The sequence below is a fragment of the Notamacropus eugenii genome, chromosome 7 (genome assembly GCF_028372415.1).
Source record: "Notamacropus eugenii isolate mMacEug1 chromosome 7, mMacEug1.pri_v2, whole genome shotgun sequence".
Lineage (NCBI taxonomy): Eukaryota > Metazoa > Chordata > Mammalia > Diprotodontia > Macropodidae > Notamacropus > Notamacropus eugenii.
The window spans coordinates 16,848,776-16,915,238 of NC_092878.1; the positions used below are offsets into that span (position 1 = coordinate 16,848,776).

General features: G+C 36.7%; 2 protein-coding genes and 2 pseudogenes across 2 annotated transcripts; 1 reads left to right on the forward strand and 3 right to left on the reverse strand.

The window, feature by feature from the left end:
- Positions 1–10,618: 10,618 nt before the first annotated feature.
- On the reverse strand, positions 10,619–22,537 carry LOC140514630 (HAUS augmin-like complex subunit 2 pseudogene; annotated as a pseudogene).
- A 13-nt stretch (positions 22,538–22,550) lies between these two features.
- On the reverse strand, positions 22,551–26,834 carry LOC140515062 (olfactory receptor 4F3/4F16/4F29-like). The gene is made up of 2 exons (XM_072625686.1): positions 26,826–26,834; positions 22,551–23,492 (listed from the first exon to the last, which is right to left on the reverse strand). The coding sequence occupies exon 2, from the start codon at positions 23,487–23,489 to the stop codon at positions 22,551–22,553; it is 939 nt and encodes a 312-aa protein (XP_072481787.1). The 5' UTR covers positions 23,490–23,492; positions 26,826–26,834.
- Positions 26,835–48,137: 21,303 nt separating this feature from the next.
- Positions 48,138–49,079, reverse strand: LOC140514631 (olfactory receptor 4F6-like). The gene has a single exon (XM_072625128.1). The coding sequence runs from the start codon at positions 49,077–49,079 to the stop codon at positions 48,138–48,140; it is 942 nt and encodes a 313-aa protein (XP_072481229.1).
- A 2,110-nt stretch (positions 49,080–51,189) lies between these two features.
- Positions 51,190–51,735, forward strand: LOC140513975 (receptor expression-enhancing protein 6 pseudogene; annotated as a pseudogene).
- Positions 51,736–66,463: the final 14,728 nt, after the last annotated feature.

The window sequence follows — 66,463 nt, forward strand, 5'->3', positions numbered from 1 at the left end:
TTATTTTCCAAATAAATACTAAAAGTTCAAGTTATAACTGATCACCGGTCAAGTCTACTAACAGGTCTTAACAAGCAAGTGTTAGCAAACAAGGGTGTCACATGTTGTTTAGAAGCCCAACATGTATTGGCAGGAATATGTGTGTATGTAATGACTTATTTACAATGTGACACTATACAGTTAAATGACACACAATATTGTGTCGTCAAAATTTCAATGCAGGGAAAAAACAAAAATTTTTAGTAAATCATTAAATTTAAAGTCATTATTTTAAGAAAATATTACATTTTTTTAAATGATGCAAATTTCAAAAGACTTTGAAGGGTTAAAAGAAAGTAGATTTCCAGGGGGTGCTGAGTAATATTTTTAAAGGAGGAAGTAGGCAAAGAAGTTTGGCAATCACTGCCTTAGAATGACTATATTGGGATTTGGAGTCCTTGGGACCCCAAAATACTGGCACCCCAGGTTCTGCCAGAATGAATTCAACTCAAGCCTTCTTTTAGTCAAAAAAAAAGTATATTTAAAATTCACCATATTGGTTGACTCTTAAGAAACCTCACCATTTATGAGGCTTGTATTGACAAGCGGGCCAGAAAGAATCTAAGTTAGATTGAATCTCAGCTAGATTGAATCTGAATGCCTTCTTGGAGGCAGACAGAATTTATATACAGAAAGATTGTGGAAGGGATCTGGGGGTGACCAAGCAGTCTGGAGTGATGGGAGAAGGGGATTTAGGGACAGTCTTGAAGAAGAGTCTAAGAAGGATCTTGATGAGATTGGGATGAGTAGAGGTCAGGACCAAGAAAGTGGGAATTTGATGAGATTAAGGACAGGAAGCAGCCAGGCATTTGGGCAAAGCAATAATGAAAGGCTTATGGCCTCAGAAGAATGCCAGATAAACTGGGAAAGAGAATTTAAGGGGGTTCCCAGAGCCAACACCCCATCAAGTGTAAATAACACTTGTTTTTTGTTCTGGCCAGAAACTCCAAGGGTCTTCGCCTTCCAGACTGAGTTTTCCAAGGCAAATTGAGCCATCTTTTGTCTCAATTCTAACCTAAGTCTTTAGTCAATGAATGGGCTCAACTTGAGACAAACTAAAACCTAGGAAAGACACCCACTGCCATTGCCACTCCTCATCACTTTTGTCCTGCCACTGGAATTAAATGGCTCTAAAAGAGACAGTGAGGCTAAGCAACTCTGCATCACTTAAGTTCAATTAAGTGCAAGTCCAGACATCACTCTAACGATTTCATTGGTCCTCTTCAAAAACAAAGGAGGAGCAAAACCAGCAAGTTCTGCGCAAGGGAAAGAGAAGGGAGGAGGGAACAGAAGCATATTGAATCAAACCTGGAGCACTAGTGCCTAACACACTCCCCCCACCCATCACTTCTTTATAAGGAGAAGGTGGGAAACTAATGAATATAATGAGCAACCAATGTCAGAGGGCTCATGATGAAGGATGCTACTCATCTCCTGACAGAAAAGTAATAGATTCAGGGTATAGATCAAGCATATACTTTATTGGACATGGCCAATGCAGAACTTTGTTTAACTATGTATATGTGCTACAAGAATTTTCTTTCTTCTTTGTTGTTCAGTGGGGAGTGGAAGAGAAAATGGGAAAGAGAGAAGATTCATTTTCTTTAATCAAAAAAATTGTTTTAAAAATGGAGGATGTAAAGTGAATTTAGCTAAGATAAGAAAGGAAATAGTTAACTGGGAAAAATTTTGATATCAAGTTTCACTAATTAAGGTCTCACTGCCAAGATAAATAAGGAACAGATTCAAAGTTATAAGAACCATTGCCCAGTTGATAAGTGGTCGAATGTTATGAACAGACAATTTGCAAGGAGAAAAAATTCAACACTACATGAAAAAGTATTTCAAATCACTAATAATTAGAGAAAATGCAAATTAAATCAACTCTGGAGTTCGCTTACATCTCCAAGATCATCAAAGTTGACAAGAAAAGGAAAATGACAAATTTTGGAGGGTCTGCAGACAGGCAGCCACATTATTGTACTTCTAGTAGAGCTATTAATACGTCCAGTCATTCTGGAGAACGATTTTGAACCGTGCATATCTTTTGGTACAATAACCACTAATAGGCCCATAACCTCAAAAATATGAAAGGAAAAGGAAAAAGACACATATACACAACAATATTTATTGAAACTCTTTTTGTGATGGCAAAAATTTGGAAACTAAGGGAGTGCCCATCAACTGGCAAATTGGCTGAATAATTTATGTAGTATAAATGTAATGGAATATCACTGTACTGTAGGTGAGCTAGCATAGCTGAAGTAGTTTGTTAACTTGTGGGAGGGTTAGAAGGAAGTATGTGCCAGACTAGTCAAACCTCTATCAACACCACCACCACCACCATCTCCCTTCAGACCCTGATGGAGCCCAGGACTCTGAATTCAAGAACCTTAGAGATAAAAGTGTTCCTCAAGCCACTGGACCTTCTTCCAGCCAAGACCTCACAGCTATTAAATCCAAGAAACTAATTCCTGTGGAGAAAGGCTGGCCAACACCCCCTCAACTGCCAACTAACTTCCATTCACAGAGCAGACAAGATGATGGGCCAGATGAAGCAGCAGAACACCCTGAGAAGATGATGAAAGACCAGGAAAGTATAACCACCACTACCACCACCACCACCTTGACCACTATCTCCACTCAGACACTGAAGAGAATACCTCAGGACCATGTGTACAAGAGCTTTAGAATTACTCCTGCCCAATTTCCATGACATCATCCTGGGAAACAAACATTATGAAGATGCAGCCTGGCCACAGCTCCTGCAGGTGGTACAACCATATCTACTAAAGATTCAGCAGTGAATAGTCTTGCCACAAAAGCCTATGGCACTGTCAAATGATTTGGTATCAAAAAATGATATGATTTTATTAGTGAAAATGATGTGAAATACTACTGTAGCTTAAGGACCATTGGACCTTCCCATCTGACTTGCAGTTGAAACTTTCGCTGTGTGTTGTCTCCCGCATTACAGTGTGGTCTTCTTAACAGCAGGGACTTTTGACTTCTATGTGTACCACATAGCTTAGTTCAGTGTTTTCTACATAGTAAGCACTCAATAAATGCTTTATTCATTCATTCATTTATGGGATTTGCAAAAAGGAGGGAACTGAGAAACCTCAGAAGACTTATATGAACCAATGAAGAATGACATGAACAGTACCAAGAAAACAGTTTGTACAATAACAACATTATAAAGACAAGCAGCTTTGGAAAAACAGAAGAATGTTGATCAATTCAATTACCCATCATGATTTCAGAAGACTGATGAAGAACATCTCATATCTCTTGACAGAAAGGCAATAGATTCAGGGTGCAGAATGGGACATGCATTTTACAGGGTCAATATGGGAATTACTTTGTTTGATTAGGTACATTTTACAAGGGTTTTGTTTTTGGTTTTGTTTTTTTATTGGGACTGTGGGTAGGTGGTGAGAGGGAAAAGTGCTTGCTAATTGAAAAAATAAAATTACTGACCACCTCCCTCCTGTTCCCTTGACCTTGAAGACACTGTTCAGATTCTCTTTCTACCCCTCTACTCTGTCTCTTTGTAATGTCTCTCAATATTTACTTTTTTCCTTCCAACTTGCAAAGGTAAGGGTTCCACAAGATTCCTTCCTTACCTCTCTAGTAGAAGAAGCACCAATTTTATGTAGCCTGAGCAGATTTCCCTTTTATTTTAAATCTCAGACCCACATACCAAAATGCCTGAGCACATTACACTGAGCACATATAAAACTCAATTTTTCTGTCCCAAAATTTTCTGTCCCCTCTTGTGGCTGTTCAGTCATTTTTCAGTTGTGATCAACACTTCATGACCCCATTGGGGGTTGTCTGGGCAGAGATAAAAGTCATTTTACAGATGAGGAAGCTGAGGCAGAGTTAAGTCACATGCTCATGGTCACACAGATTGTAAGTGTCTGAGGTCAGATTGGAACTCAGGAAGATGAGGCTTCCTGACTCCAGACCTGGCATTCTGGCCACATTCCACCTAAATACCCCCTTTCTCTTTTTATTTCCCCATTTATTTTGGGAAAGAAAATTTTAACATTTTGATATTTCTTTTACTTTTCTGTTTCACTCCTATAGCCTATTTACAAAGATTTGTTCATCTGCCTCGAAAATAGCTCTTAAATTCTTCACCTCCTTTTTATCCCCACAGTCACCAACAGCTCTCTATTGCCATTAGAATCAAATGTAAGTTTATCTACTCAGATTTTAAAACCCTTTCCAATATGGTCCAAACGTAGCTTTCAAAATTAAATATATTTTACTGACTTCCCACACTCCAATTCCTTGTTTTACTTCATATGCCGTACACTATGTCCCATATCCAAGCCTTCAGCAAGCTAGCTGTCTCCCCATCCTTGAAATATATACTTACATCACCTACAGCTCTCAAAATCCCTTGTTCCTTTCAAAATTCTGCTTCTGAAGCACCTTCTATGCAAAGATTGTCCTGATTCCTCACCCAATCTATTAAAAATAATAATAGTTAGCCTTCATGTGGCACTTCAAGATCTTCAAGGTACTTTACAATATTATCTCTTTTTATTTTCATAACAGCCTTGGAAGAAAAATGCTATTATAATCCCTATTTTATAGATGAGGAAACTGAAGCAGAGGTTTAGTAACTTGATCAGGGTCACACAGTGACAGGATTCAAATTGAGGCTTTCCTGACTCCTGGCGCAAGATCCTATCCACCATACCACCTAGATGACTGAGGTCTGCAACCTCCAAAATTTTCCTGTATGGGATATACTTACATACATGATGCTCTCTCCAACAGAATATAATCTCCTTGAGAGCAGAGGATATTTCATTTTTGTTTTTAAATCTTTACTACCCCGTTCAGTTCCAGACACATAACAGGTGCTTAATTAATGCTTCTTAGTTGATAGATCTATACAAGAATAAAAATAAAAAAATCTCTGACCTTCAATAGCTTACATTTTGCTATAAGGATGCAGTATACCCACAAAACCAACTGTATAATGAGAATTTATTTGCCAGTAAGGTTTGAGCAGACCAGCAGTAGTTACCTGAGAAAAGTAAAAGGTGTATATATACCAGAAAGGCTTTATGAAGGAATTGGCACCTAAATTCTGTATTTAAGGAAAGCAAGGAGGAGGGAAGGAGGGAGAGAGACAGAGAGATAAAGACAGAGAGAGACAGAGACAGAGAAATGAGGAAGAAGTCCTTTCTACACAATGTAAATGCCTTTGCAAGAGGGGAGAAGAAATGGCAAATTCAAGTAACAATAACATACTCTGATTAGAAAGCAGAATGTGTGAAGGGCAATAAAAAAATGTGAGCTGAGACTAGAAGGAAAATGTGAGCCACATAGCACAAGGCTTTAGAGATCAGGCAAGGGAGTTACATTTTACATAGGAAGCCAGTGAAGACTGTTGAGCAGAACAGTACCTTGGACAGATGTGTGTCTTTAAAAGATTTTAAAAAGCTAACTAACAACATAAGAAAACATAGCATAGTGATTGTCGAATGACAAATAAGGCTCAGAATGTTTGAGTTGGAAGGTCCCTTAGAAAGCATTTAGTCCAATTGCTCATATTACAAATGAGGACATTGAGGCTTAAAGGGTTTGATAACAATTACAAGGGAAGCCAGTAGCAGAACTTGAGCTTGAACCTAGGACTCCCAATTGCTGGTCGAGAGGGCTTCCTACTACACCACATGCTGTAGAAAGTAGGAAACTGGAGATTACTTTGGTTTGGGGTGGTAGACAAGGCTTTATCAAAGAAATTTGGTTTGGGCCTTGAAAGATGATTATGAATTGCCTAGATGAATATGGGGGAGATCATTGAGATCATTCCATAGTAGAGTAGGGTTAGAGAACCTAGATTCAAATCCTGTTTCTTCAATTTGTTACCTACACGGAATTTAGGCAACTTCAATTTAGTTAATCTAAACAATCTGAACTTCAGTTTCTTCGCCTGTAAAATAAAGGCATTGGACTAGATAATCTCTAACATTCCTTACATTTCTAATGCCTATGAGTTACAGAATTCTCTCTATATAGCATACAATGAAACCCTTCTTTGCATTCTTCTTAATCCTAAACTGTTTTGTTAGTAAGCCTGACTTCTTAATTAGGTATTAAGGTTTTTGTAGGAAAAGACCATAACTTCTACTTCTTTTGAATGTCCAGCATATTGCTAGGTACATATCAGACATTTGATAAATGCTCACTGATTGTTTGCTTGGCTTATAGTACATGCATGTTCATTCTCTGAATAGAATTCAAGGTACTTGAGGATGGGGACTCTACCATTTTTGTCTTTATGTCCTGAAGACCTGTCATTGTTATGTGCTTAATAAGTACTTCTTAACTGATTAATTGATCTCTAAGAACTTCAAGTTCAAGGAACTTTCACCATTCCTACCTGCTCCTTTTTTCACAACAGGCTGAACACATAAAGAGATCAAAATTGGAGATCACCAGATCAAATGACCCACAAACCAGAAGGCAAATAACTCGTGGTATATCTCTAGGTGGGTACAGGGACAGTTTTATGGTCTTATATAATGTGCAGCCCAAGAGTCACAGAAAGAGATAGAAAGATTGAAGAAAGAAAAAGAAAAGAAATAGAGGGAAATAGGATCAAAAAAGCATCTAAATGACCCTTAAGCTAGAAGTTAGACCTTTTGCTTCTTCAGCAGCACAATAGATAAGTCACAGAGCCTGTAGGGAAAAGAGACCTGAGATAAACCTGGTCCCAAATATTTACCAGCTGTGACCTGGGCAAATTACTTAACCTCTGAATATCTCAGACACCTCATCTAAAAAATAGGATAAAAATAAGCAACTATTTCCCATGATTGTTGTATATATAAAATGAGATAATATTTATAAACCACTTTGTAAATCTGAAATCATTATGTAAATATTAGATATTATTGCTGTTATTTTTCAAGGTTTTTTAATTGCATTTATAGGATCAATCCCCCAGCTCAGAGAAGCTGTCTCACCACTGGTCCTGAATCTAATCCTATACTACATTTAAAACATAGAAATATGAAATGCCTATCACTCATACGAGTTTCAATTCATTACATTCATTTATTTCATACCCCTACCTAATTTCACTGAAACTGTCATAATATCCCCCTAATTTGTCTAGCTTAGTCCTGTCGATCTTTCTTCAAATCTAAGCTCTGTGCTACTGTCACACAAAGTTCCCAAATATACAGGTCTAATCACATCATTGTCCTACTCAGAAATCTCCAGTCACACTAACAGATCTTTCCTTACAATCTACCTCTCTCCAATTGCCGAGATAGGATTTCATTTTCACTGGCTTGCTAATGAATGCTTTTTCCTACCAATGAATAGGTGCCACTTCATGGAAATAAACGAGGATCAGTAGGAATTGGGAACCTAAGAAGTAACTGGGGTAAAAATGGGTTTTATTTTGAGCTTTGTGTTAAGTTCAAGGAGAAAATAAGTCTGTCAGAATTATTGAAAGCATTTTTGGCCACGTATGAGGGTGAGAAGAACAAGGAGAACCAAAAACATTTTCTAAGTTGAATTATCTCTGCTTGACGCAGAAGTTAATTGAAAGGATGACTAAAGGATTTTGGTATCTTTTATTATAAAATGCTCAATATGTAACATAATCAATAATTTGCAATTTTTAATCAATAACATGGACATTTATTTTGATACCAAGTGTAATGGAAAGAGAAATGAAAGGAATTGCATTCAAATTCTGACTTACTATTGGACAAGTCATTTCACTTATATGAGAGTTAATTCTTTCTTCTGTAAACTGAGAGAATTAGAATAAATGTGCTCTAAAGTCACTCCCATCTCTAAATTTATGATTGTGGTCATTTGGAAGAAAATAAAGTTCTTACTTTTCATTTACAGTCCTTCACAAACCATCTTCACAGTTTCATATCAGAATACCTCAATAACCCACTCTATACACCTGGCAAACTAATTTTATTTCTTCTATAGTCCCTATATTCTCAAAGTTCTCTCTCTATTTACAAGTCATTCAATATTCTGTGGATGTTCTAGACATCATACCTCCATCTCTACCTGATGACCTTCTATTCATCTTTCAAAATCGAGCTCAGATACTTCCAAGAATATTCATTTGAAAATGAGGAGGTTTGACTATGTGATATCTGTGAAATATAATGATTTGAAAGCTAATCTTCTGTGATCCCATGAATTCATTCCCTAGTGTCCTGTCTAGAAGTGCCATTCCTGTGAATTCTCAAGGCAGATTGCTGGACCTTTCTTATGCATTTATTTCATGCTTATGTATATGTATACATATAAATATGTATGTATTTGGCCAGCTAACTGGCTACCCCTACTAAATTATAAACCTTTTTAGGGCAAGAAGTGGTGATATTTATTTCTATATTTCTTTCATACCCTAACTTACTACCTTTCCTATAAATTGTGCTTTTTTAATTTAATAAAATGTAATTAATAAGACTAGGATAATAGTTTGGAATCAAGTTATAGAGGATATGAAATGTTCATGAAGGCCGTGGGGAGTAGGGAACAACTAAAAGTTTTGTTTTGTTTTTAGCAGTGAATTAACAGATAATCAGGAAAATGACTGGTACCCCAGGAAAATTAGTGTGGCAGTGAGGTAAAAGCGTATAATTAGGTTTTAAGACAGAGAGAACATCAAGGAAGGAAATGTAATTGCTTAAGAGGAAAAAAGAGACAAAAAGGGGGTAATGACAGTGCAAAGGAAGTCATACAACCTGACATCAAATCTTGACTCTGCTATTCACTATCAATATGACCTTTGGCAAAATATACAAAATCTATGGACCTCAGTTTCCTGATCTATAAAATTTGGAGACGGAACTAGATTCTACCTTACAGCACTAAATCTTATAATCCTCTAACTGGATTTAAAGAATCTTTCTAGCAATCCCAACATAAGCATTTCTCCCTACATGAAGTACTCATTGATTTCCCCAACTGATAATAATCTTATGTTTTGAACTTACGAAGAACTTTGCTTTACCCCTTTCTAATGTCGTAGAAACAGCATGGTCTAGTACATAAAGAATTGTCCTAAGAGTGAGAAAGGTCTGGTTTCAAATATTGTCCCTGACATGCACTAGCTATATAACTCTAAGTAAATTACCTAACTTCCCAGTACCCTAAACCCTTCTAAAAACGAAGGTTTCAGAGAAGCCAGCCTAGTAGGATGCTACTCCTTCTTCTAACTGCAATAAGTCTAAACTGGCTTTCTCTGCATTCTTTAATCACAATGCTCCATCTTCCTTTTCCATTCCTTCACACTATCCATGTGCCACACCCAGAGCACAATCCTTTTTTACCTTCATCTGACACCAGGACACTTCATGGAACCTTTTCTGATCCCCAAATGTTAGTGTCCCCCCTCCTAAACTACCTTGTAGCAAATAGTTTTCTGTGCGTGTGTGTATAAGATGTATGTTTATGCAGTTTATTTTCTCACATGGACTTTCTTTCTCTGCATCAGAATAAAAGTAACTAGGGGTTGTTTCATTCTTTGTACTTACATCTCCAGCATCTAGCACATTGTGGACACTTAATAAATGCCTATGGATTGATGGATTGATAATTCGCAATGGTGAAAGAGTTTCTTTTCATAAATTTCCCACACCACTGAAATCGAGGTCTATTCTAAATAAAAGTATTTGGCAGGAAGTAATTGTCTCTCATACTTTTCTATTTTTGTGTCTTATCTTCCTATTCAAAGAATAGGAAATTCTGTAACTGCAGAGAACTGATACTATCCATTAAAAAAATTATCTCATTTAGGAACTGGCCATGGTGCTATAAATGCAGTAGAAGTTTAATATATATTTGCCAAATGTTGGATAACAGAAATATAGAAAAAGCAATCTCTTTTCTTTTTCTCTTATGCTTGAAGACACATAATAAGTCCTTTTTGCTTAATAAAAACAAGAGCCAAAAATATGAAAGGACAGTAATGCACTAGTAGGCCTGATTATACTCTGAAATAATTATTGGCACCACTTCCTATAATTTGCACCTATTTCTTCTCCCTTTTTTCTTAGTCTAACTTGTTTCTACTTCTTTTCTTCCTCAGTGACTATCTCTTCAGACCTGCCAGGGCCAACAATCAATCTATTCAGCCTTTCTTCTCACTCAAGTTGTTGCTCACTACCATTGAAAGAGATCCAAATGCAGTACGGGCAACTTCAGATTCAAGTACCTTTCCTAATTCCAGAGCTTTTTGTTTGTATAGATTTTTACTATTTTTGGTCGGTTGTAAGTATGGTAACTTAAGTATCAAAGTGTATGTAATTACTGTCTTGTCATGTGCAGGTGCTGTCAGTGACCATGAAATGCATTTTTCTTCATGTTAATATCTCTTATTCCCTTCATGTGAAAAAAAGAGATAAAAATCATGTTTGGTCAAGATCAAGTCCCAATAAAATGAAAAAAAAGAGGTCTCATTAATACAATTAGCAAGAAAACATATAAATTCCCCCCTGATAATCAATTATGAATGGACATCAACCATACATGTAAGTAACCAAAAATAAAATAGTCACTGGTTACTTCGTATCAAGAATTAGATGGCTGTGAGTTCTGGACTGGAAAGGTGGAAGGGGGTTATAGTCTTATGCTACTTTTGAAAAGATCTCCAGAAAATATTTTGGTGATAGAAGGAGAAATTTCCTTTTGTTGCTCCCTCTGCTTCAATATATTTTCTTTCAGTTCCTGTCTTTCCCACAAGACAACAATTTTGTCAAAGTCGTATCCAAATTTTTCACACTACAATCTAAACAAGGAATATTTCTTATGTCTTCAGTATGGGCTTCTAGTTTCTCAATGAAAGTTAGTTCCAGTTCTAACAATTGTACCACTTACCTGTGGTAAATGACTTCTATAGGCAAGTTCTGGCACAGGAGATTCATCAGTCAATGTCAGAGGAGCCCTCTTCTCCTTCAGTACAGTCTCCAAGTGTCGATTCATGCTTTACACAGTCTCACACTTTTGAGCTAGAAAGAAAGGATGAATGACATCTGTGGCATCTTTTTCTTGTGTTAAAAAGTCAGTTTCCAGGGCCTTCTCTGATTTTGGTTTTGCAGACCTTTGATCTGCATGATTCTGGAGAAGTTTACAAAAAATATGAGTAGGATTATTACATGAATCTAGTATCTCCTAAGTGACAAACCCCAAGGTTTGAATTTGGTCAACAGCAACCACTGGATGGTTGGGAAAGTTTCCAAGACCCTAAGGCTTGGCAGCTTCTATGCCTCCCCTAACCATCTTTAACAAGCTCAAGTATCAACCCAGAGTGTTAGGAAAAATAGATGTGCAATTAAAAGAAATTCAGAAGGGGAAAAGTACAAAGAGGAAAGTCATGAGTTCTGTTTTAGATACATTAAGTTTGAGGGTCTAAAATGTAAGAGATTAAAATGTTTAGTAAATAATTGGAAATATAGGACTGGAATTTGAGGAAATGTAGGGAGAGGAGAGAAGAGGAACTAGCTATTACCTTCAAAGGAGGGTTTGTCTCCTGTCCAGATTTATTTGTGTCCACTCTGTCTAGCACAATGACTTAAAAATAGGTGAGTAATAAATTTTGAATTGAAAAGAAAAAACACTATTCTTTTGAGAGGGTTGACAAAGGAAGGAATGGGAGGGAATAATAACTGGATGGATGAAGGGTTTAGGATAATTGTTAAAGTATGGAGGGGAAACTTGAAGACAGAGGAAAAGAAATGAGTAAAAAAGGGAAAAATAGAAAATATAAGAGGTGAGCACTTAATAGGTCACTCACAGGGATTAAATGTTAAATGCAAAAGAGCATGGTATCAAAGGCAAAGTGAGAAAATGAACCTTGCAGGGGGAAATGTCACCTCCATAGGTCTTCCACTGAAATAAAAAAAGAAGGAGAAGAGAATGGGGAGAAGATATGGAATACTTTTGAAGTGGAGATGAAATGTCATGACAGAAGAAGGCAAGGAAGACTAGGGAGATTTCAGAAGATGGTCACAAACTTTTCAGTAAACCAAGAGAAGGTCAAACATAAAAGAGAAGTTGAGTAACATTTGGTGACTTTAAAGAAAAGGTGCAGCACAAGTATTATAAGCAAATAGAATTAACAAGATATAAAGAATAGCCTGGCAAAGTAGCGATAGGGAACTGATTGATTTGTTTAGTATTAATTTTGTGGGGAACCAGGTAATCAAGGATTTGTGTCTAGCAACATTAGATAGTCAAGGCTCAGGGTGCAGGCCATCAAAGAAAGCACATCATAGGGGATACCCAGGACTGAGGATTTTCATGACAGAAAAGGTGAAATATCCAAAGAGCAAAAAATTCTATTGTATATCAGCTCTTACTACAGAAATGGTCAGGCCTAAAATCTGTGCAATTAGAACAATGGAAATCAAAAGGGATAAGATGGACTGAGATTCTAAGGAAGGACAGACATTTCCTTCAAGAAAAAGGGAGGGGGAGGTTCAGTAAGTGCTGCTGAGTGGAATAAACCTAAGTCATCTTTGACTATTGATTTTGATCTTAACACTTGGATCACTAATACAACTCCCAAAGGCCCACTTTCTAGGTGTATACATGCACATCTATAACCTGAAATTCTTTCACTCACCTCTACTGTGTTCAGTTCTTGCTCCCTTCCCTCATTGTATTCTACCCTCAGAGAAGCCAATCTGTGATGGATCTGAGCAAAGTGTTCTTCTCATCAGTAAATTTTTTCCTATCTCTTCCACATATTCTGTCACAGGACCTGAGACTTCAGGAAAACCAAAGAACTTCAAAAGTTTGCTTTTCTCCAACAGGTAATTACTAACAAACTTAAGACCTGTACAAAATTCTGCCCCACAGGGAAAGGGAGCTAATAAATGGAACTGAAAGAATAGTGACCAAAGGTTGCTGCAGAGACTAGGGTTGCCAGCCACACCCCATTTGGCCAAAATAAATGTCTCCTAGGATTCTGATTCTTTTCCCAGGGTAAACAAGAGGAGATGGTATTATAAAGAGTAGATAAGTTGATAATGATAAAAAATATATACTTTTGTTCCTTTATGTAAAACTATTTCCTTTACTCCCCCAAAACCCAAAGTGTTTCCTATATGAGTAAGTTAGGGTAAGTAAAAAAATAAAGTACATAGAAGTTTCAAGGGGAAAAAGTACTTCTCTAATGTGGAATCTCAAGCAGGAACCATCGCTTAATTAAAATAAAGTAGTATTTAGAGGAGAAAGTGTGAAAACTGATTTTTTAAAAAGAAGTTTGTTTAAAATGTTAATATAAGAATCAACAAAAATCAATGATTCCTCCAAGAAATCATCAGATGAAAAGAATCAATCTAATCAATAATTTTTCAAATCCAAGACTGAAAGAACAGGGATTCTTTTAATAAGCATTCAGCTTCTGAGTGTAGGAATTAATACATGTATACATTCATTAAAATGTTAATCAATAAATTCATTATATCATTATTTATGATACTCTATTACACAATATAGGTAGATTCATAATTTTCATTTTTCCATTTATGTTCATATGTTCTGTGTTTCAAGAGTCAATCATGGAATGTTGGGTGAGCTCCCTGTGTATTCCCTAATGAATATTGAGGTAAAAATGTAAATAAAATGCTAATAAGATTACACCACTATATCACAAGGATTATACCCTCTGACTAGGTGGCATTTATACCACAAATGCAGAACTAGTTAAATGTTAGGAAAACTATTAGCATAATTCACCATAATAATAACAAAACCAACAAGAATCGTATCATTAGCTATCTCAATAGAGTCAGAAAAAGCTTTTGATAAAATACAATAACCATGCCTATTAAAAATGATAGAAAGCATGAGAATAAGTGGAACTTTCCTTAAAATGATAAGTAGAACCCATTTAAAGTCATCAACAAGCAATATTTGCAATGAGGATTAGATGGAAGCCTTGTGAGATCAGGTGTCAAACAGGGATGCTTCCTGTCACCAATATCATTCAATGTTTTTTTTTAGAAGTGCTACCAATGGTAATAGGAGAAAAAAAGACATTGAAGAAATAAAAATGGCCAATGAGGTGATAAAACTATCTCTTTTTGCAGATTATGTGATGATATACTTGTAAAATCATAGAGATTCAAATAAAAAGTTAGTGGAAACAATAATTTCAGCAAAGTAACAGGATATAAAGAAAATCCACATAAATCATTAGCATTTCTATGTGTCATCAACAAAAGCCTGCAAGAAGAGATAGAAAGAGATAAACCCATTTAAAATAACTATAAACAGAATAAAATATGAAAGAATACATTTGCCAAGCAAACCAAGGAACTGCATGAACATAATTATAAAACATTATATATAAACAGAATCAGATTTAAGTTGGAGAAATGTTAATTGCTCATGGGTGGAAGAGCTGACATTAAAAAATGACAATTCTACCTAAACTACTCTACTTATTCAATGCCATCCCGATTAAATTACCCCTGAAAAAAAAATGTATTGTGCTAGAAAAAAGATAAACAGTTCATTTAGAAGATCAAAAGGTCAAGAATATCAAAAAACTTAAATGAAAAAAATGTAAAGGTAGGAGGCTTAACAGTACCAGATCTTAGATTATATTGGAAGGTGATAATTATCAGAACTACTGAGTACAGGCTAAGAAACAGAAAGGTAGCTCAGTGGAAAAGAGTAGACATAAAAAACATAGCAGCAAATTATTATAGTAACCTAGTCCTTGGCAAATGTAAAGATTTAAGCTTTGAGAATAAGAATTCAATACTTGGTAAAGAAAATTGTTGGGAAAACCAGAAAGGAGTGTGGCAGAAATTGAGTCTATACCAGCATTTTATACCCTATACCAAGATAAGGTCTAAATGCATATATGACCTAGATGTAAAGGGAGAATAGCATAAGAAAATTAGAAGAACATGGAAAATATTGCCTATAAGAGTCATGGTTAAGAGAAGAATTTATGAATAAACAAGAGATAGTATGGTGAGATGTAAAATGGATAACTATGATTGCATTAAATTAGAAAGTTTTTGTACAAATAAAAACAATATAGCCAAGATTAGAAGAAAAGCAGTTATAAACAGTTTCTCAGATTAAGTTTTCCTACCTCAAACATGTAGAGAACTTTGCAAATTTATAAGAATATGAGCCATTCCCCAATTGATAAATGGTCAAACCATATGAACAAGCAGTTTTTCTATGAAGAGATCAAAACTATAAGTAGTCATATAAAAGTGCTTTAAATCATTATTGATTAATTAAATTAAAAGGACTTTGAAATGCTATCTCACACCTATCAGATTGACTAAAATGATAGAAGAGGAAAATAACAAATGGTGGAGGGGATATGAAAAAGTTGGGGCACTAATACACCATTGGTAGAATTAAGAATGGATCCAACCATTTTGGACAGTAATCTGGAATTATGCCCAAAGAGTTATAAAACTGCATATCCTCTTTGACCCAATAATGCCACTATTAGGTCTTCTTCACAAGGTGATCTGGGTGAAAAAAAAGAACGTATATAATCTATAATATTTATAGCAGGTCTCTTTGTAATGGCAAAAAAACTGATAATTAAGGGGCTGTCCATCGACTAGGGAATGGATAAAGAAGTTGTAGCATATGATTTTCATGGAATACTACTGTGCTATGAGAATTTATGAACTGGTTTATTTCCAGAAAAACATGGAAAGACTTGCCTAAAATAATGAAGAGGGAAATGAGGAGAACCAAGAGAACTTTGTATACAGTAACAACAATGTTGTTCAAAGAACAGTGGTGAGTGATTAAGTCATTCTGTATTGAGTATTTATAATATGCAAATCAACTACAAAGGACATATGAAGGAAGATGCTCTCCATTTCGAGAGAAAGAACTGATAAACAGAAGTATGCATCATATGGTTTGATAGATATGCACACACGCTCGCACATGTGTGTGTGTGTGAAATGGTGACTTTCCCTAGTGCCTTGTGGGAAGGGAGAGAGATAGTCCAGAACTAAAATACAACAAAAAATAAAATTTTAAATAAAATAAAAAGAAAAATGGGATTAGATTTACTTCTTAGAGAAAGCTAGTAAAGTGTTTTACTAATTTGAAGTGGAGAGAGCACCAGATCTGAAGAGAAGATGAACTGGGTTTGAATTCTAGTTTTAATTCTTACTCTTAGTCTACATGACTTAACTAGGTCTAGTTTTCCCCTTTTCTAAGATGGGATAGAGACTTGATTTGATAGTCCCTTTCAGCTCTATACCTATCATCCTATGATTTGAGTAATTCATGAATTCCTGTGAAGCATCATAACCAATAGCTATGGATTTTATTTGGCCCTGGCATTTTCCAAGAGTATCAGGTACTTCTCTTGACATAACTATTTAATCATTTTCTATATTAATACTGGGGCAACTAGGTAGTACAGTGGATAGAGCACCAGTGCAGGAGTCAGGAGGACCTGAGTTCCATTCTCACCTCAGACACTTGACACTCACTAGCTGTGTAAGCTTGGGCAAGTCACTTAACCCAAATTGCCTCATCCTGGGTCATCTGCAGCCATCCTGATGAATATTTCTGGTCACTGGATTCAGATGGCTTTGGAGGAGAAGTGAGGCTGGTGACGTGCAAAGACCTCCCTCACTCAAAACAAAGTCAAGTGCAAGTCATGTCATTATTTCTCTGATGGCATGGTCTTCTTCAGCAACAAAGGACAAACACACACACATATTAGTACTGCAAAAGCTTTCTGTTCTCATTTGATCCCACTAGCATTCTTATTGCATTGGTATTTTTAGGACAAAGATAGATGACCAGAAAATTTTCACATTCTCCTTTTTCAGGAATTCTATCTTGGCCCTGGTTTCTTTACTTTTCAAGCCTCTGTAAAAGTCCTTGTTAATTTGTTTATTTTGCTTTTTGCACTGTTTTACCTTCTTGTATCATCTTAACATTTTAACTTTTTCTTTCATTTGCTGATTAAGAGAATCTAGATTTCAGGTATCATTTACTTTTCTGGACTCCTTTCCACATGTTTCCTTTTTGTTGCCTTTAATTAATATAGTATTCAAGTTTTCTGCTGCATTTACCACCAAATACTAGCATAGTTTTCCAAAGAACTTGCATGTATCTTCAAAAGCTCTCAAGTCACTTCTCTTTTTTTGCTTTTTTTTCAACCTTACTTATTTTTAGTTTTCAACATTCACTTCCTTAAGTTTTAAATTTTTGCTCCCTTTTCACCTCTTCCCTCCCCAGGATGGCATGCCATCCGATATGGGCTCTACACATAAATTCCTATTAAACACATTTTCACATTACTCATGTTGCACAGAAGAATTATAACAAATGGGAAAAACAATGAGAAAGTTTAAAAATCAAAACAAAAGACAACAATCTGCTTTACTCTGCATTCCAACTCCATCATTCTTTTTCTGGATTTTCCATCATGAGCCTTTTGGAATTCTTTTAAGCCCTTGCATTGCTGAGAAGGGCTGAGTCAATCAAAATCAGTCATCACACACTATGACTGTTTCTGTGAACAATGATCTCCTGGTTCTGCTCACTTCACTAAGCATCAGTTCATAGAAGTCTTTCCAGGATTTTCTGAAGTCAGGATGTTCATCATTTCTATAGTACAATAGTCCATTACATTCATATACCACAACTTGTTCAGTCATTCCCCAATTGATGGGCATCACCTTGATTTCCAGTTCTTGGCCACCACAAGAAGAGCTATTATAAATATTATTGTACATGTGTGTCCTTTTCCCATTTTTCACATCTCTTTGGGACACAGACTATAATATATATATATATGTGGTATTACTGGGCCAAAGGGTATGCACATTTTTGTAGCCCTTTGGGCATAGTTCCAAATAGCTCTCCAGAATGGTTGGATAAGCTCACAGCTCCACCAACAATGAATTAGTGTTTCAGCTCTTCCACATCTTCTCTAGAGTTTATCATCTTCCCATTTTGTCATGTTAGCCAAACTGATAGGTGTTATGTGGTACCTCAGAGTTGTTTTGATTTGCATCTCTCTAATCAATAGTGGTTTAGAGCATTTTTACATATAACTATAAATAGTTCTAATTTCTTCTTCTGAAAAATGCCTGTTCATATTCTTTCACCATTTATCAACTGGGGAATGACTTCTCAGGTCACTTCTTTCACTATTATTGTTACTATATTTTTTTGTTTTGAGTAGTAGTATACTAGTAGTATCCTGAAAATATGATTCAGTACTTCAGCATAATCTTGTTGATGTGAGCACTTCTTTCACAAATGTAAATTACATCCTGTCTTAGATTTTCAAGTCTCAAAAGAACAACATTATAAATTTTTGTGGCATTTTTCATCACAATCAGATAACCACCATATTGGAAATTACTCTGCTTTCATTTAATATTACTCCCAGATAATAGATAAACTATCTCTTGCCAAACCCTTTTCAAAACCTTTCTAGTCTTTTAACAACCTTGGTGACCTCGAAGCCACAATGTGACATTTAAAAAGAACTTTTGTGGAGCATACTTTGCAATTTCACAGTCAAATTGATCCTCCCCAAAATCTCTATTGTGAAAGTTTCCCAATGAAAATTTGCTATCACCGTAACATGCACAATAATCAACAAAAGAGCACATGTAAGCTGCCTTACCTAGCATGGAGAAGGTGTTTTCTAATGGCTCCCTGTGGCCTCTGGGACAAAATACAAGCTTTGCACTTAGAACCCTTCACAATCTAGCCTCAACTACCTTATAGGTTTACTGAATATTGTACCTCTTCATAAACTTTGTACACTACCCAAAATGGCCTACTTGCTGTATCCTGAGTGGATTAGCACAGGCTGTCCCCATACATGGAGTGAAGTATCTTATGGCCAAATCTTTCCTCCCAAACACTCCCCTCTTCCTTTTCTTCCATTTACTGTTGAAGTTATCAACATCCTCCCAGTCCCTCAAGCTCTCAAGCTGAGTGTCATCTTTGGCTCCTGACTCTTTCTCACCCTACCCCATATCCAACCTGTTGCCAAGGTTTGTCAATTTTATTCTTATAACATCTCTTGAATGCACCCTGTTCTCCCCTCTGATACTGCTACCACCCTGGTTCAGATCCTCATCACCTCATTCTTGGACTATTACACCCATCTGCTCATTGATCTGCCTATGACAAGTCTCTTCCTATTCCCCACTATCCTCCATTCAACTATTAAGCAATCTTCTTAAATGCAGGTATGGCAATGTTATCCACCACCACCCCTATTCAATTAACTCCAGTGATTCCCTATAACCTACAGGATCATGTACAAAATCCTCTGTTCAGTATTCAAGGTCCTTCAGAACCTGTTTCCCTAATCTTTCAAGCTTCCTTACATTTAAAGCTTCCACCCCCACATACCCTGTGACCTAGTGACATAGATCTCCTTTCTATTCCTTTTATATGACATGATTTCCCAACTCTATGAATTTTCACCAACTATGCCCCATGCCTGAAATATGATTTCTCCTTGTTTTCAACTCCTGGTTTCCCTGAATTTCTTTGAAGTCCCAGCTAAAATCCCACCTTGTGCAGGAAACCTTTCTCATTCCCCCTAATTCTAGTACCTTCTCTCTGTTGATTATCTCTAATTTACCCTGTAAATATTATGTTGGTACATAGTCTGCATAGGGTTTTCCTCACTAGACTGATCTCCATGAGAGCAGGGACTGTCTTTTACCTTTTTTGTAGTACTGAAAACAGTGTCTGGCACATAGTAGGTGTTTAATAAATATTTATTTATGGACTAACTTTGAATCCATAATTTCCTTCAAGGCTCAGTTCATGTGATATCTTCAATGAAGTCCATCCTGACTTCCAGGATGAAAAAGGAGAAAGCTAGACATATGGAAACATGATCTCGCGATTCTACAAAAGGTCATTTCAAAAAGTTCAGAGAAAACACAGGTGTGATGCCATGACCACAAATTCTTAAAAAGAATGAAGGTAAAGAAGGAAAAAACAATTTTTGAAATGAAATTATTATTGTATGATTGTAAAAAATCCACAAGGAAGAAAAACAGGAAGCACTTAAGGCAGCTAATGGCACAGTGGATAGACTGTTGGGCCCAGACTCAAGAAGATAAGTTCAAATCCAGCCTCAAACACTTACTGTTTGATCCTGAGCAAGACATTCAACTTCTGATTGCTTCAGTTTCCTCAGTCATAAAATGGGGATAAGAAGAGCACCTACCTCTCATGGGTCTTGTGAGGATCAAATGAAATAACATTTTTAAATAGTACATAATACAGTGACTGGCACAAAGTAGGAGCTATATAACTGCTTATGCCCTTTGCCTTTCCTTCCCTTCACTCATCTAAGGAAACTGATATGTGTAGAAGAATATTCTTTGGAAGCCAGAAATATAAAATATATGAAATAAAGCAAGTCCAATAATCAGTAGGACTAAGGTAGTATGGAAGACACCTGGCTTAATAGCAGTTTATCTGAAAAAAAAATCTTGAAGATCTCAATTAAAGGGAAATTCCATATGTCTCAAGAAAATGCACATACTTCCTACAGATCTAATGCAAACAGATGACAAGGCAACATAGATGTGAAAGTTGTAGGAACCCCAAAAGGCATCAGGTCCAGTCTTCTCATTGTTGAAACCAAGAGAGGTTAGATTACTTGCCTATACAGGGGCAAGGTATGAACCCAAGTTCTCTTATATCCAAACCAGAGGAAAAGGCCAGTAATCAGTGGGCATATCAGCTTCAGCATACTCTGTGCTTTTCAGACTTTGTATAGAGAATTTTGTCCAGTGCTATATACTAGACTTTAAGAAGCATGTTGTCAAACCTGAAAGTCCAGAGAACGGAGAAAGAATAGTGAAGTGTTGCCAACATATTCTAGGTATGGATCACATGTCATTTGATCAATAAAAAAGTAAGCATTTATTAAGTGCCTACTATTTACCAGGCATTTTGTCAAGTATGTAGAAAAGAGTAGGGCACACAAATAGCTCTCTTCAAGTATTTTAAGGATAATTAAGTGAAAGAGTGATTATGCTTGATCTACATTGGTGTAAAAGATAAAGACAGGATCAATTGAGTGTAAGGTAGAGAAAGACAGATTTCAGCATGATATAAAGAAAAATTTCCTTATATTGAAAGACTACAACTGTCCAAATGGATGGGTTGTGAGATGTAAGTTCCTTAATCATGAATATCTTCAAGGGAACTCTAAATGGTTATTTGGCCTCAGAGATGGTGTAGAGGTGTTCAAATGTTTCTTAGGGGTATGATAAATTAATCTTTAAGGTCCTTTCCAAATAATCTAACTGTAAATAATCAACTGGGTGAATGGGGGGAATATTGACAACAACTAAGAATCTTGTTATAGTTGACAGCTCAAACATTTCCTTGAAGGATTCACAAGTTGAGTGTGATACTTCCAGGCTACAAACAATAGAGGAAGGCAAGAGTTGAGCAGATGGAAAAGAGGAACATGATAAACAAAAGTACTGAAGATTCTGCAACAACTTAGGTCGTTAAATGATAAAAACATGATAGAAGTACATTACAGGCCACCACATGAGGTCTATGAGGCAAGTTAGAAATGATGGAGCCTGAGGAAAATGCATCAATAAAAAGAATATTCACAAACTTTATTGCTTTGGTTTACCATAATTTTCAAACGGAACACTATGCATATACATATATTTAGGGAAAAAGATATAAATACACATAGATACATACATACATACACATACAGATAAATACAGATGTGTTTTTAGATAGGTAAACAGAGAGCAGGAGTAAACATCAAAAAATATGTTAACTTAAAACTAGGCAAACCAAGAGATAATTTTGATAGCTCTTTGTAAGAAGTCCAAAACCAATAATAAGGTCTTTAAAAATATCAAATATGTAGTACTCATGGTAGATATACTTTCATTATCAAAAAATAGATTTATATACTTCTTAATGGGATAAAAAGGGAAGGGAGCCGTGTTTCTTTTTTTGGGAAGGGGGGTGGCAGTTTCCTAGAATGAGTAATTGTGGGGCAAAAAAAGGATATTGTACTCAAGTTGATCAGAAGGGATTAACAATTGCCCCCAAACTCTCTCCTTATCTTGCAGTATTTGAAACTGATTATGAACAGTACTTTGTTGAAACTGTAGTCACCAAAAACATTCTCTGTCCTCCCTATCTTTTTTTTCTTTCTAGCATTAACTTTTACCCTTCTTCAATGTACCATCTTTGCTCTTGCCAATCTCATCTGCCTTCAAGGTTGTGACTAGGATCTACATTTAGACAACACCTAAATTTATATCTCCAGTATCTGTATTTCTCCCAGCTCCATACCTACATTTCTTGCTGACCACTGAGTATTACCACGCAGAAGTCTCTCTAGGACCTCAAATTCCACCTGTCCAAATACTAGCACATGATCTCCTTCTGCAAATAAGCTCCGCAATAAGGCTTTCTGTTTCTTCAGGTTCATGCTATAAAGTCATCTAAGAGATTTTCCTAAAACTCGCAATCTGGCTGCACAGTCTCCTCATTGCCACCTTCATCTCTTTGTTCCTCAATGTGTAAATGACTGGATTCATAAAAGGAGTGAAAACTGCATCAAAAATGGCAAGAAATTTATCCAAGTGTGATGTGGGGTGTGGCCACGTATAAATAAAGAACAATGGACCATAAAACAAAACCACTACAGTTATATGAGCAGACAGAGTGGAGACAGCCTTGGAAGAACCACCTAAAGACTGCTTCTGAATAGTCACCAGGACGAAAATGTAGAAGATGACCAAGATACAGAAAGAGCCCAATGAAATGAAGCCACTGTTGGCAGCGACCATCAATTCCAGTTTATATGTGTCTGTGCAGGCAAGTTTGATGAAACGAGGAAGGTCACAATAAAAGCTGTCCAATTCATTAGGGCCACAAAATGGAAGATTAACAACAAAAGCCAGTTGGACCATTGAGTGGGTGAAACCAATGGTCCAAGCAGCCACCAGGAACACAGTGCACATTCGTGGACTCATACTAGTCAGATAATGGAGAGGTTTACATATAGCCACATATCTGTCAAAGGCCATGGCTATAAGCAGCACCACTTCAACACCACCAATCAAGTGAATAAAGAACATCTGAGTGATGCAGCCAGAGAATGAAATTACCTTGTGTTTTCTGAAAAGGTCACATATCATCTTGGGGGAAGTGACTGAGGAAACTCCCAGGTCAATGAAGGAGAGGTTAGCCAGGAAGAAGTACATGGGAGAGTGTAAGTGAGGGTCAGTAGTCACTGTGATTATGACGAGGGAATTTCCCAGCATGCTCGCCACATAGAATACGGAGGAGAGAACAAAGAGGAACAGTTGGATGTACCAGGAATTGGAGAGCCCCAGGAATACAAACTCAGACACCACAGTATGATTGGCTCTACTCATTGTCTTTGCAGCATTGCATCTGCAGCCACCTTTAGGAAAAGAATAAAGAGAGAATCCAATTTATTGGGAATAATATTAATATTTGGGAATCCATTCAATAAATATTTATTAACTGCCTACTCTGGTGATGCACGAACATTTCACATTATGGAAACCCAGCCTTGTCTCACAATTTCACAGCAAAATAGCAACCCTTTATTCTATGATTCCATGAAGCTTGGAGGGCACTACCAGAGATAATTGTTTTTAATTAAAACTATGGCCTCTTATAACATTTCTCTAGTTCTTGTCTGAGAGAACTAGGCAAGAACAGAGGTAAGACTGATACATACCAGAAGGCTTTGGAGGAACACGTGGGGCAACGAGCTAGAGAAGAGTGAGAAGGAAAAGGATAAGATGAATGATTTTGTTTCAGCCTGTACTTCATATCTATTGTAATTCACCTAAGCTATCTGAGCTCGTTTTGTCATGTATCAAACTGGAATAATACTATCTGCATATTTGTATCAAAGCATTGTGAGGAACAAATGAGCATTTTACATGAGTGTAGCATGTGAGCATGGCCCTTTGGACCTCTTACTTTCTCTCTCTTCCTCTGGGTTGACTTGCTTGTCCAAGCTATATTCATGCTGACATGTTTGGAGTTCCAAGGGAGGGGCAAAACTTTTCCACCATCTGTTCTCAGCAACAAAACTTTTCCTCTAAGTAAATCTTCCCATTAAGAGCTCTGTTCTGAGCCCTAAGCTCAACTCAACAATCAGCAACCAATGACAAAGTAGTGTCTGAGGTATTTCTGTGACCCAGCTCTGAGTTTCCTTTCTGGACCCAGTTCTGAGAATCCTTCTAAGACCTACTGAAAGGTATGGTTTTGATCAAAGCTACTTCTCCAAAGTAGAGTCTCTTATACAATGACTGAACTCTATCCTGTGATGAAAATCAAAAGTCACATTTCCATTGGCCATACCATAGACAGGTAATATACAGTTGGTTTATAAAATAGTTCTAATTGTAGAAAATTCACCAAACGCTGAGAAATAGGACATTTTGAGTATTCTTATTCTGAATCTCATCTCTATTGCACTACTTTTTAAATGATTCTAAAATAACTAGCTTTGAATCTGCCCCTGTTCAATCAAAAAAACCAACCTAAATAGAAATGGGAGTCATCTTACATACATAAAATGTTTTATAATTAGGAAACATTATGTAAAATATGAGTTATTATTGTTTATGTTATTACTGTTGTTTTGCATTGTTGGTTTATATAAGGACATGGGGAAAATATCTATTTTAATCTAGCAGTTCAAGTCTCTCCAAGGGATTGTGATATTATTCAGAATATGGGTACAAAGAAATATAGGAAATGTGTGACAGAAGGAAAACCAAGAATACAAATGGGAGAAGATATAAGCTGTTCAGAGAATAAGGATAAGCACAATTTTTCCTCCTTTTTGCTCTTCTGCTCCAGACTGTTTCCAGTGTTTTGACATCTTTAACACTGAAAAGCCCCTCTGTAGACATTGATGACACTGAATGACCCAATGTCACTATTTCTCAACCACATTCAATCCAATAAATTGCTTTACATTCCACTTTACCCCACACTACTATGATCACAATTCATAATTGAGAGTCACACAGAACTTTGCCAATGCAAAGATTCTAAACTGCAAAATTCTCACTTCCAATTGCAAACTCTTCCCTTGATAACTTTCCCACTCTCTCATTCCCGTCAAACCTGGTCTTCACATATATTGTTATCTCAAATTGCCCATGCTTCCCCAAGGTCAAATCCTCCTTCTGACTTCACTTGCCAATACACTCAATAACATGCTATGCTGTTTCAGTGATTCATTTGCGAAAACTCTAGAATCCTCAGACCTCACATCATGTTAAAGGAGCTAATTTTTAACTGGATTCCCTCCACCATCTAACAGTTCCTACTCTCATACTGTTAAGAATACATGAGGGAAGGGGTGTAGCCAAGACAGTAGAGTAGAAGCAGGGACACCTACAGCTCTCTGCCAAATTCCAGCCAAACATGGCCTGAAAGCTTGAGGGAAACTGCTTATCACACCACACTGGGAGCAGAGCACTTTCGAGCATGGGCTGTGCCAGCACAGACAGGAACTGAGCGGGACTACAGGAAACTGAATTTCTGGCACTTGTGGCTGTTTCCAGACTTGACCACCCCAAAACACCAAGGACAAATTGGAATGTCAGTGAAAAAAACTGTCTGACCTGTATGAGAGAGTAGAGTGGTCGAGCCCCAGACCCAGGGTGGCAGAAAAGGTGGAGGAACATGTGGCCACCACAGAAGCAGCAGGGCAGGAGCTATTTCAGGAGCTCTAGGCCCACAGACTCTGGAGGGATTGAACTGCTGGCAGTACACTCCCAACCCCAATGGAAGTAGAGAGCTATCTTGACAAAGAGATGAAAATTCAAGTAAATTGCTGGGGAAATTAGTAAAAATTAGGAAAAGTATCAGATTTTAGAATCTTATTTTGGTGACAAGACCAAAATGTATAAACAGAAGAAGACAACAAAGTCAGAACTCCTACATTCAAAGCCTCCAAGAAAAATATAAATTGGTTTCAGGCCATGGAAGAGTTCAAAAAGGATTTTGAATATAGAGTAAGAGAAGAAGAGGGGAAATTGGAAAGAGAAATGAGAGAGAAGCAAGAAAATCATGCAAAAATGAATCAACTTCTAGCTGAAGGGGACCAAAAACAATGCTGAATAAAATAAGACCTTAAAAAATAGACTAATCCAAAAGGCAAAAGAGATCCCAAAAGCCAATGAGGAGAAGAATGCCTTAAAAACAGGAATTGGCCAGATGGAAAAGGATATCCAAAAGTTCACTGAAGAAAATAATTCCTTAAAAAAAAGAAAGGAGCACCTGGAAGCTAATGACTTTATGAAAAATCAGGTCATTATAAAACACAACCAAAGGAAAGAAAAATTAGCAGACAATGTGAAATAGGTCATTGGAAAAACAACTGATCTGGAAAATAAATTCAGTACAGACAATTTAAAAGTAATTGGACTACCTGAAAGCCATGATCAAAAAAGTGCCTAGATATCATCTTTCAAGAAATTATGAAAGAAAACTACCCTGATATTACAGAACCAGAGGGTAAAATAGATATTGAAAGCACTCACCAATCACCTCCTGAAAAAGATCCCCAAAGGAAAGCTCCTAGGAATATGGAAGCCAATTTCAGAGGTCAAGGAGAAAATATTGCAAGAACCTGGAAAGAAACAATTCAATTATTGTGGAAACACAATTACAATAATACGAGATCTAGCAGCTTCTACATTAAGGGATCACAGGACTTGGAATATGATGTTCCAGAGGTCAAAGGAACTAGAATTAAAACCAAGAATCACCTACCCAGCAAAACTGAGTATATTACCTCAGGGGGGAAAATGGTCATTCAATGAAATAGAAGATTTTAAAGTATTCTTGATGAAAAGACCAGAGATGAATAGAAAATCTGACATTCTAACAGAAGAATCAAGAGAAGTATGCAAAGGTAAACAGGAAACAGAAGTAAGGGACTTACTACAGCTGAACTGTTTACATTCCTACATGTAAAGACACAATTTGTAACTCTTGAGACTTTTCTTCATATTTGGATAGTTGGAGGGATGGTATTGATATTGAGAGAAGGCACAGGGTGAGCTAAATATAAAGGGATATCTAAAAATATATAATTAAGGGGTGAGAGAGGAATATGTTGGGAGGAGAAAGGGAAAAATAGAATGGGGTGAATTATCTCCCACATAAAAGAAGGAATAAAAAGCTTTTTAAATGGAAGAGAAGAGGGGAGAGGGGAGAGAGAAAGAGTGAACCTTATTCTTATCAGGTTTAGCTTAAGGAGGGAATAACATGCATACTCAATTTGGTATGAAAATCTATCTTACACTGTAGGAAGGTAGGGAAAGGGGATAAGCAGAGGGTTGGAGGATAATAGAAAGGAGGGCAAAGGAGAGGAGTTATAATTAGAAGTATATACTTTTGTGGAGCCACAGGGTCTAAATGGAGAATAGAATAAATGGGGACAAGGATAGGATGGAGGAAAATATAGTTAGTCATTCACAATATGACTGTTATGGAAGTGTTTTGCATGATTATACATGTGTAACCTATATTGAATTGCTTGCCGGCTCAGTGAGGATAGGTGGAGAGGGAGGAAAACAGAGAAGTTGGAGCTCAAAGTTTTAAGAACAAATGTTAAAAATTATTTCTGCATACAATTGGAAATAACACATACAGGCAATGGAATAAGAAATCTATCTTGTCCTACAAAAATTATAGAGGGGAAGGGGATGAGAGAAAGAACGGGTGTGATAGAAGCGAGGGAAAATTGGGGGAAGGGGTATTCGGGATGCAAGATGTCTTGGAGTAGGTAGAGAGGAGAGATGGGGAGAAAATTTGGAACTCAAAATCTTATGGAAGTGAATGCTGCAAACTAAAAATGAATAGATTTTTAAAAAAACACATGATGAAAAATCACAAAACCATGCAAGTTTATTCTTGAGAAAATTTTAATGCATAACCTTAGTTGAGCCTCCAGTGTTGTTGTACAACACTTCTATGCAAATCTCATTGATTTCCTAGTTTCTTCACAAAAAAATTACTTTTACAAAACTTTTCCTATTTCCTCACCTTCTACCCCTATGAACTTAGTCAATCAATGAGCATTTATTATGTGCCTTCTATGTTATAGACACTATATTAAGAGCTGGGAAAACAAAGAAAGATAAATGATAGTCCCTACCCTCAGGAAGATCACATTCTAATAGAGGAGAGAAACTGAAAATAGCTATGGACAAACAAGATACATATGGGATGAATGGGAAAAAATTAACAGAAGGAAAGCATTATAATTAAGAGAGATTGAGAAAAGTTTTCTGGGACCTGAAGCACATGAGATTGGATAACATTCCAGGCATAGGATAAAGCCAGCAAAATTGCCCAGAATCAAGAGACGGAGTATCTTGTTGAAGGGACAAGCAAGGAGACCAGTGTCACTGAAAGAAAGAGTACACTGGGGACTAGGAGAAAGGGGGAATGAGAATGTCACAGGTAGTAAGTGTAGAGCTTATTGACTTGTGGAGAGGGATGACATAGTTAGATCTGGAGACAGAATGGAGGTTGAACTAGATTGAGGAGAGACTTGTGATAGGCAGACAACTAGCAAACTATTCAATGGCCCAGATACGCGGAGATAAGGCCCTGTAAAATGGTGGTGGTGCTGTTAAAAGAGAGAAGGTGGTATCGTCAAGAGATATTGCAAAGGTGAAAAAGAGACAGCAGATTAAATATGGGAGTGAGGGTCAAGGATGACAAATAGATTGCAAGCCTTTGGGAATTAGAATGATGGTGCCCTCAACAATAACCGGGAGATTTGGAAAGGGGAGTGGTTTTAGAAGCAAAGAAATTGAGCTCAGATTTGGACATGTGGGTGTAAGATGTCTCCTGAACATTCAGTTTAAAATGTCTCACAGGCACTTAGAGTTATAACGCTAGAAGTAAGCAAAGAGGTTATGGCTACATACGTAGATTTTAGAATGATCAGCATAGAGACGTTCAAAACAGATTAACTTAGCTACTAAATCATTAAGAACACTAAAATCATCATGAACTGCCTTAATACACTTCAATACCTGAAAATGTCTCAGTATTTTCACCCACTCACTCTGAAGTCCTTCTTCAATCTAGACTCAAATGGATATAGGCTATATTAATTAAATATATATACATATATATTTTGCACATATATATACTATAGATAGATACATATACACATGTGGAGAGAGAAATAGTGATAGATATATACTGTCTTCAATGATCCCTTTTCAGTCTCTTTTGCTGACTCCTAGACAAATTAGGTGACAGAGTGGATAGAGTGCTGGGCCTGAAGTCAAGAAGGCCTGAGTCCAAATCCAGCCTCACACAATTAGTTGTGTGACCCTGGGAAAATCATTAAAATCATTTTCCTCAGCTTCCCTAACTATAAAATGAGAAAATAATAGCACCTACCTCCCACGGTTCTTGTGAGGATCAAAAGAGATAATAATTATAAAGTACTTAGCACAGTAACATAGTACGAATGATACAAATGTTAGCTATTATTCTCTTCTTGCCATCCCTATAAGGTGTGCTCTCCATGGTTCTGCTCTTGCCTTCTTCCTTCTCTCTAATCTTCTGCTTGGTAATATCATTTAGGCTCATAGCTTTAACTCTCATACGTCCAAATTCCTAAAAGAAAACAACAAAGAAAACTGAAACTCTGACTAATTCAATGATCAGTCAGGACTTCTGAGGACTTGATGATGGAGCAGGTCCCCTACTTATTACTGACAAAAGTGGTGAACAGTACAAACAGAATGAGACATACATTTTCATGCATACTCGTATTGATTCATCTTGCTTACATACATTTATCTGTTACGAGGAAGGACTCGAGCTGGGGGGAAGAGTCACTGGAAAGTGTTGGTGAAGGCTAGAAAAGAAAGAATATCAATTTTAAAAGCTGAAGATTTGGAAAACACATTATTCTGACACCAACATAAGAATGAAAAAATGTGAAATTGGAAGAATGTAACTGCTGAGGCTGTCTCAAATCCCCACTCCTAACTTTTCACCTGAGCCTCAGACTTCTATCTCAAATGTCTACAGAATATTCCACCAAATTGTCTTCTGTCAACTCACCTCTCAAACATCTGTACTTAGTTCACACCTTTATTACCTGTCATCTAGACTCATCCAGAGGCTATTGTCATAGACTCCTAACGAGTCTCCCCACTTTCTGACTTTCTCCCTTCCAATACATTCTGAACATCACTGCCAAATAAGTCTTCCAAATACACAGATCTATTCATATTGTTCTCTTATTGAAAAATGTTCGGTTGCTTTTTTGTTGCCTGATGAAAATATCCAAACTAGTTAGCCTTTTATTCATTACTCTGTGCAACCTGACCCCAAGCCACTTTTTCAGAATCCCTTTCATGCATCCTACCCTCCAGAAAAACTAGACAAAACATTTCTCATATTCTCCAGGCTGTGTGACTTTAGTCAAAATAATCCTTAACCTTGGAATTCCCTACTTATCTACCACCTATTGAAATTCTCTAAAAGCCCAACTCAAATACCATTGCTTGCAAAAAATTCTTGCCCAGTAATTCTACCTATGAATGATCTCTTACTCCTCCTCCGAATCCTATTAGTACTTCATTGAATTTCTCTTATATGTTAATTTCTTCCTACTTTGTATTACATTTCTTTTGTGAATGGATACAGAGGGAGAGACAGAGAGAGACAGAGACAGGGACAGAGAGAGAGAGAGAGAGAGAGAGAGAGAGATTCACAGTTATAAACCATCTCCCAAGGTAGATAGCAAGATCCTTAGAGACAGAGAATAGTGACTTCATCTTTGTATCTTGCTCAATTGCTAACATATATTATACGCTTCTTTAACCTCTCTATGCCTCAGTTTCCTCATCTGTAAAATTAGAAGATTGGATTTAACAGCATCTAAGATGTCTTCCAATTCTAAATATATGTTCCTGTGAACTAATGAAGCTAGCATGATAAGGAGATCCCTGTGGTAGAGGGTATGAATGGTAGTTGAGGTATTTGAAATTTATTTGGTGGACAAGAGGGATCAATTTAAAGTTTTGAAGGAGGAAGGTGACATGATCAAAGTAGTGCTTTAGGAAGATTAATCTAGTGGTCAGATGGCCATATAGAGTACAAATTGCATGAGAGAGGGACTGGATAAAGAGAGAGCAAATGAAAATGTAATGCCAATGGTAGGTAGGTAAAGTGATAAGAAAGAAAAGTGGGGTGGTGGTAGAAGGAATGAAAGGATAGGATAGCAAGGTATGAGATACTGAAATGTAATGATCAATATGATCCTATGACAAATTGGAGAGAGTTAAGGTGATGGAGGACAGAAAGACTTTACTAAGATTTCAATCCCCGATATGGAAATAAGCAAGTTATGAGGAGATGATTGGGAACAAGATATAGAAAATGATAGAGTCAGCTTTAGAAACACTGAATATGATAATATAATCATAGATTTAGGGCTAAAAGGAACATTAGGTATTATCATATTATAGGTCAAGAAGCTGAAAGGTTGAGTCACATAGATTGTAAATGACAGATTCAGTCCTCTTTTAGATGTAAGTGACCATTAAGCACTTTAGAAATATAGTAGAAGAACTTGAAAAGAGAAAGAGAGAGCGAGAGAGAGAGGAGAGAGAGAGAGAAGAGGTAGTGATCTACATAGTCCCATTCTCATTACTTTCTTGATCAAAAACATTAAGCAGCTTTCCATTGACACTAAATAAAATCCATGCTAGTCAACCTGTCAATCAAAGTATTTTACAACCTGGCCCCAGCTTAACTTTTCAACTTTGTATCATACTTTTCCTCTATACTCTGTCCAAATTGGTCTTATTACAGATAGGATTTCTACCTTGGGAATGCTCACGTTAAGGAGAAAGAAAAAGAGTCAGTCAAGCAACAAGTAGAGGAAGAAATGGAGTAAGTCAACTCCATAGAAAACAAGAAAAAAGAAAATTTCAAGAAACAATGCATGATTGATTGTATCCAGTGGAGGTGCCACTCTTAGGTGCAGCTTTTCCTCTCTCTATTCTAAGTTCACCACTCTCCTAAAAGGATAACAAAGATCTCTTTCTGCTCAAAATTTCTCTAAGACCCTATCCAAACTTCTCTCTTGAGCTATGTCCTGTTTCCTTCTATCATAGTTATTTCTGTACACATTCTACTCACAAACACACATGCACATCACCCACATTAGACCGTAAGTTCAATGAAATCAGACCTTGTGTCGTAGCTATTTTTGTGTCCACAGTATATAACAGGTACTTAATAAATACTTGAAAAAGTGATGGGAAATGAAATGTACTAGTGTAAACTTCTATACTGAAAGGAAGGAAAAGCAGGCAATATAGTTCAAAGACTGAATCTGGTCAAAACAGGACATTTTTCAGGAAAAGGAAAAGGAACAAAGAAAAGGTGGAGATGAAAAGAGGGGAAATGAAGGGAATATGCATTTACATAACAATTACTATATGACACACACTGTGCTAAGAAATTCAAAGCTATCTCATTTGATCCTCACAACAGCCGTGTATGAGAGATACTGTTGTTATCTTCATTTTACAGTTGAAGAAACTGAGGCAAACAGAGTTTAAAAGATTTCCCCAGGGTCACAAAGCTGTTAAGTATCTGAGGTTAGATTTGAACTCTCACCTTTAAGCCAGCTTTGGTCAACTCTAGTCAGTTTTTCCTGACTCTAAGCCCAAAACTCTCTCCAGTGTAGCTGGACCAATTAGAGGAAGCAACCAACAGAAAGGGAAGGGGATGGATAAAAAGTAGATGGGAAAACAGGAGTAATGTCATTTTTGTCTTTTCTATCCCCAACACCTAATACAGTTGCTGTAACAGAGTAAGTCTTTAATAAATCATTAGAAATTAAATAGTTGATGAAAATTAACAGGACTTTCTTTTCCATAGATATGAGACAGAGAGAAATGAGTAAGGATAAACACATCAATCAGTTTTGAAGTAGCAAGCAGTGTGTGATGACAGACAAAAAAGAGGAAGATTAGGAAGACCTCAAGAAATGACATCAATCTATTCACTAAAATAGGAGGTTGTTATACACTGAAAATTTTGGAAGATGGATAGGATTAGGAGTGTGAGGAATATGGAAAAGGTTTAGAACAATGATTGGATAAATCAAAAAAAAATTTAAGAGATAAAGAAAAGTTTTGCTAATTAGAAAGAAGGGACAAGTTGACTTTGGGATAGCATGAATTTGTATTAAATTCAGTCATCAGGTTTTTATCACCCTCTCCAGAAATATTAGGGATTGTGAAAAGGGGGCAAAATAAAATTATAACAAAGGCACCATGGAATTGAGAATTGACATGGTAAGAACTTGAAGGACAAACAGACTTCAGTCTAATTCAGAGCCCAGCATGGATATAATGAAGCATAAAGATGAGGCAGCTTAAGGAACCAAATCAAAATTGAGATGATCAACTAGGAGGATAGGAAAGGACAGATATATCAATGAAGAAGGGAAGTACTTAACGGATGACTGGACCTGTGATGAAATGGTATAGGAAATTTCCAGATGAGGGAGCTTCCTCTACCAATGCAAGGCACAATTTTCTCTGCAACTTCTATCCTTTTTTTCTCATTTATTTTATTTTTAACTTAGCAAATACCAAATAAAGTGAAGAATCTGCCTAACATTCTGCAACTTTTAGTCTTAGCTAATTGAGAAGTTAAGTGATATGCCCAAGGTCACACAGTCAGTATATGTCAAACAAAGGACCTAAATCCAGATTTTACTGGGTTCAGCCCCACTTCTTTTCCACTATGGGAATTGCCTCAAATAAATAAGAAGGAATGGAATATTCTCATTTTTGTTTGAATTTTATTCTTACCCTTTAATCCTGAAACATCTCCCATCAAGAAACTGGGATCTCTTTCATTTTCTAGGGATGTCCATAATTCAAAACCTTCACACTATCTTCCGATTGTCATTCTAAATTCTTGTTGCTTCCCTGCCTCCATTGCATTCTGTGCTGTCAGAAGACAACAGTCCAATCAATTTGTTTTACACAATGAATAATCTTGTCTTTGGAATTATCTCTTCATCATGGGAACACAGAGTTTCTGATGGTCAGTCTGTTCTTCATAAGGGAGAATTCCTTCTTTTCTTTCCCACCTACCTGTACTGCCTCTGAATATGACATGTTAGCATTGCCCAGAAGTTGAAAGTTAGCCTCTTCTTTGTGTAGTGACCAGAACTACTGAGATATATGAAGTGCTTCCATAATAAGAAAGGCTGTTAATTATCAGCACTGGAGGGAAGAAGCCAAATGATGCTACAGAAAATAGGATTGCTAGCCTGTCATTGTTTTCCCAAGAATATAGTCTCTTAGGGATTCGTTTTCCCCAAACAGCCAAATGGAAAGGATATTAATAAAGCATAGCTAGAAAAAGGTGTAAATGTGAAAAAGAACCTTTTGATCTTTTCTTGATCGATTTTGAAATGTTTATTTAAAAACATGAATACTGAAGAAATTTTTAGTCACATTTTTTGTCAAATCATATACTCTTCCAACATTGCTGCCTGCTTCCTGAACCACTGAAAAAAAGAAAATACATGAAAATTCCAGACTAAATAGAAAAATTTTAAAATTCATAGCTTATAACATCAATGAAAATTATGTAACAGATAATCATTCTTACTTTCAATAAAAATTAAATACCCCATGTAAACATCAAACCATCAGAGTTAATGAAAACACTCATCTATTAACCATCAAACTATATTATTCTAAGTAATCTTTGAATCTTCACTGTAGAGAATAACCAAAGTCCTTCTTTTGGCATTTGTCAAGTAATTTAAGAGTGATAATTCTATGAGAATGTTAAAATTAGCTGAGGTCTTTTCCCAATAACAACCACATAAAATATCCACCTGGGTCAAAGTGTCCCCCAAGAACCTAGAGCATAATAGATAAGACCCTCAGGATCCCCATTGTTAGCCAACCTTGAGTAAATCAGAAAACACTCCATTTCATTTTTATCTTCTTCGACCAGGCACTGAACCTGGAAATCCCAAACTGTACATCTGAACATAGAAACAACAGATATCCCATTGCTTCCCAAAAATCACTGTACTAAAACTTCCAAAAACGAAAAAACCATTCTAATACATGTCAGAGAAAGGACTTTACTTATGCAAAAATAAAGGACTGGGAAATTATTTTGGCAGATTCTAGCAGTAAGAACCAAGGCATACACAGGAAAGCCTACTTCACAGTTTCTTAGATCTGCTTCTCTAAAAGGAAAGCAACTCTTGGACTGGGGGTCAACAATCTTCTTTAATTACATTCACAGACAGAGAAAATACAAGCATAGAAATAAAGACTAACAGACAGGACTTCCAACTCTCTGATCTTAAGCAATACATACATTACAGAGCAATAGACAGATCCAACTGTCTGACCATTATGTACATACATAGTTACCAGAGAGAGAAAAACATCTCCATCTGGGCTTTCAAAGCCGGAGGCTTTTTACTGACTCCCTGGAGTCTCATCTGACTCATGAACCTTCTTCCAAAAAGGAAGCCCCAAAGAAAAACCTCACCTCAGACTACATATAGACTATATATGTGTGTGCGTGTGCACGTACGTATGTATCTGTACGTATGTATGTATGCAAATACATACAGATACATATACGTATATATATGTGTATGCATGTGTATACACACACACACACATTTTTGAGAGCCAGAGGGAATGATCCTCATGACCCAGTGTCTCATTAGACATTAACAAAAGGTATCTGAGACCTATTAATAGGTGGGGAAGATTTTTAACTCTACTTAACATTACACAGATGCCTCACCCATCACTCCAATTTAGACATGAATTTTGAGGATTACAGCAAACTAAAACTATCTCCAACCCCTCTGAGGTCTTGTTTTGCTATATAAATATGTTTTCATAAATCTTTTCTTCAACACTGAAGTCTTCTTTATGGGTTTTTTTTTTTCTTTTTCTTCCCAGTGAGGATGCTGAGTTGCCACACATTCATGTGTTTGGATAGCTCTTTGCTGCCAAACATAAGAACTCATGAAGAGAGCCCTCAAATTCAATGAATGCTCCAGAATTTATTGACTGAAAGAACTAGGGGCATTTAGTCTGGAGAGGAGCATTCTTAGATACAGCATTTTAGCCATTTTCAGATGTTAGAATGGTTATGTGTGTAAAAGGTATTAATATTATATGATTGACCCCAGAGTACAGAACCAGGAGTAATAGATTGAAGTTAAAAAGAGAGTAATTTGATGAAAAGAAAATTTTCTTAAGTCATCCAAGATTGGAAAGAATTACCTTCAAAGACAGTGAATTTTCCCCCAAAAAAAATTTTAAGGTAAAAGCTAGATGGTCACTTTTGGGTAATGTTGTAAAGAGAATTCCTATACAGAAATGGGCCTTGGAAAACACTCACAGTTAAAAGATATTATGTGAATTATGAACTACAGAAGGAGAATAAGGACTCATTATGCAGGTAAGAGGAGAAGCAGGAGCAGTAATGAGAAATGAATGGTTGCAAGATAAATTATGGAGTTAAAATAGAAGGACCTAGAAATCAAGTGCATGTAAGGTTCAGTGAAGAAAAACTTTAGGTTCTTCCAAGGTTTCAGTGTTGAGTGATAAAGAGTATAGTAATGGCAAAAATAAAAACAAGACACTTGAGAAGAAGGATAAGTTCAAAAGAGAAGAACAAAAGTTCAGTTGTAGATAAGCTGAGTTTAAGATACTGAAAGGATATCCAGATGAAGATTTCTAGTGGGTAGCAGAAATGAAAGAAAAGAACTCAGAAGAAAGACTGGAGTTACATAAGGAGATTTAGAAATTGAGTGCCATAAGAGAAGCAACTAGTTTTGGAAATAAACATGCTGTATGTAACATCAGAGAGCTTAATGGGATCTTCAATATTGTCTATGACAATCTTGTCTTCCCCTTCTTCTCATTTTGCATATGACAAAACTGAGGTTCAGAACTGTGAAGTGACTTTATCCTGCTTACACAGCTTCTATCTCTTCATTGAATGCCCCATTCATTGCACATGTAGCCCACATTGATTTAGCACTTAGGTTTCACATAGTGCTTTTCTCAAAGTAGCTTGGTGATTCAGTGGCTAAAGCACTGGTCCTAGAATCAGTAAGACCTTCGTTCAAATACGGTCTCAGACAATAGCTGTGTGAGTAAATCATCTAACGGGTTTACCATAATTTCCTCATCTGTAAAATGGGAATAATAATAGCACCTATCACCCAAGTTTGTTGTGAGAATCAATTGACATAAAAATTGTAAGATTTAGTATACCACCATGATACAGAAGCAAAAAGCTTACAACAGATTTTGCAGAGGACAAAAGTCTAGACTTACAAGCACAAATAACTTACCTAGAAAATGGGGCAGAAGGGGTGGAGCCAAGATGGCAGAGTAGAAATATACACATACTCTAGCTCTTCCTCCACAGCTCACAAAATACCTGTAATGAAAGACTCAACAAATTCTTGAGCAGCAGAAGCCACAGAACAACAGGGTAGAGGAGATTTCCAGCCCAGGGTGACCTGAAAGGACAATGGGAAAGGTCGGTAGCACCAGGCAGAGCAGAACACAACCCAGCCTGGGACATGTGACACAGGAGGAGCAGGCCTTGGGGGCAGAATCCCCAGCAGCATCGGAGGTTCACAGATCCCTCAACCCACAGGCACCAAAGGCACCTTCAAATGTCAGTGAGAGAGATTTTTCACCTCTGTATCAAGGGAGCAGGGTCCTCCCCTAGCCCAAGCCCTAGGTGGTGGCTATGGCAGCAACCAACTTCCTTTGTTGAAGCCCTTAGCTTAAAGCCCCTGAGAGAATTGAACAAGTGATATTAGACCTTAGCCCTGAGCCAGATTGTGAAGTAAACTCCTCTTCCTTGATTGTACCAGCTTACAGGTCCCTAGAGTATGCTCTACTCTCGACAAAGGACCTAAAAGTCAAGTAACTGGTAGAGAAAAAGGCTAAAAAAGGGGGGAAAAGGTAAGACCATAGAAGGTTACTTTCTTGGTGAACAGGTATTCTCCCCTAACCACTCAGATGAGGAAGAACAATGTTTACCATCAGAGGAAGACATAAAAATCAAGGCTTCTGCATTCAAAACCTCCAAAATAAATATGCAATAGTCCCAGACCATGGAAGAGCTCAAAAAGGATTTTGAAAATCAAATCAGAGAGATGGAGGCAAAATTGAGAAGAAAAATGAGAGAGATGCAAGAAAATCGTGAAAAGCACGTCAACACCTTGCTAAAGGAGACTCAAAAAATGCTGAAGAAAATAACACCTTTAAAAATAGGCTAACCCAAATGGCAAAAGAGGTTCAAAAAGTCAATGAAGAGAAGAAGGCTTTAAAAAGCAAAATCAGCCAAATGCAAAAGAAGGTTCAAAAGCTCACTGAAGAAAATCGTCCTTTCAAAATTAGAATGGAGCAGATGGAACCAAATGACTTTATGAGAAACCAAGAAATTACAAAACAAAACCAAAAGAATGAAACAATGGAAGATAATGTGAAATATCTCACTGGAAAAAAAAACTAACCTGGAAAATAAATCCAGGAGAGACAATTTAAAAATTAAGGGACTACCTGAAAGCCATGATCCAGAAAAGAGCCGAGACATTATCTTTCACGAAATTGTCAAGGAAAACTGCCCTGATGGTTTAGAAACAGGGGACAAAACAAATATTGAAAGAATCCACAGATCACCTCCTGAAAGGAACCCGAAAATAGAAACTCCTAGGAATATTGTGGCCAAATTTCAGAGTTCCCAGGTCAAGGAGAAAATATTGCAAGCAATTAGAAAGAAACAATTCCAGTATTGTGAAAATACAATCAAGATAATGCAGGATCTGACAGCTTCTATGTTAAGGGATCACAGGGCTTGGAACAGGATATTCTATAAATCAAAGGAACTGGGATTAAAACCAAGAATCACCTACCCAGAAAAACTGAATATAATACTTCAGGGGAAAAAATGGTCATTCAACAAAATAGAGGACTTTCAAGCATTCTTGATGAAAAACCAGAGCTGAAAAGAAAATTTGACTTTCAAATACAAGAATCAAGAGAAGCATGAAAAGGTAAACAGGAAAGAAAAATCATAAGGGACTTACTGAAGTTGAACTGTTTATATTGTTACATGGAAACATAATATATGTAACTCTTGAAACTTTTCTCAGTGCATCTGAGTAGTTGGAGGGATTATACACATAGAGAGATAGACAGAGACAGAGAGAGACTGAGACAGACAGAGAGATAGAGAGAGACAGAGAGAGAGCACAGGGTGAGTTGAGTAGGAAGGGATCATATCTAAAAAATAAAATTAAGAGGTGAGAGAGGAACATATTGAGAAGAGAAGGGGAGAAATGGAATGGGGCAAATTATCTCTCATAGAAGAAGCAAGAAAAAGCTTTGCCAAAGAAGGGGAAAGGGAGGGAGGTGAAAGGGGGAAAAGTGAAACTTACTCTCATCACATTTGGCTCAAGGAAGGAATAACATGCACACTCAATTTGGTATGAAAATCTACCTTACACTACAGGAAAGTAGGGGAGACGGGGAGAAGTGGGGTGTGGGGAACAAAATAGAAGGGAGGGCAAATGAGAGGATCTAGAAGCTTTTATATTAAGGGATAGAAGGGCTTAGAATAGGATATTCCAGAAGTCAAAGGAACTAGGATTAAAACCAAGAATCCTCTATCCAGCAAAACTTGAGTATAATAATTCAGGGGAAAATATGGTCATTCAATGAAAGAGACGAATTTCCAGCATTCTTGATGAAAAGATCAGAGCTGAAAAGAAAATTTGACTTTCAAACACAAGAATCAAGAGAAGATTGAAAAGAAACCCACCCTTAATACAGAGTTATGTGAAACGGAGCTCACTGTCATGATCCCTCAACATGAAATCGAAATCCTCCCAGGTCAGCTCCTCCTTATCTTTGAAGCCAGACTCTTGGAACATGGACTCTACCATCTCAGTCAGCCCGGGCCTTGGACAGGCAGATGTTGGAAATCTCTATGAAGGACATGAACCCAAAACCGGAAATGGAGAATGAGAGCTAGGACAGTCAGATCCTCAGAGCGAACAGTCAAAATTCAAGAACCCTCAGTAACAACTGTCTTCTCCCAAAGGCCCTGGGCCCTGGTTGAGTGCCAATATTTGCCTAAGACAACACAGGGTCAATGAATGACCTAACCTCTTCCCCTTTCAATCGAGCAGAAAACTGTACTGACCTAGTCAAAAAAAAAAAAAGAAAATGGGGCAGAATCCTACAGAGGAAAAAGGAATTTTTAATGAAATAGAAGATGTCTAACCATTCTTCATGAAAAGACCAGAGTTGCATAGAAACTTTGAAATAAAAAAATAGGAGTCAAAAGAAAAAGGTAAACATGAGTAAGCAATCAGAAGGAATTAAATAAGAATGAATTACTTACATTCTAGTATGGGAAGAGGATACATATGTTACTTCAGAACCCTATCATCAACAGAATCATAGAAGGACTGTCTAAGACAGTGCACTTGGAAGTGGTTTCATTATATTTTGATGAATTGAAATGAAGAAAGAAAAGGGAGGGAAAAGGAGAAGAGTAGGGGAAATTATTTCTAATAAAGGTGTACAACTAGACTCTAAACAAGGAAGAAGGAACGTTAGAGTAAGGGACACAAACTTCATTGCCGTTTGAATGGTCAAAAAAGGGAAAAATACCCACGCCAACACGGGTGAGTAAAGAAGTACATTCACTTAGCAGGAAAACAAAAAATGGAAAGAGGTAAATAAGAGGATAGATTTAAGAAAGAATCCTGAAAGAAACAAACTACAGAGAGTGAATTATAAGAGAGGTCTAAAAGGAAGGAAAGAAAAGATAAGAATTTGTAATTGGGCCTTCAGTCATGTAAAAAGAAAAGGAGTAGGGAACAGAAGTAGATGGCATTCTCTGATCAACTTCTTCTCAGAAAAGGCAGATAGGGAACAAAAAGAAAAAGAATAGAAAGGAGAGAAATATGCAACTAACGATCATAACTGTGAATGGGATAAACTTATCTATAAAAAGCAAAGAGGAAAGCAGAAATAATTAAAAGGTAGAATCCAACAATATATTATTTATAAGAAGCATAAAGATTCATATTTGAAACATAAAGATTCACACTGAGTTCAAATTAGAGGATGGCGCAAAATCTATTTCAAAAGCACATGAGTAATCAACCAATCAATAAACATTTATTAAGCTCTTACTGTATTCTAGGCATTGTGCTAAGCACTGGGGATACAAAAAGAGGCAAAGGAGCCTTCAAGGAGCTTACAATTCCATGAAGAAGAAAACATGCAAACAAATATACAATAACAAGCTAACCAGGATAAAGAGGAAATAATTAACAGAGGGAAAGTCTTCAAATTAGCAATCGTTCTCAGAAAAGGCAAGAGCAAAAATAGACTTAAAAGAAATGAATTAGGGATCCCTACATTTTACTGAAAGATGCCATAGACAGTGAGTTAATGTAAGTACTAAACATGCACACACTAAAGGACCTAACATCTAAATGCTTAAAGGCATAATTAAATGAGTTACAGAGAGAAATAGGCATTAAAACAAAAATAGTGAGGGTCTTCAATTTATTCCTTTCATATCTAAATAAACCTCATTTTAAAAAAACAGAAAGGACTGCTTTAATGACATTCTAAAATTTTGATACATTGTCTCATTGTTGTCATTATCTTTAGTGAAATTATCTATCATTGTCATAATTTGTTGTTTGGCCTACCAGTTCTTTGAGATTAATTTATTTAAACTTCATTTTTTTAGCAGAACTTTATGTAATATAAATTTTATTGCACTGTGTTGGGTAAATGGTGTGGATAATGTTTCTGCTTTTCTATGTTTTCATGAGGTTTTTATGTCCCAATACATGATCAGTTCTGCCAAGGTACCATGCTGTGACACCAATATGATACCCACATCAGCTACTGTGGATATGCATGTGTATTTCCAGTGTACATTTGCAAAATATAAACTCTCTTCCTCAAAGATGAAACCAAGACATTTGTTGAAATACCAGAAAGCCAATCCATCATGATAGAAAAGAAATCTATACACATTATCAATTCAGGGAGCACTACCATCTCCAAGCCTTCCCTCCATCAGGCCTCCCCACAAACAAGCTCCCTGAAGCAAAATCACTCCCTCTCTCACTCATGCTAACTGCTCTGCTCTGCCTCCCTGTCTCACCTCTGCCCTTTCTCTTTCTCCTCTTCATCAAGGTCCTCCCACCATTGACTCCATGTGACTCAGGCTGTGGGCTGGGCCAAAGATCAAAGCAGGTTGCATAGGCCTACTAAAGGACAAGGAAGATCTTCAAATTCCCTTACCATTACACATGCACACTTCAGATAAATTTGTATGCTCCTTTCTATTCCCATTCGATGATCTCTATCATGTCTCACTTTCCTAAAATCTTATCTAGATCCTTTACTTCTTACTTTTTTAGAAAACTTAGAGCTTCATTAGATATCAAAGATGCCAAGGTCATTCATCCACTGTATCTTAAGCCATCACCAGATGTCTTGATTATGTTCTGCCATTGTAGGAGAGAGCGAGGCTGATGACATTGTGCAGTCCACCTCAGTGAAATCCAAATTACCCATGAATCAAAAGACATCACCCATACATTTTACTATTATACCTATTCCAAAATCCTGTGGGAACAGGCAAGTGACAAAGCAGCAGGTGCCAATACATTGGAAAGTGTAGTCATAAACTTGCACACAGGCGACACAAGCCATAGGATTGTTTCCTCACTGGAAGCAGTAATGAGATTTGGCAGTTCCACTGGCAAAAACCTTTTAAGGATTGCACTGCTTGCATCCTGGTGTGAGGAAGGGTCTAAAAAGGTACCCTAAAAATTGTCTACCTCACCAAACCTGGCCTGATTAATGCAGCAGGTGTAGACTCCCACTCTGTAGTCAAATCACACAAAAAGAAAATGTGCAAAAACTTTTGCAATGATGATTTCCCTCACCATGGGCACATGGAATGTACAAACAATTACAGATTTATCCAGCAGTAAAACGAATGCTTTGAGGGTCTTCACTTTTATAATTTTTATCACCTATTTCTCCTTATAATTCATTTGGTTTTTAATTAAGTATTTAGATGCTCTTCCATTTGATATATATATAAATATATGTCAATTATGGAAATTAATTCATTGTCTATGTTACCTTTTCAGCAACAGGTAAGTTCCTTCTCTCTTTTACTTTTGTCCATTTTTGCTGTTGTCTTGCCTGAAACCATGATTTCTATCCCTTTTTTTTTTTTTTTGGTTCATCTGAGGCATAATAGATTTTGCTCTGAGTCATTATTTTGATTCTATGTGTATTTTTATGTTTCAAGTATGTTTTTAGCAAATGAATTCTTTCTGGTTTTCATAATGTCTTCTTATTCTAATGTTTGAACAAATTTCTTTAATGATTTCTTGAAACACGACATCTAAGTTCTTCTTTGCTTATGGATTTCAGGAAATACACTGATTCTTGTCAGGTTAGTTGTTGTTTATGTGAAATACTTCATATTTTCTTCTATATTCTCAATAGTTTGACTTTGTTTAATGCCTTGTCTCCTAGAGTTATTATCTGCTATTTAATTCATTTTAAATTTTTGGGATTTTATTAGGGTAACATTTTGTACCTCTTGTGTTGGTAGTGTTTCTTTTTCCAAGTCTCTCTTCCAAAGCTCTAATTTCTAAATATAATATCATTTCTAAATTCATCTGAAAACATATCACTTCTTCTAGAAATTCTAATTATTCATGTAATTATTCAAAACGAAGTCTTTGTTTCTTTCAGGTTTTTATTATAGATGTTTCTGAGTTATTATTCTCTTCTGTGTTTGTGTCTTTGCCATTCCAGTCATAATAAAACTCCTTAATTTTTTTCTTTCCTCATTTTGTTGTTACTGAAACTGACAAGCTATGTGACCCATGATGAGTCATAATTCTTACAAGCCTCAGTTTCCTCATCTGCAAGATGAGGATAATAATAGTTCCTCTCTCACAAGGTTGTTATGAGGATGAAATAGAATGATACATATAAAGCACTTTGCAAACCCTTAAAGTGCCATATCCATAATAAGTATTGTTATCTCTGTGAATCTATGCTAGTTCTCATTAAATTTGTTGATATCGCTGGACTGTATGGCCTCAACTACAAAACAGTTTGCATGTGGTGGTGACAGTGAAGCTAGAAGGATGCTTGATTGTTCTTACCTAGGGTCATTTGTTAATAATGACTTCAAAATCATAACTAAAAAAGGTAATGACTAATGACACTTTTAGCAATCATATGTGAATGGAACTTGGTTAAAGCTAGGGGTTTGTCTATCAAAGAGAAGAAAGATATCAAGCAATATCTTGAGGGCATGACAGAATTAAATTAATGTTTTTTAAGGATTGTGAACATCTGGGCATGTTTAAGGTTTTGCAAACCTTAAAGTGCTACATAAACACTAGCTATTATTATGATATAAAACGTCATTTTAAAATGCATGATTAAAAAAAGGAAATAGGCTGATCACTTGAGAAGGGCAAAGATGAATGGTAGATAGCACACCTGCTCCATTGGTAACCCTGTAATCTCAAGAGAAAGGTGGACTCCTGCAGCAAACCTTAGGAGAACATGCAATAATTTCAAATGTAATGTACAGACATTCATTGCTAATGATCTGCATCATTGGAGGGAACATTCAAATAAATGAGATCATAGATCCACTGGAGTACCAGAGGTAGGATGGCATTAGGTGTAGAAATCCCAGGTTATGATGAAATATAGTTCTTTTAGTAAATAACTAGTTTCTAGCTTAGTGAATTAATTATGGAGATGGAAATTAGAGAAGAGTTTAGAGAAAGCTTTGAAATACTGTCAGGATCTAACAAGAAAGCTTTAAAAAAAAGAATGTGGCCATAATGTGTTCTAGGAGAACACTTCTGATTTAAATATTGTCAGAAATAAGATTATGGAAAAGGGCTCAATGCACTATGTGGGTGGAATTCAACAAGATTTAGTGAACATTTGTGGTATTGTGGACAGAAAGTTATCCTTGGACTCATGATGCTTTAGACTTGAGTAGTTTCCACCACTGATACATACTGGTTCTGAAACTTTAAACAACTCACCTAATCTCCCAATACTCTAGACATCTCTATAAGACTGAAAGTTGCAGAAATATTGCCAATTTACTTTGATAAAGACAGCCTCCTCACTAGGGTGTTGCTTAAATAATGATATCACAGATCTAAAACTTTAAAATAGAAGGCTAGGTATTGGGGATAGACAGAAACAAACAAACAAACAATGAATAAATAAATAGGTTAGTAGATAAATAAATAAATAAGAAATCATTGTCTTTAAAGAGTTTTCGTTCTATGAGGTAAAATACAATATGCACTGTAATCAATTGTGCCCTCACTATAGCTAGTCAACCCTTCCAGAGTCCCTGATCAAATCACTGTCCCGTTTATCACAGCAGCTCTTCCCAAACTTAAACCTCCCATGGCTTCTCCTGTCCCCACCCTCTCAGATAGGACATTGCCTCTTAATTTTTTGGAAAAAGTAAGACCATTTCCCAAAAGTTCTCTCTTCTCCCCTCTTCCTCATCTCCTATCACTCAGATGCCTTCTGCCACTATCACCTCCTTCATCTTTTGTCTCTCATGATGAAGTCACCTTTCCTTTTCCCAAGGTAATCTCCTATATATATATGTGTGTGTGTGTGTGTGTGTGTGTGTGTGTGTGTGTGTGTGTGAGATCATCCCATTTTATCCCATCTTCTTCAGCAGTTTGCCCCCAGCTCCAATCCCTGCCATCATACCCACTCTCCCACTTATCTTCAATCTCTCTCGGTTTACTGGCTGATTCCCTATTGCCTACAAACATGCCCACATCTGTCTCATCCTCCAAAATACCCTCATTTGATCCATTCCTCCCCACTAGTTAGATATCAGCCAATATCTTTCCTTCTCTTGGTGGCTAAACTCCTTGAGAAGGCTGGCTACAATAGATATCTCTGATTCGTCCTTCTTAATCATTTTTTAAGTTTCTAAAGTCTAATTTCTAAAGTCATTCAACTACATTCTCTAAAAAGTTACCAATGATCTTTTAACTTTTGAAGCTAATGGACTTTTTTCAATCCACATATTTTTTGAACTCTCTGTAGCCTTTGACACTGTCAATCATCTCCTCTCTGTAATAGTCTTTCCCTCTTGGTTGTCCACTAGTCTCTCATGGTGCTCCTCCTACTTCACTGACTTTTCTTCTCTGTCCCCTTTCCCAGATCTTCATCCAATTCATGCCCAATAGCTATGAATGCCCTCAGAGCTCTGTCTTTGGTTCTCTTCTCTTGCCCCCCTGTACTGGAGGGATTCATCAGCCCTCAAGTTTTCAATTCTCTACGAAGATGGTTCAAAGATTGACTTATCCATTCCTAATCTCCAGATTGAACCTCTCAGTGACTGTTGGACATCTCAAACTAGATATCCAAAAGACATCTAAAAATAAACATGTCCAAAATTGAAGTCTTTCTCATTTCCTGAAAAATCTCCTCTTAATTTCCCCTTTACCATAGAGGACACCATCGTCCTTCCAATCACTCTGTCTTACAACCTGGATATCTCTCTCTCTTTTTCTTTCTCTCTCTGTCCCTTTCTCTCTCCTCCTCCTTCTTCTTTTTCTTCTTCTATTTCTTTCTTTTCCTTCTCCTACTTCTTTTTCTCTCTCCATTTCTGTTTTATTTTGACACCATCATTGTGAAGGATTACTTTGAATGGAAAGATAGTGAAAAGAAAGGAAGAGGGGAAGCTGAGAGGCTATTGGAATAGTTCAGACAAGACAGGTTCCTGAATTAATACTATGACTTTATGAGGCATAGGTGAGGAAAAGGTGCATTTCAGCCATGGGGAATGACCAGTGAAAAGGCAGAGAGATAAGAGCTGGAGTGCCATACCTAAGGAAGAGAGAAGTCATGTTGATTGTATAATATTCATAAGGTATGGTAAAGGGAGTAATACACAATGAGATTTGAAAAATAAGTTGGGTTCAGTATGTGAAAGGGCTTAAGAGTCAAACAGGAGCATTTATATTTTATGCTACAGGCAATGGGAAGACACTAGAATTTATTGAGCAAGGGAGTGACTTTGTCAGAATTCTGCTTAAAGAGAATCACTTTGACCCTACCAGCTGTGAGGAGGAGATATATAGACATTTAGATAGATAGATAGATAGATAGATAGATAGATAGATAGATAGATGGATGGATGGATGGATGGATGGATGGATGGATGGATACATAGTTACATAAGTACATAGAAAGACAGAGAGAGATTGATTGATAGATAGATGATAGACAGATAGAGACATGCATACATATATTATAGGCATATATATGGATTGATGGATGGATGGATGATGGATGGATAGATGGATGGATAGATGTGGGGGGAAGGGAGTATAGAGCGAAGGAAAACCAAAAGATGATTAATATGGGATAATGGGAATATGGAGGTGTCTTCAGAAGAAATACAGAAGTTCAGAAAAGGTGTAGGGTAGGTGGGAACATTATGAGGGAGTTAGGGACCATAGTGAATAGCATACTGGACTTAAAGTCAGGGAGTGCAAATGCTGCTTTAGATGTTTACTAGTTGTATCATTCTGGCAAAGCTACAACCTCCCTCATCAGTTTCCTCATCTGTAATATGGATACAATAGCAGCACCAACTTCAGGAGGTTTTTTGAGGTTCAAATGAAACAACACATGTGAAATATTTGCAAACATTAAAGAGCTATATAAATGCAAACTATGATTATATTTTATTATATTATATTACATTTTAGATACACTGAGTTTAAAATATCTCTGGAACATTCAGTGGGATCATTTGGCAAACACCAGGCTTAAGAAGACTTGCAGGATAGTCTTTGCCTAGCAAATTTCCACAACCTTCTTCAAAAGACGGCTACACACTCTTCCCATTGCTGCCTTCATCTCTTTGTTCCTGAATGTGTAGATGACTGGGTTCAGAAACGGAGTAAGAACTGCATCAAAGATGGCAAGAAACTTATCCAGGCTTGATGTAGGAAATGGCCATGTATAGAAAAATATCAATGGACCAAAGAATAAAATCACCACAGTAATGTGAGCTGCCAGGGTGGAAAGAGCCTTGGAAGAACCACCTGAAGAATGTTTTTGAACAGTGACCAGGATGAAAATGTAGGAAATTATCAGTACACAGAAGGATCCAAGAGAAATGAAACCACTGTTGGCAGTGACCATAAATTGCAATCTATAAGTCTCAGTGCAGGCTAGTTTGATGAACCGGGGAAGGTCACAGAAAAAACTGTCTAATTCATTAGGACCACAAAAAGGTAAATTTACAACAAAAGCCAATTGAATCAAGGAGTGGATGAGGCCAATGATCCAGGCAACAATCAAAAGGAAAATGCACATTCTTGGGTTCATAATGGTTAAATAGTGGAGAGGTTTACATATGGCCACATATCTGTCAAAGGCCATGGCTATAAGCAACACCATCTCAGTGCCACCAAATGCATGAATTAAGAAGATTTGAGCAATACAACCCCCAAAAGAAATGAATTTATCCTTCCTGAAAAGGTCACAAATCATTTTTGGGGCTGTGACTGAGCCAAAACCTAAGTCAATCAAAGAGAGGTTGGCCAGCAAGATATACATAGGGGAGTGTAAATGAGAATCAAAGGTCACAGCGAGCAAGATAAACATGTTTCCCAGAATGCTCACCACATAGAGTACAGAGGAGGACAAAAAGAGGAAACATTGAATCTCCCATGAATCAGAGAGCCCAAGGAACACAAACTGAGATACTAGAGAATGATTCCCTCCATCCATTGATGCCAATGGACACAGCAACCTAAAGGGAAAAGATGATAAAATAATCAGAATTCATGAGAATAATTACTATCCTAGTTTGAGGGATGTACAAGTTAATAAAGTCAAATATTACCTTAATATGTCATAAACCAAGCAATATTCACACAATATCTGAAATTGTTCAATAAGTTTTTCTACTTGTGCTTCTGTTTTTCTGTTGATGGATAAAGTGGGATGCTACATTTTTAATAAACAACCCAAAACTCATCACACAATCCCAAAACAATGGAACTCAAAGAGATCTTTAAAGCCATCTAGTCCAACACAATCATTTTGTAGATGAGAAAACAGGTTGAAAGTAAGTGATTTGCCCTAGACCATACAATTAATGTGACTGAGGTACATTTCAAGCATAGGTTTTACTGATTCCAGGTCCAGGGCTCTTTAACCTCCATGTAAATACTCTAGAGGTGAAAGAGATGCTGTAAACAGAGGAATGTCATTTAATTGGAATGTGAAATGTGGAAGTAATGAGATAAATAGAAGACAGAGGTGTAAATTTCAAAGAAAAATATGTAAAAAATATTCAATATATGTCTTGCAATTGCCCAGAATAATTCTGTGAAGTTTCTTTTGGAAATTGCCTTGAAAGCATGAGATACATTCTTTTAAAATTTTCAATGGTAATAAACCTCTGGCCTTAGAAAATGACTTTGATTTTAAGAAATAACTAAAAATTCATTTAGAGCCAAGTATGATTAAGACAAGAGGACTTGAAGGTGGATTAATGTCATTTCAGGTTAACAAATAATTCTACCTATAAAGTGAGAATTTTCTTTTTATGCTTCATAAAACAGTTCTGGAGAAATCCCAAACTATATTATTCCTAATGACATGAGACACTAGTTGGGGTAAATATAATAAGGCCTTTGTCTAAAGTCTGGGAACAAGGATAAGGACAGGATATCAGAGGAAGCAGGAAAACAAGCTCAGGAAATTACACAATCAGAAAAGAAAAATGGAATCTACAGAGACTGTTATGACAGACCTAAAGGAAATAACAAGGAGGGATATTATCATACTATCTGACTTGGTTACAACTCATACCCATTCCATTGGCAAAATGGAAAATGTCAAATGTTGGCAGGATTATGGGGGAAATAACACTTTAATGTTCTCTTGATAAAACTGTGGATTGGGCCAGACATTATGGAAAACACTTTGGAACTATGACCCAAAATTTACTAAACTGCATATATCATTTGACCAGTGATATCACTATTAGGCCCATACCCCAAACAGATTGAGAAAGAGAAGAAGGACCAATACATACAAAACTATTAATTTTTGCGGAAGCAAAGAACTGAAAATTAAAGGGATGCCCATCACTTATAGAATGGTTGCACAAAATATGGTATATGAATGTGATGGAATTGCATTGATCAGAATTATTCTGATCAACATAATGACCAACCAAGATTCCAAACACATAAGGATAAAACATTCTAGCTCCTTACAGAATTGTAATGAACTCAAAGTGCAGATCAAGTCTCATATTTCTTGGAGATGTCCAATACAAAAATTTGTTGTGCTTAATTGTGCATATTTATTATAAGGGCTATGTTTTTCTTTTTTCCAGTGGAGAGGAGGTGGAAATAAATGGGAAGAAAATAGATTTTAGTAAGATAAAAAGTAAAGTAAAATTTACTTTTAATAAAAATTTATCAGACTTCTCAAAAAAGAAAATAATTTTACCATGATATTTCAAGAAGTTATATAAGAAAAAATTTCAGGAATATTAAAAAAATAGAAATCAATAGAATAAGTTGATATCTCAATCGAATTGAGCAGTTAGAGAATGGATATTACATTGGGGATATAAATTGGAATGTAATGTGAAAAACGATAGAAATATTACTTTGTTCAACAGTTGAATGACACAAATGAACTTGCATCACAGAAGAAGGAAGAGATGAAGAATAAGGTGATTTGGGCCAATGAGGAAAAATAATTTCTTGTGCTGTAAGAAATAAAAAACCAGAGCAGCAGAGAAACCCTGGAGGTCATCCCTTGCACCCGGGTCCAGTCATCCTCCATCCCCTCTTCTCGCTCCTCAGTCCCAGGAGCCATGGGTAGCTTGAGGCAGCTCTTTCAGAGGTTCCTGGAGCAGAAAAACATTGTCACTGATGTCCTGGACAAGCTGGAGGAGGTCTCAGGTGTCAAAAAGTACTACCTTGCTACAGGTTCCATTGCTTTCCTAGCCCTCTGTCTCATATTTGGCCATGGGGCGTCCCTGCTTTGCAATCTCATTGGATTCATCTACCCAGCATATACCTCCATCAAGGCCATTGAAAGTCCCAGCGAAGATGATGATACCGTCTGGCTTAACTACTGGATAGTATACAGCATATTTCATCTGGCTGAGTTTTTCTCTGACATCTTCCTTTTCTGGTTCCCCTTCTACTATGCAGAGAAGTATTCCTTCTTGCTATGGTGCATGCTTCCAGTGGTCTGCAATGGCTCCCAGATCCTGTACCATCACCTGATCCACCCCACCTTCCTGAGGCACCAGGCTTCTATGGACAGCCTGGTGACTGACCTAAGTGGACAAGCCCTGGACACAGCAGCCCATCTGACACAAGAAGCAACCAAGGCAGGCACAATTCACCTCTAGAAGAATAAGTGAAGAGACCACTTCTGAGCCAGAGGCTTTGAATGACTGGATACCCTCCTCCCAGCCCCCTCAGCATCAAGGGACCATGGCCCCCAATCCTGACCCCTCTCAGCTGTATGGCTCCAACCAACTCTACCCTCTCAGGCTTTAGGACATTAGAGACCTCTCCCCAGGCTGGGAGCTAGGATGGGTATGGAGAGGCCTCTTCCCATTTAGGATCCACCAGAACCTGCTAAGAGCCCTGCTGGTGCTCATACTGTTCTAACCGTCTGCTTCTGGCCCTCCTCCTCCCACCACTGGCCTCCCACTGGACCCTTGATGTGTCCTGGCCATTTCAGCTGCCCATGTAGTTTTTTAAAAGTCCTAAAAAAGAAATTTAAAAAACCAGTTTCACAGAAACTGGGGAGATTTTTATGAACCAAGGAAAAGTGAACAAGACCAAAGAATAATTCATAAAATAACATTGTAAAGTGACAAAAATACTTTTCAACTGTTAGCTGTAGAAACAAATTTGAAAAGATGTAACAACTCTGATCAACATAAGGACCCATTAGGATTCAAAATACCTAAGGATGAAACATCCTACCTACATCCTAATAGTGTTGTGATAGACTCCAACTGTAGAGTAAGTCCTATGCTTCTTGGAGATGGGCAAAGCAAAAATCTGTTCTGCTTGACTATGCATATTATTAATAGAGGTTTTGTTTTCCTTTCTTTTTTACCAATGGAGAGTGAGTGGAAAGAATGAAAAGAAAATAGGTTTTAGTAAAGTAAAAAAAATTAATTCTTTAAAAATTAGAAAACTTCTCAAAAAAGGAAATATTTTGCCATGAAATTTCAAAAAACTGTACAAGAAAAGTTTTCAGAAATATCAAAAAAATTAGAAATGAACAGAATTTAAGGTCACTATTAAGTATGCACCCGAAATTCAATCCTGTTCTTTAGTTCAGAATGGTCAACTGCAGTAAGCAGGAGCATCAGTCTTTGAGAATACAATATAATTTGACAGATAATCGAAAGGAAAACTGACATATACATTTTAAAAAAGCAAAGTAGATTTTTTTACAAAAATTAGAAATGAAAGAAGCTGCAATGTGATACCCTAAAGTAACTCTGAGACATAAGATTTTGTCTACATTTAAAAACTGACATATGATTATAGTATTTTAAACTTAGAGGTTGAAGTCCATCAAGATTAAATGCAGAAATAGAGAGTGAAAGACTTCCTCAGGATCATACAACTTGTGTCTGAGGAAAGATTTATATTCAGATCTTCCTAATTATAAATCCACCTCTCCAGCAGCATAGATTTGAAGTATGGGGATAAGAAGAACCAACTGTATGGAAATTTTACAAATAAAAAAACAAAAATAAAAAGAGTATATGTACACAAATAAATGTGCAACTTGAAACTACAATAAATTACTTAATGGCTTGACAGAATTGGGGAATGGAAATTGAGATGTAATGTGAAAAAGAATAGTAATGTAACTTCGATCAACAGCTGGATCATATAAATGCTCTTGGGCAAGAAGGAGGGAGAGGAAGAATAAACTGATTTTAGCCAATGTAGAAAAACAATGAAAGACCAAAGTCAAGGAAAGAGCAAAATGTGCAGAAGAAGGTTCAGTATTAGTGGTACAATAATTTTAAATATGGGTAACAAGAAAGGACTCCAAGTTTTTGAAAATGTATTTCATAATAATTTAAATATAGGAACTGGGTTTCATGCTGTATGACACGTGTTAGGATTAGGGAAATGTTAGTATTACTTAAAAATAAAAATTACATCCCCTTCTGAAAAAATGAATAATTTAACAAAGGATGGGAAAGGATAAGACAAATTTTATTGTGAAGTCATTTCAGTCATATCTGACTCTTCATGCCCATATGTGCAATTTTTATGACAAAGATCTTAAAGGGCTTTACCATTTCTTTCTCCAGCTCATGTTACAGATGATGAACTGAGGCAAACAGGGTTATGTGACTTGCCTGGTGTCATACAACAAGTGTGAGTCTAAGGCCAGATTTGAACTTAGGCACAATAAGTTCCTCACTCTGTCCACTGAGTCACCTAGATGCCCAATGAAATATATATGACAATTTTAACTTCAAATGTACATGTATTTAATCACAAGTATTTCAACACTCAACCAATGGAGTATGATATATCAAGCAAAAACATAAATGGAAAAATCATTGATAGAATAGCACATCGAAACTGAATTTGATAGATACATGGACAGGGTAAGCAACAACTTTTTCAAATACGTATGGAACATTTATAAAAAATCAATCATCTTAGACAAAACAATATTAGAAATCAAATGCAAAAGGCAAAAAATTTGAATGCTACAGTTAAAGAGCACAACACAGTGAAAAAGAAAAAAGTAATCTCTAACAAAAGCAAAATAGAGACATAGAACAAAATGAAAAATAGTATTTGTTGAGTAATGGTTGGTTTAAAAAAGCAAGTTATAGAAACAATACAAAAATTATGTGTTTATATAGAGTATATATATTTATATATGCATATAATATACACATATATAGGTTTACAACACATCAAATGTGTGGCTTACATTCATATACCACAAATTTCTGTAGCTATTCCACAGTTATTGGACACAAGCGTTGTTTTCCCCATCATAATGTATTGGGATGCAGTCAAATCAAAACTCAGAGTCAAAATGATATTTCTAAGTCTTTTATGAACACGATAAAATGATAGAAAATTAAACCTATTGCTATCAATTAGCTAGTTAGGAAATGAACAAATTGGTTCACCCAAAAAGCAAGCACAAAACAAGGAATCATCACAATTACAGGAGAAATTTATAAAAATAGAAAACAATCAAATTAGTAAACAAAACAGTCAATTAGATGTATAAACCATTTATAAAATTAGTTTTAAACAATATAGTCAAAATTTTAAAAACAAAAATATGAAAGGTGAGATCACAATTACGGAAGAATTATTTCTAAACCAGATGTGTAACTAGATAGATGCTAATAAAACTTAGAATATTAAAACACAAAATTCTCAAAAGACTAAATAGAAAATAGGTAACACAAATAAGCAAATATCAGGGAAAAAATATTATTATTTAACAAATTTGTCATATAATAAGTTGTCATATAAAAGGACAGGATAAAATCATGAGGAAATTCTAGGAAAAATTCATCAAAGAAAAAAATTCCTTTACCATAAAACTATTTTAAAAGTTAAGGATTCAATGAAGGAAATCTGGTTCTCCTCTCAAAACCTATAAAAATGTAAAAAAAAGAAAAGACAACTAGAGACCATTATCATTAAGTATCAACATAAGAAAATATTGAATAAGATACTACTGAGTAAAATTCAGCAATTTATCAAAAATTAATCACTTGTCAAGGAAGGCAGTTACAGAGAAAAAAACAATGGCTCTGGATTCAGAAAACATGAATTTCAATTTTACATCTGATAGTACCTATGTGAACTTAGATAAGTCACTTAATATTCCTGGACGTCACCTTCTTCATCTGCAAAATGAATAAGTTGGATTAGATGAATTCCAAGGTCCCTTCCAACTCTAGTTTCATGATGTTATGATACTAAGAAAGTTTTATATTAAGAATGTTTAAATAATAAGAATCAGCATACTAAGGCATATAAGACAATCCAGGAATATTATACAATTATATAAATAAATGCCCCCAAAACGTCAATAAAATACCTCATTTTACTTTAAAAAAAACTCTGCTTTTTCTTCAATAGAAAAAAGTTCCTATTTCAAATCAATAATTAGCATTTTAATGTAGAAACATTAGAGGTTTTCCTAAAAAGAATCTCCCCTGAGCTTATATTAAATAAATGTGTCCTCCCATTACCTTCCTCACATCTATCTCACGCAGAGAGGTAACGTTTCTCCAGCCCTGTTTGTGGTGGCTAAGATTTGGACATTGAATAGATGCTCATCAATTGGATAATGACTGAACAAGCTATGGCATATGATTGCGATGGAATATTATTGTGCTATAAGAAATTACAAGCAGGATGATTTTAGAGAATCCTGAAAAGATTTACATGAAATGATGGAAAGCGAAGTGAGTAGAATGAGCAGAACATTGTACACAGTAGAAGAAATATTGTAAGATGAAGAAATATCAATGCCTACTATTCTGAGTAACACAATGATCCAAGACAATGCCAAAGGACTAATGATGAAGGATACTATCTACCTCCAGAGAAAGAACTGACATTGTTTTAATACAGAATGAAATATGCTACTTTTTACTTTCATTCTTTGTCTTTATTCAAATTTTCTTGTACAAAATCACTAAAATGAAAATGTTTCACATGATTACATATGTATAACCAATACCTGATTGCTTACCATCTCAAGGAGGGAGGAAAAAGAAAAAATGGAAGGGAGGAAAAAAATTTGGAATTCAAAAATAAATGCTTGTTGACTGATGGTTTTTAAAATATTCACTAAAGCAATAAACTGAAAAGACAAAATTAAAGTAATAAGCAGAGGTAAAATCATTAAATTGTCTTTATTGCAGTTATTGTGAAGAAACAACAAAAAGATTAATTGAAGTAATAAATGTAAGATACAACATAAATCCACAAATATCATCTGTATTTCTACAGATCGACACCAAAAACAATTGATAGAAGTGATTGAAACATAAATATCACTTATGATAAAAACAAAATATGTCAAATACTTGGGAATTAACTTATCAAAACACTTTAAAACCTATAAAACTATAAAACAATTTTAAATTGATAAAAATAATTAATTGGAGAGATATTCAATATATACAGCCAGTTCAGGCAATACTCTGTTTATGCCTCTACAAAGAGGAAACTTGATTTACAAAAAGAACCACAGGGCTGGGACTGCATAGTCTGCTTTTAGTCTCAACCTCCTCATTTCTTCGCTATATCACTTTCTTAAAGTCCCAGGTATACTCCTACCTTCTACAGAAAGCTTTTCCCACACCTCCTTAATTTTAAAGCTTTCTCTCTATTGATTATCCTTCTTTATCTTGTATATAACTTGTTGAAATATAGTTGCCAATGAAGCCGTTTGCATGCAGTTTCTCTCCTTACATTTTGTGCTCCTTAAAAGCAGAGGTTGGTGTATGCCTACATGTTTACAGACTAACTAACTAGATAGTCAGTAAAAAATTATTTTAAAATTAAATTTTGGAACTTACTCCTGTGTTTGACTCAGTCCACAGTGCTGATTCTCAAAGTACTTCTAAAAATTTCCTCTTCACATTTTGGTTCTGCGTTCCAAAAAGTCAATTCCTAAAATATATGTTGTGCTTCATAGTTTAGAAGCTTAGTGATTTGACTGTGATGCTCAGATCCTCATTACTTATATTGTATCATGGTGAGAGGGAATGAGATATAGTATATGACATACTGGACACAGAGGGAAGAAGATTTGGATTCCAATTTGGTCTCTGTCACTAGTCTAATAAACAACACCAGATTAAGTCATTCGATCTATCTAATTTTTCTTCTCCATAAAATGAAGATAATAGCATATGTAGTATCTATCAAAATCCTTTTAAGGTTCAAATTTTAAAAGCGTTGTAAGCTTAATTTATAAATGTCACATGGCAGCCTTATTGCATTCTACATGCCCAAAAGCCAACACTCCTCACTTGTGTATATCCTGATTCTGTCACGAGAACCAGCTATCACTCACTGAAATCTAAAGACTTACTTGAATCTTCTGTGCTGCCAGCTTCATATCTATCATTCCACCTACCTATTCCCGGCTACTATCATCAACAGGGAGTCCAAGGAACCCTACCAGCTGAGCTCCTTCAGTCTTGTGTGAAGTAATTGCCTACAAAGCAAAGAGGTTTTTAAAATGCTGCCATCAAAGGAAAAATAACTAATTAGCCACACCTAATGACCTCAAACAAGTGAGATGTGCAGAGGTCTGGTATTGTCAGCCAGAGACCACATGGCTAAGGGAATTGTATCCTCAAATTGCGTAAGTTTGTTCTGACCAGTCAAGTGAAGAAGCAACTTGAATTTGTCTTATACTTGAAGGAGAAAGAAACTATTCATGGTGTAGATTCACAGATGCACATGGGATCCTTTTTTTCTATTATACTTTGTATATTAAAACACTGATCTTCTTTCTTTTAATTCAGAATAAAAACAATTTTAAAGGAAAAGCTCGATTGTATAAAGGGCCTATTGCATGATTGATAAATCCATTAAAAGAGAGGAAAAATCTAACTAAATTAATAACGAGTTCTGCTTATAATTATAAATGACTTCAGTATATGATTGCAAAACTAATGTAGTGGTACAAAAAGTAAGAATTATCACAGGACCTAACACAGAGTAAGTCAGTCAACAAACATTTATTAAACACTTACTACATGCCAGGCATTGTGCTAAACACTGCGGAGACAAAGAAAGAGAAAATGGCATCTACTCTTGAGGAGCTCACACTCTAATGGGACAGACAAACAAATTATTATTGTTCAGTCTTTCAGTCATGTCTGACTCTCATCACCCAGTTTGGGGTTTACTTGGTAGAGCTACTGGAGTGGTTTGCTCCAGTTCATTTTACAGATGAGGAAACTGAGGCAAGCAGAACTGAATGACTTGCCAAGGGGAATAGTTGGCAAGTACCTGAGGCTAGATTTGAACTCTATTCTTCCTGACTCCAGGCCTTGTGCTCTGTCCACTTGTGTCATTTAGGTGCTTCAACAGGTAAACTAGGTACATGCAGTTTATTCAGAGTAGACATAAGGTAATCTGCAAGGCAAAGACTGGGAAGACAGGGAAGACCTCTTACAGAAGGTGGGCATTTAACTGAGACTTCAAGAAAGCCAGGAAAGTTAGGAATTGGAGTTAAGGTCAAGAGGACTGCAAATTGTCTGGTGTAGCTCTATCATAGAATAAAGGGAGATGTATAAAGTGTAAGAAAATTGGAAAGGTATGAAGGGACTAGGTTATTAAGAGCTGGAAATGATAGGTAGTCATTGAATTCATTGAACAGGGAAGGGACAGGATCAGATTTATGTTTTAGGAAAATCACTTTAGCAGATAAGTGAAGGGTAGATTAGTATGAGGAGAGTCTTGAGAGAGAGAAAACAACTAGAACAATGCAGTAAGTAGTCTGGATAAGAGACCATGAGGACCTAAACTCTGGTTGTGGCTGAGTGAATGTAAACAAGGGAATAGAGAGAGAATATATTGTGGAGGTAAAAATGACAAGATTTGGCAACTGACATGAAGGATCTGCAAACATCACTCCTACTATGATTGCATAGAACAAGAAAACTTTGAAGCAATTGGTTCACATTATCGAGAACAGAATTAATAGAGAATTTAGCATTTGGACCAATGCACTCACCTCGATATTACTGGATTTTATTTACTTTTTGTTCGAATCATTATTATTTAGCTTGGTTATTAAGCAAAAATATTCCATCTCTTACTTATTCTATATTGTACACTCCAGTGATTAAGTTTGATCCCAAAAGGAGAGATAAAAGAAAGAATCTCGAGGGAGGAGCCAAGATGGCAGAGTAGAAAGATACACATATGCTAGCTCCGAACCCATAGCCCATAAAATATCTGTAAAGAAGAACTCCCAACAAATTCTGGAGCAGCAGAAGCCACAGAACAATGGAGTGGAGGAGATTTCTGTTCCAGAGAGCCCTGAAAAACTGACCCAAAGGGTCCCTCGCACACCAGACCCGGAGCGGAGCCCAGCAATGCCTTGGCGTGGCACTGAGAGGAGCGAATATGAGCCGGCTTCAGGGTCAGAATCTCCAGCAGTCATGCAGGTCCCTCCACCCACAGGTGACAAGGGTTGGTGAGAGAGTCTTTTTGGGTGGTCGACAGGGGAGTGGGGTGTCCCCGTGGCTCGGGCACCCTCGGGAGGAAGCAGCGGGGGCAGCGGCAGACAGGGGCTCCCCAAGCAGGCAGGAGCTGGGATCCATTGTTGAAGGTCTCTGCATAAACCCCCTGAGGGATCTGAGCCCTGTGAGATGGCCCTGCCCCCACCTGAGCACCTAAACTTAATCTCACACTGAATGGCAGCCCTGCCCCACCAAAAGCCCTGAGGCTGAGAAGCAGCATTTGAATCTCAGACCCCAAGCACTAGCTGGGCAGATCTGGAGGTGAGGTGGGTGTGGAGAGGACACTCAGAAGTCAAGTAACTGGCTGGGAAAATGCCCAGAAAAGGGAAAAAAAGACCATAGAAGGTTACTTTCTTGGTGAACAGATATCTCCTCCCTTCCTTTCTGATAAGGAAGAACAAGGCTTACCATCAGGGAAAGACACAGAAATCAAGGCTTCTGTATCCCAAACATCCAAAAGAAATATTCCATGGGCTCAGGACATGGAAGAGCTCAAAAAGGATTTGAAAATCAAGTTAGAGAGGTGGAGGAAAAACTGGGAAGAGAAATGAGAGAGATGCAAGAAAAGCATCAAAAGCAGGTCAACAGCTTGCTAAAGAAGACCCAAAAAAATGCTGAAGAAAATAACACCTTGAAAAATAGGCTAACTCAATTGGCAAAAGAGGTTCAAAAAGCCAATGAGGAGAAGAATGCTTTCAAAAGCTGAATTAACCAAATGGAAAAGGAGGTTCAAAAGCTCACTGAAGAAAATAGTTCTCTCAAAATTAGAATGGAACAGATTGAGGCTAATGACTTTATGAGAAACCACGAAATCACAAAACAAAACCAAAAGAAGGAAAAAATAGAAGATAATGTGAAATATCTCATTGGAAAAACAACTGACCTAGAAAATAGGTCCAGGAGAGACAATTTAAAAATTATGGGCTTACCTGAAAGCCATGATCAAAAAAAGAGCCTCAACATCATCTTTCATGAAATTATCAAGGAAAACTGTCCTGATATTCTAAAATCAGAGGGCAAAATAAGTATTCAAGGAATCCACAGATCACCGCCTGAAAGAGACCCAAAAAAGAGAAACTCCTAAGAACATTGTGGCCAAATTCCAGAGTTCCCAGGTCAAGGAGGAAATATTGCAAGCAGCTAGAAAGAAACAATTCAAGTATTGTGGGAATACAATCAGGATAACACAAGATCTAGCAGCTTCTACATTAAGGGATCAAAGGGCGTGGAATAGGATATTCCAGAAGTCAAAGGAACTAGGACTAAAACCAAGGATCACCTACCCAGGAAAACTGAGTAAAATACTTCAGGGGAAAAAATGGTCTTTCAATGAAATTGAGCACTTTCGAGCATTCTTGATGGAAAGACCAGAGCTGAAAAGAAAATTTGACTTTCAAACACAAGAATGAAGAGAAGCATGAAAAGGTAAACAGCAAAGAGAAGTCATAAGGGACTTTACTAAACTCTTTACATTCCTACATGGAAAGACAATGTTTGTAATTCTTGAAACTTTTCAGTATCTGGGTAGTGGGTGGGATTAGACACACAAACACACATACACACAGAGAGAGAGAGACAGAGAGCGCAGAGTGAATTGAATAGGATGGGATCATATCTTTAAAGAAAATGAAATTAAGAGGTGAGAGAAAAATATATTGGGAGGAGAAAGGGAGAAATGGAATGGGGCAAATTATCTCTCATAAAACAGGCAAGCATAAGACTTTTTAGTGGAGGGAAAAAGAGGGGAGGTGAGAGAAAAACATGAAGTTTACTCATCACATTCGACTAAAGGAAGGAATAAAATGCACACTCATTTTGATATGAAAACCTATCTTACAATACAGGAAAGTGGGGGAGAAAGGGTTAAGCAGGGTTAGGGGGAATGATGCAAGGCAGGGCAATGGGAGGAGGGAACAATTTGAAGTCAACACTTGGGGAGGGACAGGATCCAAAGAGAGAATAGAAGCAATGGGGGCAAGATAGGATGGAGGGAAATATAGTTAGTCTTACACAACACGACTATTATGGAAGTCATTTGCAAAACTACACAGATGTGGCCTATATTGAATTGCTTGCCTTCCAAAGGGAATGGGTGGGGAGGGAGGGATGAAGAGAAGTTGGAACTCAAAGTTTTAGGAACAACTGTTGAGTATTGTTCTTGCATACAACTAGGAAATAAGAAATACAGGCAATGGGGTATAGAAAGTTATCTGGCCCTACAGGACAAAAGAGAAGATGGGGACAAAGGAAGGGAGGGATGATAGAAGAGAGGGCAGATTGATGATAGGGGCAATTAGAATGCTCAGTGTTCTGGGGTGGGGGGAGGGGACAAATGGGGAGAAAATTTGGAACCCAAAATTTTGTGAAAATGAATGTTAAAAGTCAAATAAATTAATTAATTTAAAAGAAAGAAAGAAAGAAAGAATCTCCCCCATTTCTTTGCAGAGGTGGGAAACTATGGGTGAGAACCTCTGAAGAAAAGGTCAGACTTTTCCAATATTTTGCTTCGTTTTGCTGAACTGTGTCTTTTTCTTCTCTTTTATTCTTTGATATAAAAGTTGATTCCGTGAGAACAGGAACGGAAATGAACATATTTGGAAAAGTAGGTTAAGAAAAGCTTAGCTAAAAATTATATCAAAATCTTAATAATAAAAGTAAGTGATGGTGAGACACACTGACAGTGACCATAAAAGTAGTTGCCTTTGCAAAGAGAAAAGAAAAGGAAACCAACAGGAACCAAATCAGCTGACTCACTCTGTAGAGAATGAATAATACTAATCCCCACAATGTACACAGACAACTCCAGGTCTTTCCAGTGACCCAGCTTCATTGCTTTTCACTCCCCACCTCACCATAGGTAGTTCTGTAAAGGTAAGCTGACCCTTCAGGTCAATCACTATCTACTTCCATCGAATTTCTCACTGAGCTGAATTGTCATGTCTCCCAACAGCTCTCTCCATGTAGAGTGGAGTACCTTGGCTTTTGAGAGGAGAATGTTTGTAGATAAAAGGCCCTGTATGATAGGAAGTAAGAATGGTTCTAAGTAAAAGACGGAGTTGGAATTTCCTTGAACGGTGTTCTCCAAAAGTTGAGACCATGACCTCACCCCAAGGAGTGGGCAAGGAAGTACATAGGAAAATGGGTCTCATCCCACCTCTCCACTACAACCAGTAATGGAGCTTTTCTCCAACATAAAGACTACATCTATGATTATCCTCTAACAAGCCTCCTCTCAGCCCCCTCCACGTGCTGTACCAAAAATCAAACACCCCACTGGAGTTCAGAGGTGCCAGTGAACAAATATCTCCCCACAAAACATGCTTACCCTGTTCCCATCCCCTGTTCCCATACCCTGGCTGAAGCAAGCATTCTGGGAAAGTGGGGTTTATATTCCAATGTAGCAATCAGTGAGGACAAAGCTTAATTTGACCCTTTTTCTTTTGGTTGTGATAGAGTTAAAAGCACAGAGTAAAAAAAAAATACCTGGATGAGCTTTGAACTATATCACAGATTTTATTCCATTATCTTTCCCCAAAAACTCACCCCTCCTCCAAGTTTCCCTGTGTCTGCTGAGGAAATCACCGTCCCCCAGTTATCTAGCTTCACAATCTCAGTATCATCTTCAGCTCCTCATCTGTCTTCATGCCACATATCCAATTGGGTGCCAGACTATCTCTTCTACTTCCTCAACATTTCTCATATCTCAGCTTTTTTTCTATTCACCCTCCTAGTTTGAACCCTCTTGCCTCTAGAGAGGACTATTATGAAGGCCTTCTGATTAGGAAAAGATTTACAAGCCTAAATCTGTGTTTTTTATTAACTGATTCTGTAACCCCAACCCTCTCTCCTTGCCATGGAGGGGAAATGATAAGGGATCACTCACGGCTGGTCACATCACAGCAAAACACCAAATTCTTCCTAGTCCTAGGTCATTTGTTAGCCAGAAGGAGGCCATAAAACACCCTTGTGGTCAAAGGGACACAGGAAAGGCAGCTCCAAGCATACTCAATGGCATAATACACACACATAACACATACACACACATACACATATATATGGTGCCATTTTAAAAGGTTCAAGAGGCATAATTACTGGGTAATTTAATCATTATATTAATAAAGCCAACATTTTAATAAAAAGAGGGTCGTTTAGCCAACTCTCTCTTAGATCAAAGCTGCCTAATTTCGAGGGACACACAGTTTATATGACTTTTAAAAAGTAGGTGTTTCTCAGGGGAGCAATCAACACTGATCAGTTAACAATTAATGAGAAAATGAATATTATAATGACAGGGTGAGTTATATTACAATGCGGGTCTTGGGATATTGACTTGGGTCGCCCAAATCCTCATCAAAAGTTCCCATCAATTTCTATATCACTGTCTGACAAAAGGGAGAGTCAACACTTCCCAGATCCCTCTAAGCAAGTACAATGAGTAGGAATGTACACAATAACCCAAACTTAGAATTCCTTTTACTGTTTGATTAGACTCCTGCACTGGGTAAATCTCTGCCTAAGATTACCCACACTAGTGATTTCTGGATGAGAAACTAGAAAAGTAGAAATGTATCTTCTGAATTGAATGGAAATGACCAGCTACTGTAAATTCAATTTGTTCTGTGAAGAGTACACTAGAACTTTCATCTCTCTCACTTTGGTCATTCTATGTACAGTAAGAAAGCCTAGGAGAGCATTTCTTTGTTTGGCTCCTTTATGTTGACTAATTTTGACCTTATTGTCCACTAAAGTTCAAAATCTGTGTCACACAGACTATTTTCTATGAAGGTCCCCTCTATCCCTATTGTTTAATTGATATCTAAGATTTTACATTTACTACTATTAAATTTCATCTGATCAAATTAATCCCATCATTCTAGCAGGACAAATCACTTTTTGCACCAAGACTATGGTATCAAATATGTCCCTTCCAGATTGCATTTATCTTTAAAATTGACAGGTATGTCATATAAGCCTTTAGTCAAATCAGTAATTGAAATGGTGAATGGAACAGGGGTAAGGGGAGATTCCTGGGCCAATCCACTAGAAATATCATTCCAAGATGAAATAGACTCATTAACTAAAACTCCTCTGTGGGTCAAGTCACATAACCAGTTTCAATCAATTTGAACATTAGTCAATATATATGAATTAAAGTTTCATCTAGGCTAAAAAGTCATGAGGAAAGGAGAAGCCAGAGTTGGGTTCTCTGAAAGATTTTTCACTTTATTTGTCCCCCTAAAGATCTTGAACTCAACATTTGGCTATCACCTTTGTGTTCTACCTAGGACTCTACAATTGTTCATCACCATATCCTTCTTGACTATTCGCTCTGCTGCTCCCAAACCTCAAAAACCATCCTATGTGGTTTTCTGCTGCTTCCCTTATGTGCTGGACTAAATCAGCAACTTTTCCCTAAAAGTTGATTCTCATTCAGAACTTCCCTGTTTCTTATAATATTTTCCCTGTCATGTAAATTGAATGATCCTTCATTCTCCTATCTCCTGTGTACTCAAGATCAAAACAATTGCAAGTCTGTGGATATTAACTCCACATCTCTTCTTCTCTCTAGTCCCACAACTACCAAACTAATTCAAATCATCACTGGCTGTCACCTAGGCTATTACAACATAGCACATTCCTATGTCTAGTTTCTGCTTCCCACCCTCCATTAATCCACTCTGATATAATATTGATCTTCCTAAAGCATAGCTCTTCTCAATAATTTTCAAAAGCTCCCCTTTATTTAATAATAATAATAAACTTTTCCATAGTGCTTTAAGATTTGTTAAGAATTGTATGTACATGATCTCATTTGAGCAGATGAATTGTCAAATAAAGTTCTAATTCCTTAGGATGGCATTCAACACAGACCCCACTTTCATTTGAACTTATCTTTTGAGTTTTACGTCCTACAATTTTCCTATACGATACTATTTTCCAAGCATCCAGGACTATTTTCCCATTTCCCAAAATTGTTTTCCCACATTTTTCCAGCTCCTAGCTTTTCTTCTCACTATTTTCTCCGCTGTGAAATATTCTATCTGATACCCTACGTCTGTGTGTCCACATTGGACCCAGACTACAAGATTCAACTTACTTGCCACTTTCTCCATGAGGACTTCCCTGACCAGTCCAAACCATATGATCTCTCCTTCCCCTAAACTCATAGCTTTCATGACATGGTCCATTCTGCTCCCTTAGCATTGAGTGATTTACACTGCTTTGGGGAGGTACTAGGATTGTTCTTATTTAGACTCTTATTTGACATTTCCTGGCTCCACATTTCACTAGATTGAGGGTGTGACAAAGTATTATCTTTCTCTATATACACCAAAGTCCTGATAAAAGTGCAAAACCAGCAAGTACTTAAGTGAGTGAACTGATGAAAAACGGTGAATAAAGTAACAGAACCTTTTGAAAATTGAAGGAAAAGAACACAATGCCAGGTTGTAGCAAATAAGAAATGATGAGCAATAAGGAAAGAACAAGAGATTAGTGATCAACCCTACTTCTGGAGACCAAACAGTTCCACACACCAAGTATGAGAAGGAATAAACCTAACACAGGAAATGTTTTCAGTAAAGAAAAACTATTTTGTCCCCTTCTCACCTCTGCCCTCCACCTCAAAGGAAAAAAAGAAAGAAAATCCTTGTAACAAAAATTTAGTCAAGGAAAATAAAGTCCCAAATTGACCAGGTATATCTGATTCAAAAACAAACAACTTTGAAAGATTTAAGAGCTCCATTTAGTGGTTTGACCAGTCTTGATTTCAGGGAGGAAAAAAAATCATAGTTCTGTTTAAAACACATAGCTCAATTTCCAGCTCATACTCATT

Coding starts and splice junctions, on each gene's coding strand:
- LOC140514631 (XM_072625128.1), bottom strand. CDS start 49,079: ATGGATGGAGGGAATCATTCTCTAGTATCTCAGTTTGTGTTCCTTGGG.
- LOC140515062 (XM_072625686.1), bottom strand. CDS start 23,489: ATGAGTAGAGCCAATCATACTGTGGTGTCTGAGTTTGTATTCCTGGGG.